The 72,089-nt window shown below is 44.0% G+C and overlaps 1 pseudogene; it reads left to right on the top strand.

Annotated features, from left to right (window-relative positions):
* The first annotated feature begins 22,285 nt into the window (after positions 1-22,285).
* LOC146829116 (zygote arrest protein 1-like) lies at positions 22,286-62,364 on the top strand (annotated as a pseudogene).
* Positions 62,365-72,089: the final 9,725 nt, after the last annotated feature.

Here is a 72,089-nt window from a genome sequence, read left to right as displayed (position 1 = left end):
AGACCCAGCTACACACGGAGATTGAGAACCTCCCCATGCCACGCCATGGGAATAGCTGTGTCCCAGTGCAAGTGAACAGCCAGACGCAAGACAGGAGTGACATACACCCACACATCAGCAGAAGTAGGATGCCGATTGCAGAGACTGGTCGCGGAACACTGGAGCCACAGGTCACATGACATTACACTAGGACAGCCCACACACCTTGCCATGAAGGTGCACATGTCATGACTCACCACACATTCCTTGTGAGGATGCAGACATGGCCTTGTCACGCTACTCCGTGTCCCATGCATACATGTGCACCTCACATCCGATACCACATGTGGCATGGTGTGCGGAACAGTGTGCAATGACAATCTACACACAGACACATGTTGGTTGCTGCTACGGCTGCAGCTTATGAGGGTGCTACAACATCAACCTGATGTAAATCCCCCACACATAAATGACATAGTCACATTGTGCACTGTGGGTAGTGACAAGTCAGGTGTCATAACCCCTGTACCGGGCATCATGGGACACTTCCGTGTGTTGGTGTCTGTGCCATGCCAGTGACGCTTACCCCAAGTGTGCAGTCCGACATGCACACATGTCAAAGGAGTCAAGGGCATGGCTGGCACACATTGCACCGTCACACAGTACACCTATACACATCTCATCATACATCTGGTGCCTTCTCCACTCAGGAGTCATGTTCCACATCACAGCCTGTCACACCTGTGCCCCACACATGTAGTAATGCACAGACGATGCCTTGATGTCCATTCCTGGACAAGTATGTCCATCCATGGACAAGTATGTCCATCCATGGACAAGTATGTCCATCCATGGACAAGTATGTCCGCCCTATTCCTACCTGTGTGTCGCCTATCACCACTGTGATGTGTAAAAACCGCCGTACTGCTGCTAAGAGGGCCTGTGTACGTTCCCAAATCACTGTGGGAGTGCTGCCGTATGTGTACCCATCGTGATGGCGAGCGTACAGGCATTTGTACGGTCCGTACCACTACGAGTACGCATACGCGTGCAGACCCATAGTGATAGTGAGCGTAGATGCGTGTGTACGGCCCTGTCACAATGTGTGTCCTCGCGTATGCGTACTCGTAGTGGTACGGACCGTACACACGCATCTATGCTCACTATCACTATGGGTCTGCACGCGTATGCGTACTCGTAGTGGTACGGCCCGTACAGACGCATCTACGTTCACTATCACTATGGGTCTGCACGCGTATGCGTACTCGTAGTGGTACGGACCGTACACACGCATCTACGCTCACTATCACTATGGGTCTGCACGCGTATGCGTACTCGTAGTGGTACGGACCGTACACACGCATCTACGCTCACTATCACTATGGGTCTGCACGCGTATGCGTACTCGTAGTGATAGTGAGCGGACATGCGTGTGTACGGGCCGTACCACTACGAGTACGCATACGCGTGCAGACCCATAGTGATAGTGAGCGTAGATGCGTGTGTACGGGCCGTACCACTACGAATACGCATACGCGAGGACACCCATACTGATAGTGAACGTAGGCATGCGTGTACGGGCCGTTGCAACGCATTTGGGGTGCCCTAGGGCCCCGAAACGCACCGTACCTGTGTGTGATGCTCCAAATTACATAGGGGACAAGTATTGAGGCCTACATGCATGCTGGTTGTCATGGAGACCAAGTTCAAAATCCAAAATTGTTCTGGTAGGTGCACAGCAGAAGTCAGTTGGAATTCTTCTACATTGTTGTAATGTGTTTGTGGGTCTGACATCATGCAGGAGAATGAAACCGATAGAGAACCCACAGACTTCTAGGTTTGAAGGGATTGGTGGAAACATAGGATGCAAATGTGAGTGACCAATCACTCTGTACTCCTGTGCATGAGACAGGGCAGAAAGGCAGATATAAGGCAGCCAGGTCCCATGAGGGAGTACTTGCCTGCACATCTTTGCATTCGTCGACCCAGCTGCTGCTACTGATTCCCTGGAACCATGTCAAGGGCTGTGGAGAGGACACAGCCATTCACCCTGGAGGAGAACATGGCTCTGCTGGATGTGATCCTCCCACAGTACTCCATGCTGTATGGGCGACCAGGGTATCAGGTGAGTGCATAGGCCACTGGCACAGACTGTCCCTATGTTGTGACTGTGACTTCTGGCATTGTGTCCTGGTGTGACACACATGCCATGTACTGTAGGGGGGGTGCCAGGGGGGGAAGCCTGATGTCTCCCAGCAGTGCCCTGAGACAGGAGGGGTGGGTGTGGAGTCCTCCCAGCAGTGCCCTGAGACAGGAGGGGTGGGTGCCTATCACTCCCAGCAGTGCCCTGAGACAGGAGGGGTGGGTGCCTATCACTCCCAGCAGTGCCCTGAGACAGGAGGGGTGGGTGTGGAGTCCTCCCAGCAGTGCCCTGAGACAGGAGGGGTGGGTGTGGAGTCCTCCCAGCAGTGCCATGAGACAGGAGGGGTGAGTGCCTATCACTCCCAGCAGTGCCCTGAGACAGGAGGGGTGGGTGTGATGCACAGTGTGAGCCTTGATCACTGATTGTGACATTGCCATCATTCCACCTGTGTACCCACTATGGCACGTACAGCTTTTTCCCTCACCAGGGGATGATGTCCCTATGACAAAGGTGCAATGCGTTGGCTGCATGACATGCCTTGTTGTAAACAGCTAATTTGTTCTCATATGTCTCTCTGTGACATGTGGCTGGTGTATTGATGTGGTGTCACTTGTTCTTCCTCACAGGTAGGCGCCACTGCCAAGGAGCAGATCTGGCTGACCGCCGTCAGTGCCGTGAGGGGTGTGGATGGTCGGAGGCGGAGCCTGCCCCAGGTGAGGAAACGCTGGCAGGGTATCCGGTGCTGGACGCGGAGGATTGCACGGCTCCTGCTGGGGGACTCACCTGAGAGCCACAAGAACCGCGGCCGCCGCCGTCTGAGCCACCTCCACAGGCGTGTGCTGCCGGTGGTCTTTCCAGACCTGGAGAGGCGCTTACAGGCGATGCAGCAGCCGGAAGGGGGTAGGTACATGTGCGTTTGTTGTGTGTCACCGGCATTTGTAAGGGCACGGTAGCATTAATTCACTGGCAGGATTTAAAGGTGCTGTGCAGATCCTGTTTGCCCCAGTATAGCGCTGCGCCCCTGCCACCCTTCCCCTCCTTGCAATGTGTTCCCTGGTCTGTGTGTGGTCACTCCTTCACAAGGTAATGTAGGCTGGTGCTTTGTCCACGAGAACAATGCCTGTAGCATCATGTGTGGGGGTGGTGTGTAACAGCTTTTTGGACCTTGGCTGTGCCCTGTCAAGTGCACTGCATGTGGGTTCCATGTCAGTTGGCACTGATGCTGACTCCAGACATGGGAGTTGGTCTCTCATGTGTCATGCCTTACAGCGCGCATGTCCTATGTAGAGGCCTGTGACATGATGTGCATGAGTGTGCGATACGCATAGTGCAGGGATGGTGGCGTGTGTTGCAGTCATTACCATTCAGTAGCATGTGGTTGCGTGGCCACTACTGTCCCCTGGAGCACCTTTTCCTCAGTGGTGTGTGTCATCATAAACGTGGACACTCTCAGTGTCTACAGCGTAGGTTGTGCTCTGTGCCATTGTCCCCTGGCACCATGTATATAGACGTGCTATTTTGTACAGGTGGCCACTGTGCAGCCTGACCTGATTGTCCTTCTTCATACTCACAGTTGGCAGTGCCTGTGTGTCTTGTTATACTCATCTGAGGATGGCCACTGGTACCTCATTATTTGTACAGGTGCACCTTGGCTGTTTGGCGTCCAATCTTGCATTTTGCCTGCCCCTGTGTTTATCACCCAGACTATGAGATGTTGGTGCCACCTGTGTCTCAACAATTTGCCTCGTGTAGGGGTTGGTTGGGGCGGGCAATGCCTATATGTAAAATCCTGATTTCTACTTGCTGGGTCTGGCCAGTGTGTGATGTTTGTCTGGACACACACGCAAGGTGCAGTGACCGAGTCATGTTGGGCATGTTTCCAGCATTACCTATGCAGCATGTGTCTCAAGTTCGTGCATATGGTCCCTGGTCATCGGTATTTTCACCGACGCTGTGTGGTGCAGATGCAGTGCTGGATTGTCCCCAGGGCCTGGGTGCTATGTCAGACTACGTTTCCTGTCTTGAGCTATTGTCTCATGCTCTCCATGGTGTTGCAGTGGCATGGTGGCTCAACCAACTGTGTGTTTCATGCCCTACATCGGTACCTTGTTTAGTAGATGTCAGGGATCTTCCTTTTCAGGCTATGCAATGTTACCTATGTAGATTGGACTCATGTGACTGATGTGTACAGCTGTCTGATTAATTTCTGTCTCTCCACCCTGCCCACAGCATCGTCGGGGGACACAGAGGGAGACATGGACACAGGCAAGGCGGAGGGACCGAGCACCAGTGCCAGCCGTGACATCGGGGCTGGCACATCGAGTGGGACAGAGGTGGAGGATAGTGCGGCCGAGGACCTGTCGACTGGCACGTCAGAATACGAAGCTGACAGGTCCGAGGAGGATGTCTCCGAGTGGGCGGTGGCTGCACCAGCAGCTGACAGCGGAACAACACCTCGCACCGCCCCCTCAGTTCCCATCAGCCGCCTCCCACTTGCTCGTGTCCCTTCCCAGCGTGCCCGGTCACAGCATGTCTCCTTCCTGCCAGGCACCGCACCCCCTGCCCCTGTCTCCACTGCTGCCGCCAATGCAGAGTCTGTGGACATCCAGCGGCAACTGCAGGTTGGTCAGGCTGCGATCCTTAATGTCCTCCATGCCCACGGCAAAACCCTCACCAACATCGAGGCATTCTTGGAGGGCATTCATTCATCGCAGGCTGACCAACGCAACTTGCTGAGGTCCATAGACTCCACACTGACTGCAGCAGTGGGTCTCCTGCAGCGCGACCTCCCCCCACCTACCCCTGCCCCATCCACACTTCCCACTCCCATGCCTGTCCCACGTACACCCAGACGTCGGCATGCACCCACATCAACAGACACGGGCACCACACCAGCAGGGAAGGTCCACCGCACTCCTCCTGACACGCACACACAGGGTGAGGTAGGCACACCCACTGGGTCGGGGGGCAAACGTGTGACACGCAGCCATAGTGGGAGTCCGCATTCCACCCAGTCCACTCCCTCCAAATCCCCTCCCCTCAGCTCTCCTGGCCACATCTCCCCCAAGGACTCCTTCATGGCCGCTCTGTCCCTGAGCCCCACAGTTACACCACCACGCAAGCGGTCAAGGAGGTCCCCGGTCAGGGTGGTTGAGTCTCCCCCCCTGTCTCCACCCTCCCCCGGTGGCGCTGCGACCCATCCCTCTGACCCCCCCCCTCCTTGGGGCCTGAGGTCCCTTCGGGTGCAGGGGACTCCCTGGAGGACCTTGCAAAGGTGTGTAGTGCCATCCTGGCCTCCGCCTTTGGCACTGACCCACCCCCTGTGGTGGAGTCCTCCATCCCTGCACCCACAACGCCGCCCCTTTGCCCTGATGTCCCTGCGGTGCCTGTTGCTTCCCCCCCCCCCTGATGCCCTCACCAGTGTGGAAGACGATGCCATTTGACTGTGCAGGCAAGGTAGGGGACACGCATCCCACTGTGTCCCCCATCCAGCTGAGAATCATTGACTGCCCTATGGGCTTTGTGAATATTGAACTGCCTGCGATCCACGGACATTGTGCTCATGCTGAATAAAGCTTAATTTTGTTTTCATTATCACACTACTGCTATGCTGGTATTGGTGTTGGTGGGGCTGCTACATGGTTTTGGGTGGTGTTTAAGGGTTTGGGTGTGTGGGATATGTAGTAGTGTGCTGCTCATTGGTGGGACCCTGGGATCTGTGTGCCATCACAAGGTGTTGGCTAACTTTCTTTGTTCATGTAAGCAGTTACTGCATGGTGCACTTGTCCCAGGGTGTATTCCTTCCTCTGTGTACCCAGCTTTCTTCCCTGCAGGGTGTTCCCAATGTTTAGCGCAGAGCTGTGTCTACATGAGCTGTGTGTGTGACGGAGCCCTTCTACTTTGGCCATGCATGCAGGGCCATGTCTCCACCTGCAACAATCGTGGCATCCTTGGTGATCACTGTACTTGTGTGTGGAGTCTGTTGACATGAGTTCATGGGGACATGTTCCCTTGTAGGCAGTATGCATGTGGATAATTCTGGCCTCACACACATGTGTTACACCCCTCCTGTCTCAGGGCACTGCTGGGAGTGAAAGTCACCCACCCCTCCTGTCTCAGGGCACTGCTGGGAGTGATAGGCACCCACCCCTCCTGTCTCTGGGCACTGCTGGGAGGACTCTGCACACACCCCTCCTGTCTCAGGGCACTGCTGGGAGTCATAGGCACCCACCCCTCCTGTCTCAGGGCACTGCTGGGAGTGATAGGCACCCACCCCTCCTGTCTCAGGGCACTGCTGTTAGTGATAGGCACCCACCCCTCCTGTCTCAGGGCACTGCTGGGAGGACTCCACACCCACCCCTCCTGGCTCAGGGCACTGCTGGGAGTGATAGGCACCCACCCCTCCTGTCTCTGGGCACTGCTGGGAGGACTCTGCACACACCCCTCCTGGCTCAGGGCACTGCTGGGAGGACTCCACACCCACCCCTCCTGTCTCAGGGCACTGCTGGGAGGACTCCACTCCCACCCCTCCTGGCTCAGGGCACTGCTGGGAGTGATAGGCACCCACCCCTCCTGTCTCAGGGCACTGCTGTTAGTGATAGGCACCCACCCCTCCTGTCTCAGGGCACTGCTGGGAGGACTCCACACCCACCCCTCCTGTCTCAGGGCACTGCTGGGAGTGATAGGCACCCACCCCTCCTGTCTCAGGGCACTGCTGGGAGTGATAGGCATCCACCCCTCCTGTCTCAGGGCACTGCTGTTAGTGATAGGCACCCACCCCTCCTGTCTCAGGGCACTGCTGGGAGGACTCCACACCCACCCCTCCTGGCTCAGGGCACTGCTGGGAGTGATAGGCACCCACCCCTCCTGTCTCAGGGCACTGCTGGGAGTGATAGGCCCCCACCCCTCCTGTCTCTGGGCACTGCTGGGAGGACTTCACACCCACCCCTCCTGTCTCAGGGCACTGCTGGGAGTGATAGGCACCCACCCCTCCTGTCTCAGGGCACTGCTGTTAGTGATAGGCACCCACCCCTCCTGTCTCAGGGCACTGCTGGGAGGACTCCACACCCACCCCTCCTGGCTCAGGGCACTGCTGGGAGTGATAGGCACCCACCCCTCCTGTCTCAGGGCACCGCTGGGTGGACTCTGCACCCACCCCTCCTGTCTCAGGGCACTGCTGGGTGGACTCTGCACCCACCCCTCCTGTCTCAGGGCACTGCTGTTAGTGATAGGCACCCACCCCTCCTGTCTCAGGGCACTGCTGGGAGGACTCCACACCCACCCCTCCTGTCTCAGGACACTGCTGGGAGTGATAGGCACCCACCCCTCCTGTCTCAGGGCACTGCTGTTAGTGATAGGCACCCACCCCTCCTGTCTCAGGGCACTGCTGGGAGGACTCCACACCCACCCCTCCTGGCTCAGGGCACTGCTGGGAGTGATAGGCACCCACCCCTCCTGTCTCAGGGCACTGCTGGGAGTGATAGGCACCCACCCCTCCTGTCTCTGGGCACTGCTGGGAGGACTCCACACCCACCCCTCCTGTCTCATGGCACTGCTGGGAGTGACAGGCACCCACCCCTCCTGTCTCAGGGCACTGCTGTTAGTGATAGGCACCCACCCCTCCTGTCTCAGGGCACTGCTGAGAGGACTCCACACCCACCCCTCCTGGCTCAGGGCACTGCTGGGAGTGATAGGCACCCACCCCTCCTGTCTCAGGGCACCGCTGGGTGGACTCTGCACCCACCCCTCCTGTCTCAGGGCACTGCTGGGTGGACTCTGCACCCACCCCTCCTGTCTCAGGGCACTGCTGTTAGTGATAGGCACCCACCCCTCCTGTCTCAGGGCACTGCTGGGAGGACTCCACACCCACCCCTCCTGTCTCAGTGCACTGCTGGGTGGACTCTGCACACACACCTCCGATTTCAGGATATGTACGCTTGGAACATACACGGTGGGGGTACGCTCAATGCATTCGAGGTGAGGGTACGAGTCTACTTACACTGGTGTGGTGGGGGTACGCTCCATGCATATGCAGGTGAGGGTACGGGTCGTACTTACACTGTTGGGGTGTGGGGTACGCTCCTTGCATACGCGGGTGAGGGTACGGGTCGTACTTACACTGTTGGGGTGGGGGGTACGCTCCTTGCATCCGCGGGTGAGGGTACGGGTCGTACTTACACTGTTGGGGTGGGGGTACGGTCCGTGAGTCCGCGGGTGGGGGTAGGAGTCGTACTTACACTGGTGGGGGTGGGGGTACGGTCCGTACGTCCGCGGGTGAGGGTTCGAGTCGTACTTACACTGTTGGCATGGGGGGTACGCTCCATGCATACGCGGGTGGGGGTACGGGTCGTACTTACACTGTTGGCATGGGGGGTACGCTCCATGCATACGCGGGTGGGGGTACGGGTCGTACTTACACTGTTGGGGTGGGGGGTACGCTCCATGCATACGCGGGTGGGGGTACGGGTCGTACTTACACTGTTGGGGTGGGGGGTACGCTCCTTGCATACGCGGGTGAGGGTACGGGTCGTACTTACACTGTTGGGGTGTGGGGTACGCTCCTTGCATACGCGGGTGAGGGTACGGGTCGTACTTACACTGTTGGGGTGGGGGTACGGTCCGTGAGTCCGCGGGTGGGGGTAGGAGTCGTACTTACACTGGTGGGGGTGGGGGTACGGTCCGTACGTCCGCGGGTGAGGGTTCGAGTCGTACTTACACTGTTGGCATGGGGGGTACGCTCCATGCATACGCGGGTGGGGGTACGGGTCGTACTTACACTGTTGGCATGGGGGGTACGCTCCATGCATACGCGGGTGGGGGTACGGGTCGTACTTACACTGTTGGGGTGGGGGGTACGCTCCATGCATACGCGGGTGGGGGTACGGGTCGTACTTACACTGTTGGGGTGGGGGTACGCTCCATGCATACGCGGGTGGGGGTACGGGTCGTACTTTCACTGTTGGGGTGGGGGGTACGCTCCTTGCATACGGGGTGGGGGTAGGGTCCGTACATATACGTCCCCACGCTATGTGATGCTTGTGCGGCCCGTACCCAGGCCTTTGCCACGTGGGTGCGATCCGTCCCGCCATTGTTGGGGTGACGTGTGTGGGCGTGGTACGACTCGTACCCACGCTCTTCAGGCGTGGGTACGGGACGTACCTGTCTGGTTGTGTTGCCGGTTCGCGTGGTGACGGACTTCCGTTGTGGCGGTCGCTGGCTTATCAGGACACGCCCCCACCCCCTCGTGGTGACCAGGGCATGGGAGTCAGGTATGTCCAGGCCATGTGTGGTGTGTGACTTATGTGGTTGTTTTGTGGCCTGCCCTGGTCCTGCCACCCCCACCCCACCCCACTTTCCCCCCTCCCTTAGTTATTCTGACCTTCTGCGGCGTCTGCGTCGTAACCTGTAGAGGAGGTGGACTGCTATGAGGCCAGGGATGACTCGTAGGTTCGGGTCCATGTCTGTCCGTCGCGTACTGGTACTCCTTGATCGCGTCGTCCTGTCGCGTACGGGTCCTCCTTGATCGCGTCGTCCTGTCGCGTACGGGTCCTCCTTGGTCGCGTCGTCCTGTGTGTCCGTCGCGTACTGGTCCTCCTTGTTCGCGTCGTCCTGTCTGTCCGTCGCGTACTGGTGGTCCTTGTTCGCGTCGTCCTGATTTCCCGGCAGTTTTTGGGTGCCGGAAAATATTCACCGTGCGGGATGACGTCGGTGCGAATCGTAATTCCTGGGTCGTGAATGGCTGGCTGCGAGCGTCCCGACGTCAGGTCGGCGCTTTCCCGGATGGCATTGGTAGGGTTTTTTTGTTCGGTCGGGCTTTTTTACGAATCGTACGGTGATGGTGTACCCGTGCGAATCGTAATTCCTTGTTTGTATGAATTGACGACCGGGTACGCGTCGGACGGAGATTATGCTCCGTCCGACGGTTCGTACCCGGTTTTTACCGGATCGTGATCGGCACCTTAGTGATTGAAGAATTTTTTGAAGTAGTCCTTCCTCTCTTTCATCAAACAGGACATTTACACAGAACAATCTTCTCTTTGTTCATAAAGTATATGAAGATGTTATCTATGGAGAGTCTTCACAAAATATGTTACATCATCAGCACTAGCATGTGCCAAGGCAAACTTTATTTCGGGCTTATTTATTTCTTGAAATAATCCTAACTTGCAATGTTGTTTTAATGTGTCATGTCATTCAACTGGGATGTGATTTCTATGCATGCAATGTCTAGGCCTAAGCTGTCTTTACACAATTTCACCTTTCACAACACTTCTAGGATGTTTCTTGATAAAATGTTGAGCTTCCCCCCTAGAGAAACTTTATTATTGGGTCTACTTGAAGAAGCAAATAAATACAGTAAAGTTGAACCATATCATTGTCAAGGTTGCAAAATATCTGTTTGTAGTTCCTGTCATTTACATTTAATACTATTATTTGTGTTGTGCTAATGTAAGTCATGGAGCTCTAACTCAAAAATTATTTTGCGATTGCAATCTCTATAATTAACAGAATTATATGGTTTATGTTCTAAGCCCATTGTGCTTGTCAGCAAGCCTTTCTGACTCACAAAATGGTTTTAGCAATCCATTTTAAATCACAGTTAAGAGGTGGTGTGAAAGAATCATCCCCTTCTAATTGTCAGAAGCAGTGGTGTGTATGAATTATATGTAAACAGAATTGTAGTCACATCCCATTGATCGGCACCTTATACCTCCAACTGATTCGCAAGGTGAAAGGGACACCTCCTAATTTGTGAGTCCTGCCAGGTGATAAACATTTTTTTTTCAAACAGTGCGGATTCCTTCAAGAGAATTGGGCTGCTTTAAAAAAAACTCTTTCTCAGGACTACATACGCAGAGATTGTGGTTTGCCAGTCCTTGCAGGCCACAATTCCATTGTTTTAGCCAATGTCAGAGGTTCACTAATACAGGCCTGACTAATTTATACATTAGGCAGGAAGTTCTGTCACCCTTCCTGAAAGTGAAGATTCTGGGTTAAGACTTGTTAGTATACAGGGCTATCCCAAAACTTAGAAACAGATCATAGAAAATCAGTGCACAATCTGTGACAAATTTCTGCAACGTATCTCTCAATATATTGGGGCCCTTGTCTTTTTTCTACCATTTCAAAAAGAAAAACTGTCTTGAACATACAAATCTTTTGTGCAGGAAGTCTTATACAAATCACATAATTGGAAGATTTGGAAAAACAGTAGAGCTTACTCAAACACTGCTCTATCGCCATGGGCCTGAAATTGAGCTCGGGTACTTGTCTGTCATTAATATCGGCTCTGATCTGCATGTGCATTTTTAGGGTGCATTTGCCTTAGCGCTTTCAAAATTCAAGTCTACAGGTCTCAGCATCAGATTTTAATAATTTGTGTGCCATTTAGCAATGTTCTTAAGTGTAATGTTATTTGGAATTGCTTGAAAAGAACCCGCATTTCCCCGGGGAAATTCCCTGCTTCTTGTGCCATGGCTGTCAGGGATTATGTGGGAATTTACTAAGAACAGGTTTAGTAGGTTGTTAGGTGTACACTTCTTTCAAGTTAATAACTCATTTTATGACAACCATCATCATGAATGGAGAAATACAAATACAAAATAATTTGATTCTAAAAATGCTCAATAAAGTAGAAACCAATCCTCTCTCAATCTGCTATAAGCAATGTAACAGTTTGAACACCAGTGAATTGAAAAAGAGATAGTACAAGTGATTTATTGAAATATCAAAATATTTAGAATATCTATAGTACAATGAGAACACATGATATCACAGTAAATCAAAACTACATTTATGAATGATTTTAAATATGACATTATCTTTTGCAGTCTTTCAAACCTTTTCATGTGGCCAATAATTATCTCGTCCTAACAAAAATTAAGGGGACAAGATCATTGCCTTGCAATGAAGTACAGTTTCATTTACAGGGGTCTACCAATGCTGCCAAGTAATAAGTATTGAGCAGTCATCTTGAATTTGGTGACTCCATCACAATATGGGCTGTTTGACAAGAGTAATTAAGATTTAACCTATTTAGTAGTACTGTTTGCTAACAGTAAACTATTGTGTCTCAATTTATGAAGAACATTTTAGCAATGAATTATTGTTTTAACATATTACACTTATGTGCCAAAAATTTCGCCATTATGCCAGAACATGACTCCTTTGCATGTATACACAGAACACCAGCATTGCATTTGGGGTGCCGCCACTTCAAAAAGTTGATCCATCACTAATTAGCATTTTCATTGACTGGATCATTTCAGACATACCCAAAGATACAGAAAATGTAAATCACCTTGATTTTCAACCTAACAAATATTGTAGGGCAAATTTCAACATAATATGAAATTGTGCTGTTAACAATATTTGTAAAGAAATATGTCATTATGAATGACAGACAAAATAGCATTATTGGAAACACTTTTCATGCTCCTTCCAACATAATGTCAACTTCCCCAGACAACGACATTATAAACACAGCACTGAGGAATTGCTGGGTAAATTATTGTTGCATCATGTGAACACAACAGCTGCAAAGTTTTGAATTACATTTCAATGTAGTATGTATTGTAAAACTATTTTACAATACAGTTTTTAAACTCACACCTCCTCAAACATTTGCCTCTTAATATAGGTTGCCTGTTAAATTACAAATGTTTATGTAGAGCCCTTCTTTTCTTTCAATTATACAGAGCACTTTTCAGAATCCAAGCACTACATCCAATATACGTTTGGCCTCTTCTCAGTTACAGGGTAGTACATGAGTGGGCTCTTCCAAATCGTGGATGGACATCATTTTCTTCAAAGTAATCTGAATCTTTCTGTCTATGCTTGCTCAGACATTGAGAGAAACATTCACCAAGATAATCCCATATTCATGAAGTCTATGCTGTGTACTTGGTCCCTATTATATATGGCGGCTTCATAATGGGCTTGTTTTTCTTTGTGATTGTGAGAAACAATAGTGTTAGTTTTGCTAGTAGGATCTTTGTAGTGTTACCACATCATTGTAAGATGTGGTTGTTTTTCTATTAACCCAATGTGCATCCCATTTGTAAGTTATATAGGATCTAAGCTGACCAGTACAAGAAGTGCCAGTAAATAATGAGTAATTGCAATTGTGAAAAAATCAATTTAGTATCAGATGGAAAGGGACTGATGTCACTTTGATACATCAAAATGATACATACAAAGTATTAAAGTAAATTTTTTAGTGGAGAGAAATGTGGGAAACTATTTGAATGACTCATGCAATTTCAAAAGAACCTGTATTTGAGTATGGTTTTATATCAACGCTATGAGAAGATGTAATTACAACGGGCGCAATAGTAGATAGGGTACACTTCTTGTAGAAGACTATGCTAACTATAATTCTGAAATAATTATAACTATTGCCTTCTTAAAGTTTCTTTGTAAAGGTCTTGCTGATGCACGGAATATTTGGTAATGGAGCATCATACAGAGTTTCATTACATGATGTAACTTTTTATAAAATTAGACATTTTGGGAGAATGGTTACCACATCTAATGAGAATAATTTCAACTATTTACTCATTGGAATATATGTTTATGAACACCCACTCAAAATTACATGACTGGCAAAGTTACTGGAAAATGACACAATCATTTTCTGGCCACAACATACAGGGGACAATGGAGTATTTCAAATGAGACAGCACTGCACTGTCAAATATGATGCATTTTGATTTGTCCCTAGTTGGTTCTACCCAGGAGAGTTAACTTTAGTACTTGAGACAAGCCTAATTTCAGTTTCAACACACGTATCACTACACCTTCTTCCCATAACAGCTGCCCTTGAACACCACAGGGTTCTAATAAAGTACTAAATTGTTCACCTAGTTCACATAATGTACCTTCAGTGAGAGACAAACGGCTGAAAAAGACCGTTTTAAAATCCATCACTTTCCTGTGCAGAAGGCTGATAATATACATGAAAATGTTTCTTGTCTCTGCTGCCACAGATTTCTTGAATAAACTTGTTCCAGAAAACATTCTTTTCCATGAGCTTGGGTTACATATTTTAATTGTCATGAATGTGTGAAAATCAAGTAGTACATTGTAGTTTTATCCATGTTTTATATTAGCCTCATTTCACTATCTAATTTGCAATGCTGCTAATTTAAACCTATGCTTTAATGAATTAATCTTGAATAGCATTATTTACAAATTATACAGAGCACAATTATAATAGGCAATAATATATACATATTAAAGTGTGGTTTATCATTTCCAATTTTAACTCCAGATATTAAAATGTTTTGAAGCAATTTCTCTTCATGCAAGTAGATGTAAAGTACTGAGAAGAGGAAGTGGGACTAACTAAAAAGAAAACCATATACATTTCCAAATAAAAATTAATTCATGTTCTCTCACTGCCCAATGGAGCACAAACCTATTCCTTTTACATACCGTCCTCCACAACAAAGTCTTATACTTCTGTAACTATTTAAATTGAGGATTAAGAAAGCTTTAGGACAACATATAAAAAGAAGTTATTCAACACAACACAGCAAGCAAGTAAGGTTACTGCACTGTGTTGCATGAACAGGAGAAGCATAACTACATCATATTTACTAAGAAGTGCTGCAGTTCTGCTCTCTCCCTGTGCTGGCACACTTTTGGCAGCCATCCACCATTGCAGGCACCCTTGCACCCTGCTGTGAGTGTGTCTGCTCTGTTGACAGCATAGTTTTTTGTACAGGAAGTGATTTGTTCCTATACAAAACTATAATTTAAGGCATGTTACTCTTTCTATGTGTGCTGTGGAATGCATCACATGAGCAAAGAGGATAAAACAGGAGAAATTAAAACATTTCTTCTTGTTACACCTGCCGGAGTGAGGCACGAGATTTTGGTGCAAGTCCCTCACTTTGATTCTTTATTGATAGGGGCTTGTGGTAAAACCCATGGGTGATTGAAAGGAAATGCCCATGTACCATGCATGCAATGCCCCCTTGAAGCACCTTAAAGCAAGGCTGCCCATTGTGCCGTATTCTATTACTTTGGTTTACAATTCAACAGAAATCATTTGCATAGGATTGTATATCCCACCAGTAAACTTTGCATTGGGTCTGCGTTAAAAAAGTTCCTGGGCACCTACATTCACTTCCATGATAAAACCATGAGAGAAAACTTTTTTCTCTTTTTGCACAGTTTAAAATTGTCAAAACTCTTGAAATGAATATGACACCTTCTACAAATCAATTATATTGTGACTAAAATCTATTTGCTATTTATTACCACAAATACAGGCTTCCCATCAGTCCCTTTCACTCCACCACAGTTAATAATTACCAGAGATTGTCTTCCCCCTTGGATAATATTGCTTAAGTTTGCCATTCTCAAGTAGAATATCGAAGATGCCATGATTGGGATTTTCAGATAAATAATACAGGATTGTCTATAGAACAGAGAATAGACTTTTTAATGTTAAATGCGTACTAATATTATCATAATAATTATTAATATTACTTTTTCATTATTCTACTACTACATTCTTTTAGAAATTGCTAAAAATATTTCGTTAAAAAGGCCCATATGGATAAAAAACAGTCCTCTATGAATCTGATTAGGACGATATCAAAGCACCTGGTTTCTGCCATAAATAGTTGCATCTTGACTCCTCTTGTTTATTAATATTTTTTTCCAATTTGCTCTGTGTATCCCAGATGAGCTAATATGTTTATTGGCATCATCGATCAAAACATACCATGAAACCAAAAGGGAGCATCACCCCAAGTTCATGCCATGCAAGTTTAACATACCATGATGACGAAGTGATTGAAGAATGTTTTGATGGTGACTTAGTGATTAAAGAATGTTTTGAAGTAATTCTTCTCTTTCATCAAACAGGACATTTACACAGAATAATCTTCTCTTTGTTCATAAAGTCTATGTAGCTGTTATCTATGGAGAGACTTCACCAAATAATTTGCATCATCAGCATTAGCATGTGCCAAGGCAAACTTTATTTCAGGATCATTTATTTCTTGAAATAAGCCTAACTAAAAGTGTCATTTTAATGTGTCATGTCATTCGACTGGGATGTGATTTCTATGCATACAATGTCTAGCCCTAAGCTGTCTTTACACAATTTCACCTTTCACAACACTTCTAAGATGTTTCTTGATAAAATGTTGAGCCTCCTCCCTAACGAAACTTTATTAATAGGGTCTACTTGAAAAAGCAATTAAATACATGCAGCTGAACTATATCATGGTCAAGGTGTCGAAATATCTGTTTGTAGTTCCTGTCATTTACATTTAATACTATTATTTGTGCTGTGCTAATGTAAGTCATGGAGTTCTAACTTCAAAATTATTTTGCGATTGCAATCTCTATAATTAACACAATTATAGGGTTTGTGTTCTAAGCCCATTTTGCTTGTCAGAAAAGCCTTTCTGACTCACAAAATGGCTTTATCGATCCATTTCAAATCACAATTAAGAGGTGGTGTGAAAGGTTCATCCCCCTTCTAATTGTAAGTTGCAGTGGTGTGTATGAATTTTATGCAAATGGAATTGTAGTCACACCCCATTGATCGGCACCTGATACCTCCAACTGATTCACAAGGTGGAAGGGACACCGCCTAATTTGTGAGTCCTGCCAGGTGATAAACATTTTTTTCTCCAAACAGTTCGGATTCCGTTAAGGGAAATGGGCTGCTTTAAAAAAAAAAACCTCTTGCTCAGGATTACATACGCAGAGATTGTGGTTTGCCAGTCCTTGCAGGCCAAAATTCCTTTGTTTTAGCCAATCTCAGAGGTTCACTAATAGCAGCCTGCTAATTCATACATTAGGCAAGAGGTTCTGTCACCCTTCCTGAAATTGGACATATCGGTTTAAGACTTGTTAGTATATAGGGCTCTCTCAAAATCAGAAACTGGTCACAAAAAATCAGTGCACAATTTGTGACAAATGTTTGCAACCTATCTCTCAATACATTGGGGCCATTGTCTTTTTAAAACCATTAAAAAAAAACCTGTCTTGAACATACACATCTCTTGTGCAGGAAGTCGTATGCAATTCACAAAACCACTAAAAGACCATTAGCACCAAATAGTGTCTTCATATTTCAGATGACAGATTTGAGTGTTTGGAACTTGATACCACTGGTAATGCAAAATGTACTTGAGCTATTTTCCATTTATTCTGTTGAGTACGTAACCACAGTTGGACAGTGACAGAATAATTGTGATACCTTAATCAGTAGAAGAAACCATAGCCAACAGTGAATGCACCGTTAAAACACCTTTCAAGTTATAAGAATTGAGGTAGAAGAAATAATTAAGCCTATGCGCCATTTGCTTTCTAGAAGTGGCTATTTTTTAAACAAATACTTGTTTTTTTCCCACCAAGAGATTCCAGAAAGTAATTTGAACATCATGCATTTGCCTGATACTCATCAACAGCAACGTACTGTGGATAATCATGTAAATCAATAAATTCAAACATTTAAATGATGCAGTTCGTTAGACCGTCACCTTATGACATACTGTTTCCGATTTTCAACACTCTTGGCCATTTAAACACCTATAACGAACAATTCACTTTTTTATAATGAGATTATGTTCTGACAAAGATTAATTAAAATCTGTGCATTCATATACACAAGGGCATAAGGTTGTAATAGGAAATATAATTCGATTTTATAACTCACTAAACTTAAATTAACTCTTGACTACACCACACTAGTGTAAAAGTAACCAAGTACGTTCTCCTACCACACACAGTCATAGGCCATTGTGACCAACCTGTCTATGAATAAGACAGTTGTATGATATCGTATGATATAAAATTAAATGTTGCATCTTTGTATTGTTTAGTTGATGCGTGTGTAAATAAATGTCCATCGTAATACTTGTCACACTCAAAATATAACAACAGTTCTAGTAATATATCAAAAAATCAAACTCACAGAGAGAGTGAGAGTAGTAGAAGGCAGGCAGTCAGGAGCAGGAAGCTGCAAGATAAACAAAGCTAACGTTTATATGTGATGCTTGAAATTTAAAGTGGCATTTTTAGTCTATTTCAACATTTCAACAGATTTGAGGATATTTCCAACTTTTTTGTTGGAGTCATAACATTTTTTATTAAAAAAAGAAACACATTACAAACAAAAATCAGATCAATAATAAAAGGATACAACAGTTCATGTTACCAGTTCATCATATCATAAATTAATTTGCCCACCATGATTCTCAATCTTACACTGGCAGGTCTACCTTTCCTTATAATAAGAAACAACTTCCTGGGTATCACATATGCTTAGGGAACATAAAGAAATGTAACATAAATTGAAATGATTCTGAGTCTAAGGGTCAAATGATCTGAGTCTCTGCATGCACCTTTAGGAAAAGAAACCAAAACAGTGAGCCATATTAAAATGGAACCTGGCCAAATAAAATCTATGCTGGACAGTGGTTAATCCTGAATATTTCCTATACATTTTAAATATCTTACCCACCCGAACAGCAGGCCATCATCTACATAAAGCGAGATCTTCTCCTCCCATCGTGGTTCTTATCTCCAACCCCAGACCATGTAGCCATTCTGGTCCAAGTGTACTAAGTACAGAATTACAATTCGCCATGACCTCTGCTAGGATCTTCATTTCTGCATTGAGGAGCGACATTGACCTCTAGGATTCCCAGCATTCTCTAGGCTTCCCTACCTTGGGTATGGGTACGATTGTTGCCATTTCCACATCATTTGACAAAGTGCCCTTCTGGAGGTCCTCCGTGAACATGCTAAAAAGTATTACCACAATCTCACTGGCCATTCTCATAGGAAATTCCACAGAGAGTTCATTGGGGCCCAGGTTTTTCCCTGAGCACAATTGTGTGAGGGCAGTTGGATCTCCTCCTGTATTAGATCCCCTTCTCGTCTGTGTGTCCCACAAGTGTCCTGCAAGGGCATTCATGAATGAATTCCCTCATGGCCCTCTTTGTCTAAATGGATTTTGCTGAGTAGAAGTTTGAAAAAAGACTTGCATAGCATCAACTATTGCCTCACTGCCTCGGGTTGGTGTACCATCCGGGGCTATTAGCAATGGGAAGTGGTTCCTTTCTCTGGTGCTAATATTTTGCCTGCTTTGTCCCCTGCCTCATAAATGCATTGTTATTGTGCTATGTAGGAACGTTTGACCATCTCCATGACCAGAATTCTAAATGATACCTATTTCAGTGTGAGGCGTTTCTTCCATGCCACTGAGGGTTGTGAGAGATAATCTTTCTCTAGTTCTAGAAGCTCCTCCTTAATTTTGGTACATTGTGCCATCATTTTCCATATTTACCCTATCTCTGCTGATATTATCACTCCGCATGTTGAGGCTTTAGAGGCCTCCCATAGTGTGACTGCCTTCCTCCCTGTATTTCTGTTGTTTTCAAAGTAATGTTTCATGGCCTCCCACAAATGTTCCACCTGTTTTGGGTTGAGGCGGCATGTGGCCATTCTCTATTCCCCCTTCCCTTTGGGCTTCCGGATGTCTAGATGTATGCTATATGCTGAGGGGGGAGTGGTCCGACATCACTCATGCCATGTATTCCATCTCAGTTAATCTGTATATGGTTGCCTGCAGCGTGAATAAATAGTCAATGCAGGAGAGGTTGTTGTGTGCCTCGAAGTAGTATGAGGACCCCTTCAGCTGTCCATGTAGTATCTTCCAGATATCCTGCATGCACATTGCTTGCACTTGCGTGAACAAGTACAGCTTTCCAGCTATAGGTAGACTTACCCATCTGGCTATGGTGCTGTCAAGTTCAGAATCCAGTGTAAGGTTAAATCCCCTCCTAGGATCGTAGGTGCATGAGGCAATTCCATGATCATGCTGCCCAACTTGGTCAATGTTTTTACTTGCAGGCTGGGGCATAAACCTTTACCAGAACAATCTTTTCCCCTGCCAACTCTCCCAATGTAACTGTGTAGTGGCCCATGTTTTCTACTCTTGTTCTGGTGACATGGAAGGGCACCACTTTCCTTATCAGGATGGCTACCCTCTGGAACCCATAGTGTAGCCAACTTGGCTTACCACAGCATACTACCCCCTGTTCAGTGCTTCTCGCTTGGTGCCCTTCATCCGTGTTTCTAGGGTGAAGAAAATGTCTGTTGCATGTCTATTGAGTGCTCTCATTGCTAGTCCTCTCCTAATTTTTACTTCCCAGGCCAGTAACATTCCATGTTAGTAGCGTATGGGTCGTCATATATTTAGCTTCTATTCCCCTTTCCACCTCTCAGCCCTCCCCCTAAGTCAGGCGTTTCCCATTTGAGTCCTGTGATATGTGTATTGTGTACACAATGGTCCCCCACTCCCATCCCACCGTAGCCTAGCATGTTGTGGTCTTTGAACTGAGCACCTCCCCAATTCACGGTATGTCCCTCAACATATATAATTTCTGCCTCATTGCTGCCTAGTTCATACTCTGTTTCATGTCTCTGAAATGTTAGGGGCCCACAATTGAATGGTACCTAGGTTATCAGGTTTTCCTGCACACAGTTCCACTTTTGAATAGCATCATTTCATGTGATTAAATCTACTCTCATTAGTTTGACCCTAGATGGTGCTTGACCATCTTCCTGGTCTTCCATTTGTGTGTCCTCCTCATCTGTGGTCTCCTGTTATTGGTCAAGGTATTTCCACCAGTTATTATTGTCCAAGGAGTGATCTCTCTGGATCTCCACCACTAAATTCTCTCGCACTGTTTTGGCTTGCTTTTTGGTGGTGCCCCCATGGTATGTTTCCGAGGTCTGTGTTGTCTCTTGCACTCTTCTCATCCCTCCACCAAGCGTGTCTCCCTCTCCTCTGGCAGGGGGTAGGCCTGTCTTTCCAGCCACCCCTATAACATCCAGTGTGGCCTCGAAGAAGTGAGATAAGCCTTTCTCAATTTTTCTGAGCTTTCCTGGAATAGAAGGGCATATGATGTGGAGTTCCGCAGGGGTCATCGTTGAGCTTAATACTATTTAATGTATATGTTTCATCATTGGCTCCGATCATCAGTGCATTTGGCTTTGGTCTCACCTCTTACGCTTCCAGGTCAGGAGAGGGGTCTTGAGAAACGTTTCTAGGAGTGTATGTTATCGGTTGGCAGCTGGATGGCAGATAATTGCCTAAAGCTTAATTCAGGCAAGACGGAGGTGATATTGTTTGGAAATGACGCCAATTTCTGGAACCCAAACTGGTGGCCATCTTCCATGGGCTGTCTTCCTACTCCTTTGACAAGAGTGAGAAACCTGGGAGTAATTGTGGATAATAGATTGACCTTTAGCGATCAAGTCAATGCAGTCTCATCTTCTACATCATATATACTTTAAAACTGTGAAAAAAATACTAGCATTTCTACCATCTGACAGTCGGCAAACAGTGGTTACCGTGCTAGTCTTATCCAGACTGGATTATTGTAACGGTTTATATTTGAACCTTCAGGAACGTCTTATGAATAAGCTCCAAAGGCTGCAAAACGCATCAGCCAGGTTACTTACGGGCATGCCCAAGTTTGATTCAATTTCCAATGGAAGCAAAAAATTGCACTGGCTCCCGGTATGGAATCGGGTCCGTTTTAAATCTTTTTGCACCGTATTTTTGGCACTTCAAGGAATAGAACTCGAGTACCTACGAAAACAATTTAATTGGTATATAACAAAAATAAATCTTTGTTCCCTTGGTGCCAGGTTGGTTACAGTTCCAATTATAAAAAAGTCGACTTGGAGAGGCCGAAGCTTCATCCTCGGGGCAGCCAAAGCCTGGAATGACCTCCCATTTCACCTGAGAAATGCCACTGATCTTCTAGTCTTTAAGAGGGGTCTGGAGACCTGGCTTTTTGATATGTCATCTTACATCTGCGGCTCTGCCAAAAGGATAAGTAACTAGCGCCAGGACACCTCTGGGTAACCGCTGCGCTCAAAAAATTCCATAACCACACATAACATAACTTGTGCAGATGGGCCTTGACTCCGATTAATGTTTCGTGTTGTTTCTGAACCATTGTGGTGTAATCTGGGTAGATGTGTACCTCATTCCCTTCAACTCACAAGGGGCCATAAAACATCACCCTCTATAGTATTGCATCTATATTCATGAAAGTTAAGTAGTTGCATCACCATTGCACCGTGACACTCTATGCACTTGTTCCACCGTAAACCATGGGGATTCTTTCCCTTCTAGTACCACAGACTCGAGCCATTCCTCTGGTAAGATCTCCATGCCGGGGCCTTCTGCCCCTTATGAGAGGCCCATCAGTCGAATACTTTTGCTCCATGAACTTCCTTTTGTGTCATCCATTTACCTTGCAGTGTGTGTATCTCTTTTTCCAGGGCCTGTTTGCAAGTGGCATCATCAAGGAGGTCTGGCTAAGCCCACACCTACATCGACTTTGCTTCAGTCACCATCCCTGCCTACATTTTAAGTCAGCTCACAACACCGCAACCAATTAGACACCCATATAAATTTTGTGTTCCAGGGCTGTTTTTGTATCATGTATGGCCACCCGTAGGATGGCTGTATGAAGCAGAAGGTCCTGCATCTCAGGTGCCACCACCAGTGGGGGTCTATCACCCTGCATGTGTGGTGTCTCCATGCCCTGGAGTAGTTTGGTTATTTTAGGCAGCACCATTGTTGTGGCCCTACAGTTAGGTGTCCAGTAGTATCAGTCCTCTTGGTTGTGTTCCTGGAGTTTACAAGTCTGCGTATGTTTCTGGGGGCCACCTCTAGCAGGTGCCTTGGTTCGAGCCTTGGGTGAGGTATGGCAGTCCCATGTTTGTGTGAATATCCCACACTAAATGGCACACTGGTAGGCCCAGACCCCCTCTCAGGTTGGACTGCCACTGCACCTCAAGCACGAGCAGCCCTCATGTGCCTCCTTCACTCTATTGGCTCATCAACTTCATTTCAGCTCCCCCTCTGTCATTGGGTGTGGCTTTCTTGTCTCCCCATCAGGTTTTCTGCCCAGCATTACAGGAGAGGTTGGGATCCCCCATTCACTCTCCCCCTGAGGTGTTGCTGGGGGTTGGGTGGGGCCCGCTTGGGCCCTCCCTGTATCAGCTGCACTTTGTCATCGGTCTGGTGATCCCCACCTTCTGCTGGCTGGGGTTCAAGGGTCTCAGGTGGGCGGAGTCTAGGCTGCGACCCCCCTAGTCTACTTTTGCCCCTTTCTCCAGACCCCCGGCTGCCCGGCCAATTGCCATCTGGGATGCATGGCACCCACCATCTTGCCTGTTGCCTTTCCAGGTCTATGTCAGCTACACAGCTTTAGGAGAGTGAGGAAGAGGGTGCCACAGCTATTTCACAGCTGCTTTGACTCACTGGGGAGCCCCATCTTGGTCTGCAGTGCAAGGGGGCCTCGAAGTCCACAGGATGCCATCTGTCATGGGCATCAGGTGCTGAAGCTCAGCTCTCATGCTGCCATCTCCATGCACCATTGGCCACGCCCCCTATATTTTAAACTTTTGTTGCATTTTTGTTTCATCTTTGAAATAAGTGAAATGGAAAAGCAGATATGTACACATTTATACCTCATGCTTGTGCAGCTGTCACTTAAATATAACTTACAAGTATGTAGTTAGATCTCACATGATGGTGCGGGGATCTTTGAATCTCAATCTTTGGGCATAATCATTAAATAACCCCGCCACTGGTCATATGTACCGACTGTTCAACAACAAGGAGAATTTAAAATTAGCAATCATGAATATCTAACACCATTAACAGTGAAGTTTGTTTGGAGCTCTTCAATAATCAAATAAGAGAGTTGATGTGAATGCAAGGGTTTTATTAACAATTCTAATGCTATTCAATGTGTTTTATTCAGTAATTATTAGACATTAGTCATCATTATTACAAATTGAAATAATTCATTGATCAGTATTTAAAAAGCAAGGTAAAATACCAAATTAGTGAAGATTACAAATAAAATAGAGATGGTACAGGAAACCTTTTCTATAAATTTATTTCCCTTATCCTAAATAATGATTAGAAAAGCAATTTCATAATCAAGCTAACAAAAAAGGTTGGCAGTTCAGAAACCCAATAAAGAGTTCTGATGAAAGAAGAGTATGCATAAGCATAAAGCCTTTGCACTTATGTAAGAAAGTAGATTTTAAACTGGAAAGTAGTCTAAGCTATAAATTCAAAGGCACCTTATGAAAAGGAAAAGGCTCAAACGGCGATCTATGTTGAAGAGAGGTAACCCTAAGAATCTCTGAACAACAGACCTCGGAAGAGAGAGAGAGAGAGACCTCCTAACTAACTCTAAGAACACATGCTAATATAAATTTACTGAAGCAGAAGTTGAAACAGCTGTCACATTCCCCATTCTCAGCATCGAATAAGATTTTAAAAAACCCTTGGAGCAGGTAAACTCCCTAGTTTCTCACATCATCACAGTAAGCCACAGAAACAAGTCCTTGAAAAGATACTTTTCCACATCTTGCAGTTCAGACAATTCTTCCCGTGAGTCATACTTCCTACCATCTCCTCACTTTCCTGGTGTGAGCCTCATTATCAGTTGCCTAATACATAACAAAACCCTATTCACTAATTAACCAAAGTCTTCTGGAAAGTTACAGCATCTGCAGTAGAAGAGACAAAACACCTTGTGCTAAACAACAGTTCAACATGAAAACATGCCTTTCAATGGTAATATCTAAAACAATGTTATTATGACATTACGTTACTTGATTTGTATGTTTGCAACACCTATGTATGATTACTCACTACACAATTTTCATTGAATATACTTTTGTGATTTTTGCATAGACATTTGCACTTTCCATTATAATTCATTTTCATATAGTAAATGAGGGAATGGCACCACCACACACAATAAGTAGCAAATAGCATATAAACAGCTATGAGCTGAGCAGTATTTTACCATTTGTGGCCAGTATTATATACCAAGGATGTGTGCATGATACTTGCACATTCCAAATAAATGCACTTGTGCACAATGATATCACATATAATTCTACTCAGTACGCTTTGGGAGCAGTGAGGCAGGCACACACTCGTTTTCAGTAATTCTCCTGTGGTTAGACTGAGATTTCTGATTTATAAGTGGTGTGCTCAGATAAAGTTGAGGAAGTGCTCCTCCATAAATGTCACCAATATGACACTGTGTAATACAGTAGGTACCTCAAAGAACGCACATTTTGGAACACACAGTGGTATTTTAGAAAGTATGACAGAGGAAGAAACCTAACATAGACAAGAGCTGGGGACAGTTAAGACCGTAAATGTAAATGTCAAGGTACTTATCGAGCGCACTGTCACCAGACGGCCACCTTGCGGTGTTGCCTTTGCAGTTTCCTGGCGCTGATACTCATACCGCTGTGGAACCCCTCCTGGCTTTCCCTGTGAAGTGTCCACTCCTGGGCACCCCCAGGGTGAAGAGAGGCATCCTTAGCACTGTTGGGGCCAGTGTGGAGGCTAAGCAAGCTATTTCCCAGAGTTGCAGCGTGGGGCCCGTGATTAGAATAGGCACCGAGGCGAGAATAGACAGGTCCGAGGAAATTGAGCCCGAGCCCCGCCGAGGCGGGAATCGAACCCTGGTCCCTGGCCAGAACTCTGCTTCAGGGTCTGCCGCTCTAACCATTGAGCCACACTCCTCCTTAAATGAAGAATGACCACATCAACATCAAAATAATGTGCTGCACCATCTTGAATGTAGCAGGGTCTCCAGAGTATTGTCACGTTTAAAATACCAAACACGTTTTTGCTCCATTCTGTAATTCCAAAGTATAACAGGGAAACATACAACTAGTGACAGTGTTGTTCTGTGCCTCATACACCTTTTTAGAATTTTCTCCTTCAAGTTCTACGTGTTCTATTTGATATTGACACAGAACAAATGATGCACAAACAATTTGATAGATTGGAGTTATATTAGGGGTCCACAGACCTTGAGCGGTGTTACGCTTCAAATAGGTTCTCATCTACCATTCAATTCATACGTGGGGCAGCGAGGCAGGATTGGATTTGACAGATACTCAACTACTGCGATTGGATCTGCTCCAAGGGCAGCCTGAGTGCTGGCTATTATCAATTGAAGGTTTTGTGCTCATTGCAAGTCGAAACCTTAGCTTTGAGCAGCTAACCCATACTACATTGAGGCAAGAGCAGTTGAAGATTACGTATTTGGTGAACAAAAGATGAAAGGCTCAAACATGGCAAAGGCTGACTAGTAGCTGGACCTGATTCATAAAGTAATTTGCACAACTACTTTCACATTAGGTGTGCAAAGAATTCAATTTAAGGGCAAACTCTCAAGTGGGATTTGCAACCAAGGAAATCAAACCCATGTGGTGAAACGTCTTCATAAGAAATGAAATGATGATGGCAAGTGTCGGGGTATTGTTTATGCATCTTATAAAGTAGATACATACTGATAAGTGTGATAAGTGTTTAAGTTTCACCTGCGTGAGAGTAGGAGTAAATCTTCCAGGCGGACTCCTGGAAATAAAAATATGCTCAATTGGATGTATCCTGCAGGCGCATATTTTTGTTTTTGTCTATCGTGTGTATCAATCAGCCAGTGTGCTTTTGAATCATTTAACCTCTTTTTTCGATCAGAAACATTTGGAACAGTTCACAGTCAACTAGAGGATTATAAAGAGAGGACGCGAGAAGGTTATGTATTCCTAGTCTCAGTTATCCCATATCTAAAAGATAATTACAAGTGTGGCACCACTATTCTATTACTCTGTAAGGTCCAGAAGCATAATTTCTAATGAATTGTTTCCTGGTGAGCCATATACTGCAGAAATATCACCCATGCCTTTTTGCTCATTAACCATATTGCAATGTATCATCATTTCCATTCTGCATCCTTCCCCATCGATCTTCAGTACAAAATTCGAATGTATCTAGTAATTTCACTGTAGGTTTTGAAGTATTATCACCACTCTGGGTTGTACTCCATGTGATAAAAATGACATCATATTAGCTACAATTTGCCAAGAGGTTTACCGTATTGTAGAACAGTTAGTTTGACCCTTGTTTAATTGAATTTTCAGCCAACTGGTGCAACATGCAGACTTTATGCCAATTGTAGAATATTGGTAAAACATGTGCCTCTAAGCAAACTGGCATGAGTGGCCTATTAACATAGATAGTTTTTCCTATGGGATTACACAGTCTGCACAGAGAGAGAGAGAAGTTTGAAACAGCTAGTAAACAGTCCATTTACCATCAGCATCTTTCTGAAGGATTAATTTGTTTCCATTACCTACTGTGGACTCAATAACGGTGTGCTAAAACATATTACAACAAAGCACTAGTGACAGAAAATAATAGAGGGATATCCAATGCAGTGAAAGGGACCCATTTCACCACTTAATTTTCACGTAAGTCCTGAATGCCTCTCAAAGTATGAAGATAAAGCATGTTAAAAACAGTCAGGAAGTGATACAAGGGCAAGGGGAGAGAAGCAAAGTCATGAGGGAGAGAATTGGAGGAACAGAAAGGCACAGGGGAGAGATGTAGGTGGCACAGGAGGCACAGACAGCCATGGTGAAGGTGGTCAAAATAAGATATGGATTTCAGGTGAGCCCCCATAAATGACCTCCAAAGCACAGGAGGGATGGTGGAAGATCCCACAATAAACACAAAAAATGAGAAAGTGATGACTACTAAGTGTCAGGTTCGCAGCACCTTAAAGATATATATACATCTATATATCTATATATCTATATGTTACCTACTGGCGGTCACCAGTAGGTAGTTATAGTTAGGACCTTGTTCCATTCAAAAAGTATTTTTTCTTTTGCCAATATCTTTAGCACCTTTTGACGAATCTTTGCTAAATTTTCAAAACTAAAACCAGCTCAGGTCAGCTCCTGTCTTGAAAGTTTGGGGGTGATTCGTCAAGCGGGGGCCGAGAAAGAAAGGGGGGTCCCAAAATGCGTTATCCCTATGTTAACAGTCTACAGCCCGAACTGCTGAACGGAATTACACCAAATCTGGCAAAAAGGTAGCTCTTGGTTCAGAAAGCACTCTTTTTTTTTAAATGGTGTAAATCCGTTCAGTAGTTCCGGGGGCATTCAAAAAATAAAAAGATCGATATCTGAGCACTGAGGAGGATTCGCAACTTCTCCCGAGCATGAGCTCCATTTTCTATAATTCCCGGTGTGGGCCAGGTCCCAGGGGCCATATTCAATTATGTAGCAGAGGCCCGCAGGGACCCCTGCAGCCCTGGGGCAGCCACCTCCCCGGGGCTTCCTTCTTCATTGACCTTGCAGGCTCCCTCAAGCAGGCTCCCCCAAGCACCGTGGACCACCACCTCCGGGGGCTTTCTTCTTTAATAGCCATTTGCTATGGCAGGGCCATGTCAAAGCAAACACTGCTTTGCCTAGTTGAAGCGAGAGCAGGAAACCTGCTCTCGCTTCAACAAAGCAAAGCAGAATTGCTTTTGGACAAGGGGAGCTGCATGTGAGCAGCTCCCCTTTTTCAAAAGCAAAGCTGACTCCCGCAGGAGGCGGGGAGCTAGCAGGGACCGTAGGGGTACTGGGGCTCCCCCCACAGTCCCCAACTTGAGGGCTGGCCCCGAGGGGTGGGGTCCCCGGGGCCAGAAGTTGCCCAGGAGGGGAGCCACTTCTGGCCCCGGGGACCCCATTAATTTATTTTTTATTTAAAAAATAAAAACAGGAGGCCAAACCCGTGGGATGGGGTCCCTGGGGCCATAATTGGCCTTAGGAGGGGGGCCATGTGGCCCCCCTCCACAAAAAATTCCAGGCTGTCCAGTCCCCAGGGGATGGGTTCCCTGGGGCCAGAAGTAGCCCAGGGGAGGGGGGCCACGCGGCCACCCTTCTGGCAAAATAAAAAAAAAACAAGGCCAGGCCCCCAGGGATGGGGTTCCAGGGCCCAGAAGTGGCCCAGGGGAGGGAGGCCACGCTGCCCCCTCCCAGCAAAGATACATTTTAAAAAACAAGGCCAGGCCCCAGGGATGGGGTCCCTGGGGCCAATAGTGGCCCAGGGAAGGGGGACCACGTGGCCCCCTTCCCGCTTTTTTAAAAATAAAAAAATGCTCAGGCCCTGGGAGATGGGGTCCCCAGGGCCCAAAATATGTCAAGAGAAGGGGGGCCACACAGCCCCCCTTCTAACAAAAGAAAAAGGAAACAGAAGCCGACATCTTGCCGGAGGCCCCGCCCCATCCCTGCAGCACTCTGCAAATGCACCTCCTGGCACTTTTTGGGTTGAGGATGAAGTCCCCTAGCATCTTATGGGTCCTAAGGGGCCAACTAGCCCACCAGGTGTCTCCAGTAAGCCCCACACAGTGGGATTGCTGAGAGGTGGTCAGAGGCCACGCCCCTTTTTACACCAATCTGCAAACGCTCCTCTTGGCACAGTACTGGTTGGGTGATGAAATCCACTTTACTCCTGAGGGACTTTGGGGGCCAAGAAGCCATCCTGTAAGTCCTACGCAGCAGAATTCATGAGAGCTTGTTGGAGGCCCAACCCCCTTTCTCCATCACTCTGCAAATGCGACTACCAGTTAAAGAAGCATTTGTCATGTAATAGATCTCGCATTTGCAGAAGTTAGAGCTATGGGGCATTGTAAATCCAAAAGTTTTTACTAATGGTTTTTGGAGTAGACAGGATGTACTCTGTGTAGTAGAATTATGTGGTATGTTGTGCAGTGAAATTATGTGGATAGAAAGTATGTGGTATTTAGTTTATAGGAATTATGTAGAGTGGGATTATGTGTTATGGAGAGTAAGTATGTGGTATAGTAGTCTGTGTTGTGGGGTGCTAACCTCAGGATTAGTCTTCCTCTTTTCCATAAAAGCTAAATTATGAATTATATGAGACAAAAGAAAGAAGGAATCACTGAGGAGCACTTCTTGACCTAGTAAGAGATATGAGCAGGGCCACTGGAATTATGCGACTGTTTGGCTGCACCGACTTTTGCACAATTATGCATTTTCTGCATTAGCCATATAATCCATCATCTGCTGCCTAATCTGAAGATTTCAACAAAAAATGCCTTGTTTCTAGCTCAAACGGCTCAAACGTTACCAAAAATGCAGCGACAAGTGTTGCAACGTGGTGGAAGGCCCTTTGCAAACCTAGAATGATCACCTGTTACTTATTACAAAATCTGGGTTTTAAATTGGTACTAATGGTGTGCAAACCACTCTTGCTTCTTTCTGTGCCCCTCTTGCCACTTTCTGCATTTCTGTAGCTTCTTACTGCAACTTTCTTTTTTTCTGCACTTCTTTTGCCTCTTTCTGCTCATCTCTTCCACTTTCTGCACCTCTCTTGCCTCTTTTTGCCCTCTCTTGCCTCTTTCTGCACCCCTGTTCCCTCTTTCTGCACCTCTCCTGCCTGTTTCTGCACCTCTCTTGCCTCTTTCTACAATTCTCTTGCCTCTTTCTGCACCTCTGTAGTTTCTTTCTGCACTTCTCCTGCCTCTTTCTGTGCCCCTCTTGCCTCTTTGTGCACCTCTGGTGCTTATTTCTGCAGTTCTCTTGCTTATTTCTGCACCTCTGTTGCTTCTTTCTGTACCCCTCTTGCCTCTTTGTGCACCATTCCTAATTCTTTCTGTACCCCTCTTACCTCTTTTTGCATGTCTGTTGGTTCTTTTTGCACCGCTTTTGCTTCAGTCTGTACTTCACTTGACTCTTTATGTACCCCTCTTGCCTATTTCTGCAATTCTGTTGGTTCTTTCTGCACTGCTCTTGCTTCTTTCTGCACCTCTTGCCTTTTTCTGCACCCATCTTTCTTTTTTCTGCAACCCTTTTCCCTCTTTCTGCACCCCTTTTGCCTGTTTCTGTGACTCTCCTGCCTATTTCTGCAGTTCTCTTGCCTCCTTCTGCACCTCACTTGCCTCTTTGTGTACCTCTGTTGGTTCTTTTGCATTACTCCTGCATTACTTCTGCACCTCACTTGCAAATTTCTGTACCCCTCTTGCCTCTTTCTGTATCCCTCTTATCTGTTTCTGCACCTCTCTTGCCTCTCTCCACACCCCTGTTCCCTCTTTCTTGACCTCTTTTGCCTGTTTCTGCAACTCTCTTGCCTCTTTCTGCACCTCTGTTGCTTCTTTCTGCACTTCTCGTCTCTTTCTGCACTCCTGTTGCTTCATTCTGTACTTCCCATGCTTCTTTCTGCACCTGTCTTGCTTTTTCTGCACCCCTGTTTTCTCTTTCTGCACAGGTCTTCCCTCTTTCTGTACCTGTAGTGGGTTCACAGGGGAGGCTTGTGGTCGTCAAATCCCATCCTCGTCGCTAGTGTAAAGAAGTCCAATGGAGCACGTAGAGAATTTGTAGAGTATTTATTTCAGAGTACAAGTAAAGGACCACCAGCCCTAACAGTACTACATCTCCAACTGCCTAGGATGCAGTCTTCAAGAAGCTGGAGCATTCTGTTGCTAAGCTATGACACCATGGAATGCAGGGACGCAGCCCAGCAACATAAGTAAGAAGAAATAGAAGCAGGACACAGAGTAGGAGAAAAAGGTGCAGGAAATATACACATGAAACCACAACACACTCTTGCCTCTTTCTGCATCTCACTTGCCTTTTTTTGCACTTCTCTTGCCTCCTGCACCTCTTGTGCTTCTTTTTTTGCATTTCTCTTCCTCTTTCAGCACCCATCTTGCCTCTTTCTGCACCTCTGTTGCTTCTTTTGCTTTTTTCTGCACTTCTCTTGCTTTTTTCTGCACTTCTCTTGCTTCTTTCTGCACCCTCTTGCCTCTTTCTGTACCCTTCCTCCCTCTTTCTACACCTCTCTTCCCTCTTTATGTACCTCTATTGCCTGTTTCTGCAACTCTCTTGCCTCTTTCTACAGTTCTCTTGTCTCTTTCAGCACCTCTGTTACTTCTTTCTGTACTTCACTTGCCTCTTTCTTCATCCCTCTTGCCTCTTTCTGTACCTCTCTTGGTTGTTTCTGATCTGCTCTTGTTTCTTTCTGCACCTGTCTTGCAAATTTCTGTACCCCTCTTGCCTCTTTCTGCACCCCTCTTCTCTCTTTCTGCACCTCTCTTTCCTCCACACCCCTCTTGCGTCTTTCTCCTCCTCTGTTCCTTCTTCCTGCACTTCTCTTGCTTTTTTCTGCACCCCTCCTGCCTCTTTCTGCACCTCTGTTGCTTCTTTCTGTACCTCTCTTGCAAATTTCTGCACCTCCCTTGCAAATGTCTGCACCCCTCGTGTCTCTGTGTGCACCTCTCCTGCCTCTTTCTGCTCCTCTCTTGCCTCTTTCTGCACCCCTCTTGCTTCTTTCTGCACCTCTTTTGCTTTTTTCTGCACTTCTCTTTCCTCTTATTGCACTCCTCTTCCTCTTTCTGCACCTCTGTTGGTTATTTGTGTACCTGCCTTGCCTCTGTGTGCACCCCTGTTCCCTCTTTGTGGACTTCTTTTGCCTGTTTCTGCAACTCTTTTGCCTCTTTTTGTACATTTCTTGCCTCTTTCTACACCTCTGTTACTTCCTTCTGCACTTCTCTTGCTTCTTACTGCACTTTTCATGCTTCTTTCTACACCTCTCTTGCTTGTTTCTGCACCCCTTGTGCCTCTTTCTGCACACTTCTTACCTTTTCCTGCACGTCTCTTGGTTCTTTCTGCATCTCTGTTTCCTCTTTCTGCACCCCTCTTGCCTATTTATTCACCTCTTTTGCTTCTGTCTGCACTTCTCTTGCCTCTTCCCTTACCCCTATTGCCTATTTCTATACCTCTGTTGCTTCTTTCTGCACTTCTCTTGCTTCTTACTGCACTTTTCATGCTTCTTTCTACACCTCTCTTGCTTGTTTCTGCACCCCTCGTGCCACTTTCTGCACACTTCTTCCCTTTTCCTGCACATCTCTTGGTTCTTTCTGCATCTCTGTTTTCTCTTTCTGCACCCCTCTTGCCTATTTATTCACCTCTTTTGCTTCTTTCTGCACTTCTCCTGCCTCTTTCTGCACCCGCCTGCCTCTTTCTGCACTTCCTTTGCCTCTTTCTGTACCCCTTGTGCCTCCTTCTGCACCTCTGTTGTTTCTTACTGCACTGCTCTTGCTTCTATCTGCACCTCTCTTGCAAATGTTGTGAGAAATTGGCCTGATATATGCTGTCCACAGTTCTAGTGGGCACCTTGTATCAGCCCAAACAACCCCTTATGGTGAATTGGTTAAAGATAACCTTTATTGAAAGCTATCCTAGTGGTAGCTATGGAGAGCAGCCTTCAGGCTAAGTCTTGAAGGAAGGTAAAGTAGCTTGTTTTACCAGTCTATAATCTCTTGAATGATCAAATGAAAGGACAACCACACCAGGTATATATTCAAAATATATGTATTTAGGATAAAAACACCCCTCTAGTCTCTTTATGAGACTGGAGTTCTAAGTACTTAATTTAAAAGTTAGCAATCAACAGTAATAGCACAAATACACGTTTGGGCCGTAGGGGCGTACCAAACCATATACCAATAAAGTGGTATAAGAACCACAACTGAACTAGACACAAGGCCTAGAGCCTGTAGAATCGCTGGGACCCCAAGGAACCACCCACGGTAGTGACACAGGGGACCCACTGGGACTGTGTGCAGTGTGTAAACACAACCGCAGTTTCCCGTTAGCTTCTCTGGGCAATGTCGCGGTTGGAAATTTAAAGATTAGGGACACTTAGAATTGAGTCAGGACCAAACCCTTTTGGACTTAAGAAGTTCTAGGGCTATCACCCACGGGAGCACCGGAGTACTCGAGTTACCTCACCCTGGGAAGCAGGGTGCTTAGGTGTCTTTTGGTGTCGGGTCGTGTCGTTGATTACAATGGAAGCTGGCGAAGAACTGCTTCTGCCATGAAGAGGAGAAGTGTTCGAAGAGATCCACACCTGGATCTAGAATGGAAGGAACCTGAAAGTAGAGGGGACAGAGTCTGGGTCACTAGCTAGTGACCGAGGGCAGGATGGACCAATGCCCACAGATGTCAGGTGCTTCAGGTGAGTTGATGGATGTCTTGACTCTTCAGCCACGAGGTCTAGGAGGCATCGACGAAGTCCATGAGCTGGATTCGAGCTATCCCACAAAGTGTCGAGTGCTGCTGTGTCGGCAACCAGATTGGACCCAACAAGCCTTGGCAACGGCAAGTCAGAGGAATTCAGAGAAAGGACTGCGGTGCAAACCAGCAAGGTCTGAGGGACTCACCCAGCAAGGGTAAGTCAGGGTACATCTGAAGCAACCAGGAAAGCCCAAGCAGAAGAGGAGTTGCCTTTGTGGGGACCTACTAGCCAACAGGCTAGCGATCGCGAATGAGCCTCGAGCGGTCGCTATTGAAACTGACCCACGGGTCACTTGTGGAGAGGAGGCCAGCAATCTTCGATGCAGGAGGTGCTCAAGGCTGGGGCTACTCAAAGCCCAAAGCACAACTTCGAGGAAGTCCCAGAAGATAGTGTTGCTGCAAATGTTCACGGTGTCCAGCGGTCATGGTTCCACATCACCCACGATACTCACGGGCCTCAGCTTTGCTGTGGACTCAGGGTAGCCTCGGGGAAGTCTGGAAATCTACCTCTGGGGATGCAGAAATGTCGGCGTCTGGCGGGAACTTCAGAATTGCTGACCGGTCAGTTGCTTCTTTGGTGCCTGCCAAGCAAGGGAGTCACACCTTGACTCCAAGGGAGATTTCTTCAGTCTTCTAAGCAAAGTAGAACATCAAAGGTCCAGGATATATGTTTCAGAGTTTCATCCAGGGTAATCTAAAGTCTCAAGGACTGGGTTCCCATACTTATACTAAGTTTGGGTAAGTAAGGTTGGACATACTCTAGGGACCCACCTATGGGAGGGTTTGGAAAGATGGGTGGTTACACCCATTTCCTTTGTCCAGTTTCATGCCAGAGCTGGGGCAGGTCACCCCTGCAACCGGTTTGAACTGGACTATGCACAGGGACACCAAATGTGCCCCCAGTGCAGGACTTCAAATCACCAGAGAGTGCTCTCGCCCAGCCCCAATACACATCTGCCTGTCTGGGGAGGTTGTTACACCTGCCTTCGACAGGAAACATATTGTCCAGGCCTCCCCTGCTGGAGTTTCGGTCAGCAGCAGGAGGCCAGACCCGTGTCTGTGGCAGAGGCATCCATTTTGTGATGCCAGGGCTGTAGAAAGTCCTACCGGGTTAGACCAGTGTGAACATGTCTCTCCCTCTAGAAGGGTGGAATGCTACCCCCGCCACCAGAAGTGGCGGGGGTAGTATTCCAAAGCGTTTGATCCCAAACACGACGGGCCCGATTCACAGAACTAGACAAAATCCTAAACTTACTACCATTTTGGTATTTACAGAAGGCACTTACTCATTTCTGTATTCACAGAAGTTAGGAGTCCTAACTTTAGGACTCCTAAATGCCTTCTGTGAATACCGAAAGTCTTAAAATTAGGATTTTTCTCAGTTTAGTAGTAGTACCTCTGTTGGTTCTTTCTGTACCTCTCTTGCCTCTTTGTGCACCTCTTTTGCCTGTTTCTGTAACTCTCTTGCCTCTTTCTGCACTTTTCTTGCATCTTTCTGTACCTCTGTTGCTTCCTTCTGCACTTCTCTTGCCTCTTTCTGCACCCCTCGTGTCCCTTTCTGCACCTCTGTTGCTTCTTTCTGCACTTCTCCTGCTTCTTTCTGCACTTCTCTTGCTTCTTTCTATACCTCTCTTGTTTCTTTCTGCACACCTTGTGCCTCTCTCTGCACACTTCTTCCCTTTTCCTGCATGTCTCTTGGTTCTTTCTGCACATCTCTTGCTTCTTTCTGCATCCCTCCTGCCTCTTTCTGCACCTCTTTTGCTTCTTTCTGCACATCTCGTGCTTCTTTCTGTACCTCTCTTGCCTCTTTCTGCACCTCTGTTGGTTCTTTCTGCACTGCCCTTGCTTCTTTCTGCACCTCTGTTTTCTTTCTGCACATCTCTTACTTCTTTCTACACCTCTGTTGCCTCTTTCTGCACCCTTCTACCCTCTTTGTGCACCTCTCTTCCCTCTTTGTGCACCTCTCTTGCCTCTTTCTGGACCCCTCTAGCCTCTTTTTGCATCTATTTTGCTTGTTTCTGCTCTTCTTTTGCCTCTTTTGGCACCACTCCTCTCCTTTTCTGCATTTCTTCCTTTTTCTGCACCTCTTCTGTCTGTTTCTGCACCTCTGCTACCTCTTTCTGAACTTCTCTTGACTCTTTCTGTACCTATTGTGTTCCTTTCTGCACTTCTCTTGCCTCTTTCTGCACCCCCATGCCTCTTTCTGGACCTCTGTTGGTTCCTTCTGTACTTCTCTTGCTTCTTTCTACACCTCTCTTGCTTCTTTCTGTACCTCACATGCCTCTTTCTGCACCCTTCTTCTCTCTTTCTGCACCTCTCTTGCCTCTTTGTGCACCCCTCTAGCCTCTTTTCACATCTCTTTTGCTTGTGTCTGCTCTTTTGCAACTTTCTGTACCCCTCTTGCCTCCTCCTGCACCTCTGTTATTTCTTACTGCACTGCTCCTGCTTGTTTCTGCACCTCTCTTGCAAATTTCTGCACCCCTTTTGGCACCCCTCTTCTCTCTTTCTGCACCCCTGTTCCCTCTTACTGCACATTTTCTGCCTGTTTCTGCACCTCTGCTGCCTCTTTCTGAACTTCTCTTGCCTCTTTCTGCACCTCTGTTGCTTCTTTCTTCACTTCACTTGCCTCTTTCTGCACCCCTCGTGCCTCTTTCTGCACACTTCTTCCCTTGTCCTGCATGTCTCTTGGTTCTTTCTGCACATCTCTTGCCTCTTTCTGCGCCACTCTTGCCTCTTTCTGCACCTCTGCTGCCTCTTTCTGCACTTCTTTTGCTTCTTTCTGCACTTCTCTTGCGTTTTTCTACACCTTTCTTGTTTCTTTATGCACCCCTTGTGCCTCTTTCTGCACACTTCTTCCCTTTTCCTGCATGTCTCTAGGTTCTTTCTGCATGTCTCTTGACTCTTTCTGCACCTATTTTGCTTCTTTCTGTACTTCTTTTGCCTCTTTCTGCACCTCTCTTGCCTCTTTCTGTAAATATATTGGTTCTTTATGCACTGCTCTTGCTTCTTTCTGCACCTCTGTTTTCTTTCTGCACTTCTCTTGCTTCTTTCTACACCTTTCTTGCTTCTTTCTGCACCCCACTTGCCTCTTTCTGCACCCTTCTTCCCTCTTTGTGCACCTCTCGTCTGTCTTTTTGTGCACCTCTCTTGCCTCTTTCTGGACCCCTCTAGTCTCTTTGGCATCTCTTTTGCTTGTTTCTGCTCTTCATTTGCCGCTTGGCGTGCTTGAGGGCGGTCCTGTTGTCTGTGGTCTGGTCGAGCCGCCAGGCTTTCTCGAGGGTGCGGCAGTTCTTCTTGGATTCCTTGAGTTCGTCGGTGAACCAGGGGGTTTTCTTGCTGCCGGGTCTGCTGGGAGGGTTCTTTAGTGGTGCGAGGTCATTGGCGCAGGCGGTAAGCCACTTGGTGAGGTTGCTGGCTGCTTCGTTGGGGTCCGTTGTGTTGGTGGGAGTGTTCTGGCTGAGGGAGGCGGTGAGCTGCTCGGCGGTGATCTTGCTCCAGCTCCGGCGGGGAACCTGTTGCGGGTGGTGGTGGATTGTAGTTTTTCTGAAGCTGAAGTGGACGCAGCTGTGGTCGGTCCAGTGGAGTCCGGTGGCGTGGCTGAAGGAGATGTGCTTGCTGGATGAGAAGACGGGGTCGAGCGTGTGACCGGCGTAGTGGGTGGGAGTGTTCACCAGTTGCTTGAGTCCGAGGTTGGCGAGGTTGTCCAGCAGGGCGGTGGTGTTTCTGTCGTTGTTGTTCTCCAGGTGGAAGTTGAGGTCCCCTAGGAGGATGTAGTCGGCGGAGGGCAGGGCGTGCGGGCTGATGAAGTCTGCGATGTCTTCGCTGAATTGTGTGCGTGGTCCCGGGGGTCTGTAGATGAGGGTGCCTCGGAGGGTGGTCTTGGGGTCAGTGTGTATCTGGAAGTGCAGGCACGGTAGGGACGGGTTCAGCTAAACCAGACACTTTTCACAGACCAGAAGTGTACATTTGGGCTAAAACAACTTTGGTTATCCACTCTAAGCCCTGTTGTGCGGTTATGCTGAGTCTGGGGGTCTGTCTCTGCAGGTGGGGTTGCAAAATGCCAATTTCATGTCTTAATTGAGCCATTTGCATACTTCACCTGCGGCCCTTATTTAATTAGGCCTCAGGTCCAGACACTATAGCTACGTGATCAGACGCGGCTATGGACAGCCCATGTACTCGGCCTACACGTCGTAAAACTATAGGTATCCGAACTCCAAAAACAAGGAGGGTGGCTGGAGGTAGCAGGGTTATCTTGCCTCCTATGCTGACACCTGAGAGTACTTCAACAACTACCACCATGCACAGCTTAAGGCCATCTTGTCCCAGGTGAACCCCAACCTGACACTGCACCTGCGCAAGGCTAACATCCGGGCTGTAGGGTGCAGGTGAACCCCCGGCAGGACGCCTCAGTGCAGTGCTCACTGGGGCCCCGCATCCTGTCCTGTAGGAGGCAGAGCGTGTGGAGACAGGCTCTGCAAGAGCCCGATGGGACTCCGGTCTCCTTGCCCCCCAAGACCATTCCCTTCCCTCAAACCATCACACTGTACTCGCCCGTCGCTTCCCGCAGATTAACCACCTTCATGGAGGAAGAGGACGCGGAGGCCAAGGGTGTCGGAGAGGGGAAACCTGAGAGCGGGGAGAGTTCTGGGGAACTGCCCGCAGAGGAGAAGGGTAGCACCACGGAGGGAAGACTCGCGGACCGGCCAGAGGAGTCTAGGTTAGAGGAAGAGAAGCAAGACCAGAAAGCTGAAGGGGACGCAGCCGCAGAGCCTGAGCAGCAAGAAACCACCGCCTCCCCCGATAAGGTCAGACTGCGTTTGCAGGTGAGGAGCTCCATAAAATAAATAGTGCTACTTAAGAACACATACCGTGTAACAAGAGAATTAAAGGGGCCAGTAGCCATGGGGGTGACAAATGACGACATACCCGCCTCAAAATGAATCATAAGACAGCATTTACAGAGGACAAAGACACAAGCCAATGGGGGGAGAGTGGGTGGAGTTTCCATGAAGCTTCACTCCGTACTGAATACTGCATGCCACACAAAGCGAGCAGCGCATGCGAGCTGCCGCTATAGGTTCAACCTAAAAATGAGAAAATTGAGATGGATGTTTATTGATTTTATTCTTTGCAGGGTTGATGAAGTTTATAATGAACAAGATACTTCCTGAGTCCTAGATTCTAACTTGTTCAGAAAAATGCTCGTGCATTTCCTCAGATTTTTAAATCCCAAAAATAGACGATTTTATGTAAAGTAGAAGTTTTTGTAGTTTCTGTTGTTGATTTCTACCAGAACTCCTAAGGTATGCAACATGCTCAATTTGCATGAGGTCTTAGTGTTCCAGTTATCGCAGGCCTCAGGAAGAGGGTTCCTCGAGGCAAACCTGTAGATCTGCTGGTAAACAGCAGACCAGATGCCACTGACCCAGGAGTCTATTCAGGAAAATTCCATGCACAGTTTTTCGAGCAAGGTGTCAAAAAATGTATTTAAACTAGAACCTGAGGACAACAACTGTGACATCTTTTGTCCAACTAGCAAATATTGAATTCCATCTCTTCTCTAGAAGAAGGGAATGTTTTTAAAAGGGGGAACCTGGTATTTCATTTGTAGGTACACTTGAACGAACCCTAACTGGCACTGTATTCTCTCCATGCTCAGTTCCCCAACATTATGATATATTTACTGTCCACTCAGGAGGATATTGTGGCAGAAGAATCTTTCCCAGAACTCCTTAGAGGGAAAATACAGCAAACAGCTCTATCACTAGTTTCACCTGTTGGCAGCTAAAGCAGCCCATGACCAAATCAATGGCATTCCAATCAGGGCCGGACTGGCCGTAGCATGCAGCAGGCATTTTCCCAGTGGGCCGGAAGGGTGGAGGCCATTTTTTGACCTGTGGGGGCCGGTTTTGTTACTTGAGGCTGGTTTTGCAGCAGTGCTGCATTATTGCCCCCCTGTAACAAAAGCGGCAGTGGTGCTTGGCTCTAGCGCTCCTCAATAAACGCCCCCTCCCCCCCGGGGTCGGTCGAGCGGAAATGCCAGAGCTGGTTTCTGTCCCCAGTCCGGCTGTGATTCCAACGTTTCAGCAACTTCACAAACAGGGACTCTCACAGGGAGCAATAGCCTCTAGGTATAGTAGAGACTCACAGTGCATGAGATAGAGGCAGTGGAATACTATTTGCATTTACCTTCCTCCCTTCTATCTCATGATTGTTCCTTGAATAATATAAAGGTTGGTCAAGACATGTGACCACAGCATGGGCTGTGGCAAAGGGGCGTAACACAGGCCCCCTCATCCCCGGCATTGCGAGGGGGGCCAAGAGCTGCAGGGGGCCCCCTCAGCACTGTACTCACCCCAGAGAGCTTGTGATTAAATCCGGAGAGGGGGCCCCTCTGTGTACCTTGCAGAGGGGCCCCTTCAACTTTCGTTACGCCACTGCTGTAGCATGAAGCAATTGGACTTCCTTTTCTTCTAGAATTTTTACTAAACTTATTGGTTGACTCAGTATGGATTAATAATCAAATATATCACCTGGCATATGTAAATAATACGCAATATTTACATTTCTTTTTCAGCTTTAACAGTTTCATGTTAAATCGAATGCACGCTAATAATATAAAACTGTTTAGCCTCTCCAAGAATTAATAATATATGGTATATCAACTAGTCCATCCAGCCTATCCATTCCTAGCCATATCCTAGCCAGTCCATCCAGCCTAGTCCCCTCAGCTCATGGCATACCTTGGCTGTGAGGAAAGGTTGTCTACTCAAGAGCCACATAGCCCAGGTACATGCAATGTGTCTGAGATGGCGCATAACCTACATTTAACTTAGAGCATGGTTGTTAATACGATTAAGTATTGATCAGTGGAGGTCTGGTTAAAGGGCACAATTCCAAGTCTTCCCCATTGTAACAGGGAGTTCACCGAGGGGTAAGGGAACATCTAAATTACTGGCCATGTATCTGAATTGCCCATCAATAGTACTAATCTCGATTGTAAAAAGTATAATATTCTCTTATTTAAAAAACAGCAACATGTACTCTATAAAATATTTGTATTTCCGTATAGGCTTTATTTTGGCTGAAACATCTTGCTAGCCCAAGATAAACCGAACGAGGAAATGCGTGAAGTCAACCACACACATTTTAGTCATCCATAAAGTTGTGACTTTGAAGGCCATTCAAACAAAAGCCACAAACAATAGCAGTCTCAAACCATTGATGGGATGTACAGAGATAAAAGGATTCAATTTATTTTCACTGGTGTTATTCAAAGAGCAAGAGTAAAAAAGTAGATTGTTGAAGGGTGCTATTATTTCAGGCTGGTAGGCAATCGGGTTATGTTTTGTCAGATTATTAAGTTTTAAAATGAAGTCTAAATAGGAAAAGTGTTAAAGGAAACAAAGGGAATGAAATACTAAAGAGCATCCTTTGAAATTAATTTGTGAAAAAACAAAGATGTTCTCTCATATGGGCAGGTCAACAATGTGCGATGGTACATGATGCTGTGAACAGAGAGAATTTGGGAAGAATTTTTGACCAGAATTTATCAGTAAAAACGATTTTTGGAGAAATACATTTATGAGAGCAAAGGGTGAAGATTAGAAATCGATCTTCAATAGAAAAAGTTAAATATCTTGTCTGAGGAAACATCACTCAGAATAAATATATTTCTTTCTAAAAACTTATTTGACTAGGTTTGAAAAATACACTGTTGGTTACCCGGTGAAAACCGAATGAACTCTAAAATAGATCTTTCAGAGCAACATTTCGTTTGTCAGCCTAGGTGTCGTTGAAAGAACAGGAAGCAGTAGAGAAAGAACACATGCTTTATCTCCTACGCAGATGGACCAATGTAGCCCAAAGGGAAATTAATAAAGTAAACATTTTTGGTAATAGCGGTGTTACCGCCAAATAGTTAAAGTCACATTTTTGTGAAGAAAGACAACACAAGAGATATGTGATGGCAAGAAGGAGTGAGATGAATGAGCAAGAAAATAATGTATTTTCTAGCAAATATACTATTCAGAATTGAGAAGGCATGTGAGAGAGATTCACTGAAATAATTATGCTTCTTGTAGAACAATGTAAGGTTGTAGAAGAAAAATATATATGCCACTCAATTCTCAATAAAAATAGGGGGCAACCCTGTACCCCTAGGGAACCTGCGTCATATATATAAATTTCATGTTAAATTCGCCATTGTATGACAATGTTGTGCCCTATATATTGTTCCGTATCTGACTGATATATTCAAAAGTTTGTGTCGTACAATTAAAATAGCAATTTTAAATATACAACACTTTTCCTAAATAATTCAAATTCTTTAAGTATATATTCATCCAATAAAATACAATTAAGGCAAAACGAGTTATATATACATAGGTGCAGGTTCAGCACAGTTCTTGGGTGTGTCAAATGTGCATTTGTGTTAACGAAGATTAGAATCAATACAAAAAAGAAAAACAAAGCTGATATCGGTCACTGATTATGCTGAAACCAAGAATTAACCTGAGAACTATGTTGTACGAGTTCTTATTAGAGGTGTAGGACAATGGGATGGAGAAAAAAGATGATGGGGCATATTTCCAAGAACGTGTGATAACTACCGCAAAGGTAGCTTAACGCAACTCTTCACATCACAGTATATCGCTGGAAAATAACACTGTGTTAACGTGGTATTCTCAACACGGCGGCACCATGCAATAGACTTACCACAACGCGTCAAATGAACGCGTTAAAATCAACGTGACGCCGCAAAAATGCAAAACACCAACGCGAAAAAAGCGGCGGTGATGCAGATCGCGAAACAAAAATCAGCGAAAACCAGCCACAAGCATGCAATCCCCACGCGTCATGCTGGAAAAAGCCCCACCCCCATGCATCTCCCACATGCTGGTGACAAAATAAGGTTTCCTCATTCATACACAAACACAAGAGGGCAAGAGTAAAAAAGTAGATTGTTGAAGGGTGCTATTATTTCAGGCTGGTAGGCAATTGGGTTATGTTTTGTCAGATTATTAAGTTTTAAAATGAAGTCTAAATAGGAAAAGTGTTAAAGGAAACAAAGGGAATGAAATACTAAAGAGCATCCTTTGAAATTAATTTGTGAAAAAACAAAGATGTTCTCTCATATGGGCAGGTCAACAATGTGCGATGGTACATGATGCTGTGAACAGAGAGAATTTGGGAAGAGTTTTTGACCAGAATTTATCAGTAAAAACGCTTTTTGGAGAAATACATCTCGGTATAATTGTGAAATTATTTACTCACATGTTCCCCCAGCGAAACGCAAGATTGTATTCTCCGCCCTTCGATGTACTAATGACGGGTTGAACATGTTTAATTTATATGACTCCCAGCACACTGTATATTGTACTCCTTGACCTTCTCATAGGATGGTTTTTAAGTCACAACCCGGGAAATGGGCACTATGAACATGAATTCCTAGCGAACTCCAAGACGGTGAATTGTGCGTTTCATTTTGAATATTATAGAGATGCCCACGTCTTGAATACGACTAATTCATACGATCCCCAGTTACTGCAGATCGTTTCGTAGGCCCCATGCCCTTGGGTGAACTACACACTCACGTTGCCGGTGAGTCTTTCCACTCTGGCAGTTACCGAAGCACCGTCACTACGTGAACGGTTGCCTCTGTGACTCTATATACCTAGAGTTAACGCACTCCCGCCTCTCTCGGTTGAGACGCCACGGGAAGCACGGACCTACATGGACGCAGGTAAACTTGCTGCGAGGACCCCCTCGATGGATTCCTTCATTATGAACCGCTTGGGATCAAGTCCTTATACTCCTTAATCTGTTCCCTTACAGCGCGGCTAATTCGGCAGGAAGCGAGATGAATAAATGAATTCCGGTTGTCTTTTAAAAAAAAAAGGCCCGTGACACTGCAGAACTGACTGATCCCACGACTGCAGGTATCTTTTAATTCGCATAAAGTTACCTTTTGGAGGACGGGTATGCCCCCGACCTTTCCCTTAATTTCTGAATTCTGCTTAATTTCAGCTTGACAGCCTGTGCAATCATACGAGACAGGACTGCCTACATGTTAATTGATTGATTTTTACACGTTACCTATGGGAACTGAATACCTGGATTTATACCAGGTAAGCCAACAATCCCTTCTGCTGGTGGTTAATTGTAGTTACCAGTTACCAATGCAACATCCTTATCACCCTTTCCCCTTATTTTAGATACAAAGTCAAGTCGAGGACCACGTCAGGTTGCCCCAACACCCTCCCCCCTTTGTCCTGAAGAAGACCCGCACGGTCAAGGCCTCAAAATACCTCTGTACCCTTAGACGGGTCGAAACGTCGACACCCCTCTTGTTGTAAAGCCTGGTACACGTAATTCCCTAAAACGTGCCATAACAAGAATTAGATTCTGTGTATGAAATACTTAATTGATTGGTGATATTTTGAAACGTGACCAGGCCATTTCAAACGGTGATTTATAACCGTGTACTCTGTAAAGGATTTTAATGTTTGCTTTACTGTCCTTCAAATTAACTTTTTCTACACACTCACTCCTTAGCACTCTTGTTTTATGCACGTTCCCTCTGGAGCAACCATGTGTTGAACATTATATAATCTATGAGATTTTTGTAAATAAATATATGGTGATTCAAGAATTGGATGTTGCAAACGCTTCATGTTATAATGTTATATTGAATATCATGAGCTATTCTAAATGAGTTTTTGTGTAATTAGCTCTAATCTGGAAAGACATAACTGGATAAGATTATTGCGTTGTGTCAATAATTGAGTTAGGACCATTGTTTTTTGTACTGATTCTATTCCCTGGTCCCTGACTTTTGGGGTAACCCCATTTTTGTAATGGCCACCCCCTTGGTAGCTTGGCACGAGAAGACAGGCTTATCAAAGGCAATGTGTAAAGTATTTGTACCAACACTCACAGTAATACAGTGAAACACCACAAATGGACTCCACACCAGTGTAGATAAAGAAAGTATTTTATATAAACTACACAAGACCAAAATGACAAAAATCCAACATACACAGTTCAAGAATATGGTTTCAAAAGAGTTCTTAGCTTAGCGTCAAAATAATCCACATTAGCCAACAGTACCTGGTGATGCGATAAAAGTTCCTAGCGGCACTCAGATGTCGAAAAACAAGCAACAGCGTCAGTCCTGAGACCCTGGAGAGGCGATGCGGCAACCCCGCTGCATGCAGCAGGCGTGTGCGACGAATCTGGTCTGTATGGGGAGGGAGGCGATACTTGTATGGATTCCAAGGCGTAGCTTCTCCGGTAGAAATGTACTCACAAAGGCACGATGCGATGATCTTCGATGTTTCTGCGACGATGTTCACAGCGATGAAATATGGCCCGCTAACGAGCGGTGCGATGATCTTCGATTGCTCTGCGACGATGTTCGCAGCGACGAAATGCGGCCCGCTAATGAGCGGTGCGACGATCTCACTTAGCGACTGCAGGCTCTGCGACGATACTCGCAGCGACGGGAATCTTCCTGCTCCGGGGGTGATGCGCTCTGAAGATGAACGCGGCGTTGACATTGCAGCGGCGACAGGCACTGGGACGATCTTCGCGGTGACGGAAATTTTCTCGCTAAGCCGGCGGTGCGTGAAAAAAGTTGCAGATCTTTTACTTCTTTTCTCTTTGTCAGCTTCCCAACAGCAGGCACAACTTCCAGAGGCCCCACACTGGGATCAAGCACTCCTGGAAGGGCAGAACTCACACAGCAGAGTTCAGGGGGAGCTGGGGGTGAAGTCCTATTGTTCCTGGGACTTCTTAACAGGAGGCCAGCTCTACTCAGGCCCTTGGAGATTCCTTCAAGCCAGGGGACACAGCACACAGCAAAGTCCTTCCCCTCTCCTTGGCAGCAAAGCAACTGCAGGTCAGCCTTACAGCAGGTCAGTCCATCTTCTTCAGTCTTCCAGTTTTCTCCTTGGCAGAGGTTCCTTGTTGATTCCAGGATAATCTAATTTCTTGGGATCAGGGTCCCAATATTTATACCCCAAAATCCTTTGTCCTCTGAGGGCAAAGGGGCCTTTGCCCAGTCCAAACCAGTTCTGGAGCACTCTGTTTACATGACTCCTTCTTTCCTTTCACAGTGCAGGGCAGAAACATCAGACGCCCCACAGGAGGTGGAGCCAGCATTGTGGAGGGAAAGCACCGCCCTGGAGCACTTTGTTGACATGATTCCTTCTCTCCTTTCACAGTGCAGGGCAGAGACATCAGACGCACCACAGGGGTGGAGCCAGCACTGTGGGGGCAGGCACTGTCCTATTCAGGTCCCAGGTGCAACTCCTCCCTCCCATCTAGATGCAGATCTCTCTATTCAGCCCTGTGCTGACTCACCCTGTCTCGAGGAATTCCCCAGTCCCCTGGAATTCCCCAGCCCTTGTCCCTCAAAACTCCAGACAAGGAATAAACAGCCTAGCAAAGGCAGGTTTGGATGGTTAGACAAGAAAATACCTACTTTCCAAAAGTGGTATTTTCTAACACAGAATGTTAAAACCAACTTCACTAAAAGATGTATTTTGTCATTCTGAGTTCAGGCATACTAAACCCCAATTTCTACCATGTTCCCAGAGTCAGTTTAGGATTATAAGATGTAATAATCAAACTGCCCATTCTGGCCTATGGAGAACTAGTAGCTTTGCAATAGTGAAAAACGAAAATGGCTGTAATTCACTATCAGGACATGCCACACACATCAGGGCTTGTCCTACCTCATACTTACAATGCACCCTGCCCTTGGGTCTACCATAGGGGTGACTAATATGCTGAAAAGGGAAGGTTTAGGGACTGGAAAGTAGGTGTACTTGCCCAGTCAGCATGGCAGTTAGCAACTGCACACAGGCACTGCGGTGGCAGGCCTGAGACACCATTTTAGGGCTACTCATGTGGGAGGCACAATCAATACTGCAGGCCCACTAGTAGCATTTGAATCACCAGCCCTGGCACACTCAGTGCACTTTAATAGGGGCTAACAGGTGAAACTAATATACCAATTATGGATAACCAATCAATATAACAATTTACCTAGGGAGTACTTGCACTTTGACACTGATCAGCAGTGGCAAAGTGGCCAAGGCATCTAAACCAGCAAAAACGAAATCCAGCACAGCGTCAAAAATACAGGTGGTAGAGGCAAAAAGTCAGGGGAAACCACGCCAAAGATGCCAGGTCTAACAGAGGGTCTGTGATTCTGTGGAGAGAAAAGCGTGTGGCTCCTTTAATCGGATGATTAGTGGGGCGTGGGCAAATACTTTAACTCTCTTTCACTGTAATATCTTTATGAAATGAACACCGACTATTTGTAACCAATTAAGATGCACTGGTTGTTGTTACTGTTCAATTTTTGTCATGAGAACTCCTTAACACCAACGCAATAACTTTGTATCTCATTACAATTTTCTCTCTTTTTCTGAATCCAAAAGAGCAATGGGCACTGTAAATTGTTAGACTTTGATAACTGAATCAGAACCTGCATGCCTTGTCAATGATGCGCACACTTTTTCTAGTATGCTTGTTAGCAAAGTGAGTTTGATTTATTGGTACTTGACTGATTTTAGTTTGGATTGAAGCAACAGGAAATCTGAGGAGACGTGTACATCTTCAGATAGATTTGAAGTTTTGCAATCTTCATTTTTATATACATTTCCACTTGCCTATCCTTATTTTGTATAGTATGACATGGTTTAGAATGCTCTAGACTATGAATTCTCTGGCATACTATAGCAAGAAGATTACCCATGAGCTTTCTTTATCATTTATTATATTCCAAGATTAGAAGAATTCTTAATTTTCTTTAGGTATCTTTGTATTGTCATGAACCTTTGAGTGTCAAATGAATGTTGAATACATGCATGAAATACATATTAGTTCTGCATAAGGATCTTCATCAGTAAACATGGCTTACTCACCAATGGAAAGTCTATTCTTAAGTAGCTCAGGTGCAAAAAGGAAAAACAAGGAATTATCCTGCACACTGTGTCAGAAAGCAAGCCATTATTTGGGAAGGGGTTACTCGTATCAACTTAATTAACATATGTTAGTTAGTTTACCCCCCAGTTTTAAGAAAAACCCTGCCCAACACCTGGTGCCTGTGATGAAAGGCAGATACTTTTCTGCATGTCCAGTTCAAATGGTACTAACCCTTGAAAAGTCAAGAAAGCAGAAGAATAAAATACCAAAACATGCTTAGAAAATACAAAACAATTAAATGATCAAAAGACACCAAAATGACCAAGGTAGGATTTTGTAAGACGAAAAGCACCTAGAAAATGCAATGCACAAATAGAACGTTTCTGTTTGCATTGACCAGGCACTACCCATGATTTAAAGCTGACCAGGATGGAGTGGAGATTAGATACACCAAGTGGGTCACAAAAGTCTAAGGGGCATATTATCAAGAACGGTGTTAACATTCTCGGCGCTTTAGCGGCAGGAAACTGCCGCTAAAGCGGCGATAATGGGCTTGGAAATGTGCCTTCGGGAATTCCAACAGAAGCCCATGTTTTGGTGTGAACCTGGGCTTCTATTGGAATTCTCAAGGGCCTATTATCAAGCTCATTATCGCCGCTTTAGAGGCAGTTTCCTGTCGCTAAAGCGGCGATAATTTTAACGCCGTTCTTGAGAATGTGCCCATAAGGGCCTTATAATGAGTATGGTGGTGCCGGAGCAGGATCTCCCCATGTAGAAACTGCCTGCCAGATCAGGAGTTTTCTCCTGGTCTGGCGGGCAGTTCTTTGGCGTTCCCAGGGTGGTGCCTATGAAATAAGCACTGCACTGGGAACATCAAAGGCAGTACTTGTGTGGCATGAACTGCCGCTGTCCATGCCGTGCAGGTACTGGGGTGCATGCACACAGACGGGCACATGTTGTGCCCCGCTGTGTGCATCCACATGGTGTGAGAAATGAGGGGGTCCTGTGGGACCCCCTTTGTTTCCTTACTGTCACACTTTTCATGGCTGTTGCACTGCCATGAAAAGTGTGGTGGTGAGGAAACTTGTAATATGCTTTGCGGGGCTGCAGCCACCCCGCTGAGCTTATTGCAGACTCAAGATCACCACACCACTGCCAAGAATCTCTGATCCCTGGGGGTTGCGGTGGTCACGGGGTGGCCTAACATCCCTGGTCATAATAGGGTGGCAGTGGGCCACCAGACTCGTAATAAGCTCCTAAATTTTCACCTTGGAACTTTTTCTACTTTTGGAAGTCAAAGGTCAGAAGCTGAAGCCAGAAAGTGTCCCTGAAAATCAAATATGTTGTTATCAAGCTACTACTGAAGCTGTTGATTTTGAACCAAAAGCTCCAAGCTGAGTAAAGCAGGATTTTTTAGCTGCTGAAGTCACTTTGCTGCTGGGAAAGGTTTTCCTTCCCACACTGGTAGAAGGTTTTACCTAGAGACTTAGTCAATTTTGTTGTTTTCAAAACCACCAGGAGGGCAAGAATGGAAGCTGTAGATAGGCATGGCACAACAGGGCTGGATGTCTTTACCGAAAGCGTCAGCTGAACACTTTTTCAAAGTAGAACAGGCGCTGAGTGAGACAAACCTGATTTTCCTGCCACCTGAGTGCATGTCCTACCTGGGAAATGCCCAGTACTTTGATATGGTACTCTGTAAGTGGAAACATATTACCCATTTTTTAAAAGTGCTGAAAATGTTCTGCCTGGTCAATCCTGGCACCATTATCTCCTTAGGGCAGGGTCTAGTGCCAAACCTCTTTCAAGCCTTGGTTTCTGTAGGAGGGGGTTAGCTGGGTCATCTTAAATTCAGGACTACTGATTTTGTCTGTCTCTATATCAAGTAACAGAAGTAATTGATTTGACCCTTGCAGGGCAGTTCAAGGCCCAGGGACCTACTGGTATTAAAATCCTTAACAGTTCTTCTTCCAGTAGTCAGGCAGAGTCTTCCTTGAATATCATTTATTTCCAGGTGCCAGAATGCTCTAAGGGGATTTTCTTCCACTCAGTTCTTGCTAGGTTCTCACAGAATCCGTACCTTCTTTTACTAGACTTGATTTCTTACTACACAAATTTCCGGTGCCTCTCAAGCAAGGGTGCCTTAACCTTCTGATAGCTGCTGGCCCTTTGGTTTTCCTCTAGCCCCCTTTCCTTATGGGCATAAGGTTTCCTCTCCTCTGTCATTTCTAGACCTGGTGGTCCTTCTGCCTCTAGCAATCAATAGTTACAGTTCCAGGCACCCCAAATTTGGCATCTCCCCTTCAAATGAAGCACTGTGAAATATTGTTGTACTGCTAACTGATTCTTCCCCCTTCATGATGGATAATTTTTGCTTAGTGTTCTCTGTTCACACTACTCATGCCTTCCTGCTGTCAGAGGTCAAGATATTGTTTTCCATGAGGTGGGTCATTAACGAGTCAGGAAATAATGTGTAATTGGTCTTTAGAGCATGGTTGAGAAGCAAACCTGTTGCAAACTAATTTACTCTAAGTCAGCACAAAGTACATTTTTCTAAATATATTTTGCCTCTAAATGTATAAAAAATGTACTGTAGCAGTGAATAAATGTTTATAATTAAGTGGAAAATAACTTTTAATGAACTTTGTAATTGTTCCCTATGCCTAGATGTGAAAAAGTGATTATATTTATAATTAAACCTCTTCCTACTGATACATCTTTGCCTACACAGTACATGGAACTGTGTTTGCGTGCTCTTCCCAATGGATCCCCATTGTTTTATATTAAACACTGACTATGCTGGGATTATAAGGCACACTTGCGGAATGACTTTGCTAATATTTTTTTTTAAGTTTCTTTTTCTACAGGACAAATGCACTTGAAATAAATGACTACAGTGCCAGACATCCCAATTTCGAATCTCCATTTTAAAGAAAAAAATGTGTAAGCAGGCCTGTCCCTCTCTCAGATGGATAAGTTGAAGCCAATGCCAGTGCTGAAGTCCAGTGACATTTCACTTTTCATGCCATGAATGTAATTGGAAATGAGCATTGTTTGTGTGGTTTTTGCCAGATGTTTACCTTTTTTTGCTGAATCCATTTTTACTGGATATAGGACTCTTCATGCTTTACTACTGTTAACCAGTGGTAAAGTGCTTGTGTCCCCCTTTAAACAAGGTAAAATTGGCTTACACCTAATTGCCATATTCAATTACTTTTAAGGGCCATGTAACATGGCCCTTAAAAGTACCCAGGGTCTGTAAATTAAATGCCACTCGTGAGCAGCAGCATTCATTGTGCCACCCACTAAAGTAGCCCTGTAAAATGTCTTCAGGGTTGTCACTGCAGCTTGGGTGTGCAATTTAAAACTACTATGTCTGCCTGAAAACCATTTGCCAGTCCTTAACATTCCTTTTTAATACTTATACTTATACTTATAAGACACCCATAAGGAAGGCCGTAAACACACATAGGGCAGGGAGCATGATATTTTAAAAGTAAGACATATATATTTAATGTTTTGCATGTCCAAAGAAGTTTTCCACTGTGACACAGCTGACTCTCCCCGAAGTTAGACCTCATTTACACTATTAACTCTAATAAGTGCTAAAATCAATTTGGGAGTAGCTAGAAAAATGGTTCAATAACTCATTTTAATAGAAATTTTAAATCTAACTTATTGATTCAGTCAGTTTTCTGAAAGCTGCCATTAACGTTATTTATTAATTATTATAATTAATTTCCTTCACACCCTTTACCCCTACTAACTCTACAACCCACAAGTAAAATTTCACATAAATAAAAAATGTATTACACAATTAAAATAGTTCATTATCAATTAAATATTTAATGTCAATTTATAATGAATTATTAATTATAATTACATTACTTTCCATCCTGTACCTAGTATAAACCCAACAACCTGCTACGGCAGTAAAAACAACTAAAAATTTGTAAGCTATATTAAAAAAACATTAACATAATTATACTAGCAATTTATAACATATACAATTAAAATAAATACTCATATACACAAAAAATATTTAAAGACGATATTAGTAACAATGATGTTTTTATAAATGATTACTTACTTTAAAATCAATATTCTTGTCCACAATGTTTTTGCACACAATATTTGTGCATCTTGATTTCTCAAACGTGATATTTCTGCTACACAATATTTTTTGCGCGATATTTTGTCGCATACCTCTCTGGTTCTGATGTAACTCGAAATGAAACATGATGCCTCTAACTCTTGGGAACACTGGAATAACAAAAGGTTCTTATTTTGTGGGCAAGATTTCTGCTATTGTAGTCCAACTCATATTTGTTCTGATTGACAATGTCTAAATCATTCTACCTATCTTTTGGAGTGATTGGTTGTGATTGAAATATGAATTGTTTAATTGAAAGCACATTTGCCTGTACTGAAGAATAGAGGCGCTGCAATAAAGATTGCTATTTTTGGTTTAAATTCAGATAACTTACTAAATTTCGGACCAAAAATATTGTGTGGACGGAAAATTGTGACAAAAATATTGATTACCAAAATATCCAGAAGGTAAGTGCAAATAGGTAATTATAGATTTCCTATTGTTAACATAATATATATATATATATATATAGTGTCAAGGCACATATATTTGGAGTTATATATATTGTAAAACTTTGCTTTCCTATGGAAACTTAACTTCACAATATTTCTGTCCTCTATATTCTTGACACAATATTTTGTTCACACAATGACCGAGAAATAATACATCTATACCGTGAGAATTTTCTATTGTTCCATGATGACTGTGAATTTGTTTCAAACACGATATTTGAGTATACCCTAACCTTATTAATGATATTTCATTGCTCATATTCAGGACGATGATGAAAGCGGACTATTATACTAAATCATGTGTCTAGCTCTGCACCAGCTGTCTCATTACCACATGCGTGCAGCTTCCCACGCTGTAGTCTGATGCCCAGTGAGGGACAGGTGAGTAAAATACTTTGTGCATTTTCCAATAACATGTGTATAAAATCCTCGAGTGCTGTTTGCTGGGAAAGGACTTTAAATGTCAAGGGCACATTATGCCAGGTAGGTGAAAGCCCTACAATGATCTCTCCACCGGATCGACCTGGGGTGCACTAATCGCTACTGACCTAAGCAGATGTAAAGGGGATTTTAATGGAGCACATTTCTAACAAACTGGCAGACATTCTAATAGCTCTGAATAAAATGTCAGGTGTTCTCTGTTTGGTCGCATTTTTAATAATTACTTCTGCTATTGCCTTCCAGTTATTATTGCCTCAGATTTACAAGTTACCAATGCATTTGCAATTGTCTTTGACTGTTCAAAGCAATGCGTGGGTATCACATATCTCCATGTATCCTGCTGAGTCCACCGACGGGCAGCGAGGCCTTTGTATGTCCCCCTCCCCTCCTCTCAGGACTCACAGGCTCGGTACACGGCTTCGACCAATAAAGGACGACTAGTTCGGGCGCCTAAAGCTCTTTTGCCTCACTTCATGCAATTGCTTCCAGCATTGCGATTACTGATGCTGAAACCTTTCTCCTGGGCTTGGGCTTTCCAGTGCAATTTGCAATGCATAGTATTAATTTCATGTGACAAACGTGTCCAGTACTAACATAATCCCAGTTTACTCAGCTGCTGTGTGGATCAAAACAGTCCAACTAACCTTTACCCATCAACATAAGTGCACATTCTAAAAGATGCCTTACAGGATGTTGAACCAGGACTGCCTGTAACTACATATTTCTAACTATTCTATGCAAACACACTATGCATTTTTTAAACCTGCTTCCTTTTCCAGAGGGATACTAACAAGCAGAAAAAAAGAGGTACTGTGCTCGAGGGATTTGTTGAAAGAGACAGAGAATGCAGTGCTACAAATTACCTCCAGATCAGCAGTCTGCGGTGGACTCTGCAGAGCTGCTCTCTGGTGTCAAAGGCAAGCATGGGTTTGCTGCGACTAAAGAACTGGGGCCATCTACAGTGGCGCGCGGAGACCCGATTCAAGCTGTGATTGCAGGAATCCACACATTCTGACAAGCCCTAAATGTGAGAGTCCACAAGAAGAAATAATTTCACTGAAACTGAACATAACTAGAATTCAGCTGTACGACTGTAAGGAAAGTTTCAACTCTATAAACGTATTTAGTTAACTTGGAGGGCAGAAACGAGGGGGACGAGCATCAGCGTTCTTGATCTCCTGAGGAAATAATGAGGCTTGCTAATCTGAACAGGTCGTTGAAATCTGGATTCCCAATTAACAGGGAGTTTGAAGTAGGAAGGGTTCATCCACTCCCAGCTCATTAAAAATGTTAAATCGTTTACAACCCTCAAACTTTAAACTTTAGACATTTCAGATACCAGTACTCGGAAGTGCCTCCAAAGGCAGTGGAGTTGCCCGACGGACATGGGACTGTCACAGCATTAAAATGATGCCAGACCACATAAATGAAAATGTAAAAAGAATGACTATTTTGCTTCATTTCAGAAACAAGATGGAGATGGATTAACATCAAATCATTCTTTATGGGCCCCCTTAGGTTCAGGATCCAATGTAAATGAAAACAAATATCATTTGATCCTGCAAACAGAGTGGGAATGGTTTTAAAGGATCAAAACGCAAATAAACACTTGGAAATAGATTTGTCCCAGGTTCACCAGCTAGTGACCATTATATATGTTTCGATTTTTTATATCATCTAAATTCTTACACATTTTTCAATAAATAACTGGTATTATTCTATAAAGGCAACAAGTTCATGAGGTTACAGCTCCAGTTATTTTCAATCAAACATTTTATCCACACCATTGAACTTTTCTATTAGTTAGCTTACAGGAGTGCAGGTATACCATTTATTTTGCAAGCTCTTTCTAAAGTAATTCCGAGCCAGGTTCATTGTTTCCTACACTCTGTGGTTGATATTGTTTGGGCAGCATAGGCTTTTTGATAAGATGTTTGAATTTATTACATAGATTTACATTGATTATGTTCTCTTGAATAGAGGTTAAAGTGTAGGAGCTGTGTAAATAAAAGTGTTGGCATGGCTATCTAGAGACTAGTGGCTGCAGCACCATCTGGACCATTGCACCATGAAATAAAGTCACCCAAGACCACACAGAGACTTCTCTAGTAGGTTGAGCGTTCTATTAGTTAACTTTCTGATTATCTGTCCGGTCAACATGGTGCTGCAAATGTTTACTATGTGAACATGAGTAGCTACTGCTGGATGTGGCCCTTTCTGCATGGTCACGTCAGATGTTCCCCTTCCTTTGATGAACCCGTTTTTGTTGGCTTTTAGAGCTCTGTTCACTTTTTCTGCGTTAACCAGTGTTGAAGTGCTAGTCCACTCGCCTTAAAGCATAGGAAAATTGGACTACACATTGGCACATTTAATTTATTTGTAAGCCACTAGTAAATGATGCTACATGTACCCAGGGCCTGTAAGTTAAATGCTACAACTTAGCTGCTGCACGCATTGCTCCACCCAGTGAAGTAGCCTTTGAAAACATGTCTCAGTTCTGCCAGTACAGTTTTAAAGTTCCATTTCGACCTGCAAAATAAACCTTTTGGAAGGCTTAAACCTTTATTTTTAATACTTATGATAAGGCTTGGGAGGAATTGAAAATAGGAGTTATTGTGGGAATTCCGCATTACTCTTGTAATGCAGAATTACTGAAAAATGTGAATTCCTCCTCTCTGCCGGCGGAATTTCTGTTGAGTATGCAAGGGCATTGAGTAGTATGCAGTGGTTTCTAAACTTTAGCTATGACTACATACCACTTAGCACCTTTACATACTCTGCAATGATTAAAAGACTTAATCACTGCAGAGTATGCCAGGACGTCGAGTGGTATTTGACTGTGCTATTTTCTTAGGCAAACTGCATCCTTACATCCATTTTTGGATGCAAGTGTGAATTTTGCGCTCAGAAAATAACACCAAATCCCCACTCTACCCCATTGCGTAATTCAGTAGAATCTGGTAGAACTTTTATGTAATTTCGCGTGATTCTGCTGAATCAAACTCCACAAATTCTGCCCACCCAATTTATAAGTCACCCTTAAAGAAGGCCCTAAAGGCTCATAAGGCAGGTTGCATGATATTAAATAGGTAGGACACATGTGTTTAAGTTTGACATCTTCTGAAAGTGAGAAACTCCTAAATGAGATGTTCACAGTTGTAAGGCCTATCTCTCCCACAGGTTAATCCTGGGTTACAATATTTCAATGAATAAGTGCAACCTTCAGATTGGGAGTAAATAGAGAAATAATGTTTGCATTCAAATGAATTGTAAGTTAAAATCCTCTTTATTCGTACAGACGGATTTTATATTATATTTTTTAAAATACCACGTTTTGACAGTTAGCCTTTTCCTGTGACTTGCTAGCTGTCTGAGACTGGCACTGGATCCCCTATCAAGAATGTATATTGGGCCCAGACAGTCAACAATAAGACCTGGGGATTGTTGGGAGAGCGTCTTTCTGGCAGGATGGCTGAGGAGGAGCAGGACACTGCCCTGATTACATTTCAAAGAACCTTGCCCACAGCAGGTATAAAGATAGAATATCGACGGGAAAATATCGACTAGCATTAATATCGTGGTAAGAATATCGACTGTGAAAAATATCGTTATAGAAAATATCTTTTCAAAAAATATCGTTTCGTGAGAATGACAAAAATATCGTCATAAAAAAATATCGACGAACAGAATATCGTTGAAGAAAATGTCGTTTCATATTATATCGACAGAAAAATATAAGTTGTTATAAAATTTATAAAAAAATATGTATTATGTTTTTAAAAAACTTACAAAACTCCTACTAGTAATATTATGTGTTAAAAAATATTTTCTACAAAAGAATAGTTAAAATTTTAGTAGCGGGTTATTGGTATTATAGGGGATAAGGGTGGGTAGTAATTTAAAATTTGGTTTTTTAAAAAATTATAAAATATCAACAAATTAGAAAATATTTAAGAAATCCAAATTTTAAATTGAAATTTCGAATTCTTCACGAAATTAAATTTGTAATTAAATTTTATAATTTCAAATAAAAATTTTAGGAGCGGGTTTTTGGTATTATAGGGGATTAGGGTGGGTAGTAATTTAAAAATGTAGTGTTTAAAAATTGTATAAAATATTAATAAATTAGAAATTTATAATGAAATCAAATTTTAACCTCGAAATTTAAAATTTTACACGAAATTTATATTTTAATATTAATAAAAAATATTACATTAATATTGAAGAAGCGTTATTTTGGTATTATAGGGGAATAGGGTCTAAAAAATAATTTAGATAGAAACATTTATATTGTTTACTAACCTGCACATTTCCTGACTTATGTTGGATTGGAGTTAGAATAGTAAATTATTATAAAATATAAACAAATTTGAAAATAATTAAGAAATTAAAAATTTAATTTTAAATTTCTAATTGTTTACGAATTTAAATTTGTAATTAAATTTAAAAATTTCTAATAAAAATTTTAGGAGCGGGTTTTTGGTATTATAGGGGATTAGGGTGGGTAGTAATTTAAAAATGTAGTCTTTAAAAATTGCATAAAATATTAATAAATTAGAAATGTATCATGAAATCAAAATTTAACATCGAAATTAAATTTTTTACACGAAATGTATTTTTTAATATTAATAAAAAATATTAAATTAATATTGAAGAAGCATTATTTTGGTATTATAGGGGAATAGGGTCTAAAAAATAATTTAGATAGAAAAATATTATTTTGTTTACTAACCTGCACATTTCCTGACTTATGTTGGATTGGAGTTAGAATAGTAATTTATTATAGTTTACTATCCAGCACTTTCCCTGAGTTATGTTATGTTTGGAGTTAGAATAGTAATTTATTATGGTTTACTATCCAGCACTTTCCCTGACTTATGTTGGATTGGAGTTAGAATAGTAATTTATTATGGTTTACTATCCAGCATTTTCCCTGACTTATGTTGGATTGGAGTTAGAATAGTAATTTATTATGGTTTACTATCCAGCACTTTCCCTGAGTTCTGTTATGTTTGGAGTTAGAATAGTAATTTATTATGGTTTACTATCCAGCACTTTCCCTGACTTATGTTGGATTGGAGTTAGAATAGTAATTTGTTATGGTTTACTATCCAGCACTTTCCCTGAGTTATGTTATGTTTGGAGTTAGAATAGTAATTTATTATGGTTTACTATCCAGCAGTTTTTATGACTTATGTTGGATTGGAGTTAGAATAGTCATTTATTATGGTTTACTATCCAGCACTCTCCCTGACTTATGTTATGGTTTACTATCCAGCACTTTCCCTGACTTATGTTATGTTTGGAGTTAGAATAGTAATTTATTATGGTTTACTATCCAGCACTTTCCCTGACTTATGTTGGATTGGAGTTAGAATAGTAATTTATTATGGTTTACTATCCAGCACTTTCCCTGACTTATGTTGGATTGGAGTTAGAATAGTAATTTATTATGGTTTACTATCCAGCACTTTCCCTGACTTATGTTATGTTTGGAGTTAGAATAGTAATTTATTATGGTTTACTATCCAGCATTTTCCCTGACTTATGTTGGATTGGAGTTAGAATAGTAATTTATTATGGTTTACTATCCAGCACTTTCCCTGACATATGTTGGATTGGAGTTAGAATAGTAATTTATTATGGTTTACTATCCAGCACTTTCACTGACTTATGTTATGTTTGGAGTTAGAATAGTAATTTATTATGGTTTACTATCCAGCACTTTCCCTGACTTATGTTGGATTGGAGTTAGAATAGTAATTTATTATGGTTTACTATCCAGCACTTTCACTGACTTATGTTATGTTTGGAGTTAGAATAGTAATTTATTATGGTTTACTATCCAGCACTTTCCCTGACTTATGTTGGATTGGAGTTAGAATAGTAATTTATTATGGTTTACTATCCAGCACTTTCCCTGACTTATGTTGGATTGGAGTTAGAATAGTAATTTATTATGGTTTACTATCCAGCACTTTCCCTGAGTTATGTTGGATTGGAGTTAGAATAGTAATTTATTATGGTTTACTATCCAGAACTTTCCCTGAGTTTTCAATTTATTTTTGATCAAAAGGGTATTTAGTCCTCTGGAACGCGTAGACCCTCGGTTTGAGTCGTCACATACTGTAACTACATACTCTGTGGGACAGTTATGTCAATCCTGGCTGCGACATTCCACCTTAGCATCTGTCAAAGTTCATTTATCGAAGTTACATGACAAAATAGATTTGAATTCTTTTGTTAAAGGTCCTGTGGGTGGCAGAACCAAAAGGTGGGCGTATGCTATTTACAACGAAGTGTGGAAATTTTCGCAAATTGAGGCGGCTTCAAGATTGAGAGCTATTGACCAAGCAAACATGGAAAAGGTTTTAGCCGTTATAGATAACAGCATTAGCACTCTCTCTTCCAGAATTTATACATTAGATAATATTGTTTCGTCAGTTGTTGATATTGTGCATGATGATATGTCTGTGTTATATAATGGTCAAAACCAGTTGCGTTCTGTTATGCAGTTTGCATGGACATTGCAGACGTTAAAGGCAGGGAGGGTCCCTTGGGACTATTTGAGCACTACATCGTTATTCATTCCTTTTAACATTACTGATAAGCAGCTATTTATGTCCATGAAAGATGCTAAATATTCATTATTACATATTGAAAAATTAGAACCGTTACCTTTCTCTGTGGCGGAAATCAATTCAGTCACGTGGCTTATATACGGGTTGATAACTCTACCGTTCGCACTTCTTAAGTTTACGTCTTGTATGAAACATTATGCTCTGGGTAGATATGAACAGCTGGGCACCGCTTTCATACATGAGGTTTGGTCCTTCCCCTTTACGTATAGATGTACTAGGGACGGAACTGAGGTTTATCTGAAGGGTGAGGAATGTACCACGACACCAGATCATTCCTTGGTATGTAGGCACATTCAATTACACGGTGCATGCAATGTACAAGCCCCGATTTTGGCCTGCGTCCTACGAGGTGTCTCAGTGCCTGTGATTACGCCTTCTTTGACGCTGCTTGCAAACAGTAGTTATTTAATTTTGAATAATGAAGCTTGCTGTGGGATGTTAGTGGGAATCCCATATATAGTAACTGTATCGGAGAGGGTTGTCTCCTGCAATAATGTTCTCTTTTCACCCCCGCACGGGCGGCTGGATGTTTCCATCTGGCCTTCGATTCCAACCTTGAAAGCAGAGTTCAACAAGTTGAGCAGAATAAGAGCTGTATTGTTCCAAAAAGAGGTGTCATTGACTTCCTCTCGTGAAACATTTGTCCTTCACGTTGCTAATACGCGCACTGAGGTACAGGCGGTTTTGAATACTGACCTCCCCCTACATTTCGGAGCTTTGATCCTAACTATTTTCAATGCCTCGTCCACGACCGGCCTGGCTCATTTTTTTAAACTTGTAGGCTCAGGCCTCGTGACCTCTTTTCAAACTATTTTTGGTGTGATTCCGGCATTTTTTCATTCGATTTTCTCGAGCATCTTTGGAGGTGTTCCGCTGCTTCTGGCGCTGGTGGCAGGTGTGCTGCTTTTACTTTTCATACTACGGAATGGCTGCTGTTTCTGTGCCACACGAGCACCTGTCACGTCTGCATCTTCTTCGTGATAGGATGCTTGACTTTTATGGTACTCTGCCATTGGCGACTTTAAGCCTGGCATATGGATTATCCTTCAGGTATTCCTACTTCACCTGCGTGCAACCTGTATTTCACTGCCTGGATTGTCCCTTTGAATGGCCTCTGGATTTGTGCTTGACCAACACGATGTCTCCGGTGCCGGATTTCGATCGACTGATGAGGCCCTTAGTGTCTCACGAGTTGGCCTGTTCTGGTGTCCGGATTATGGCTTGTGGTGCGGCGCATGGTATCCTGGGTAATTGGGAGATATCAAGGGCTGCCTACGACTTCTTGGCAATGAGCTATTTAGAGGAACATTCCGGTTGCCCTCTGATTGTGCTAGAGGCTCCGATGGTTGAAGAACACGTATGTTCCTTTTCTTTAATTAAATGGATGGCTGAGACTTTTAGTGGCGCTGCAAACGATTTTTTGTTGGAAGCAGTTGCCACGTATGCTGCCTATACATTCATGGATTAACTGAACTATCCTCCTTTGCGCCTGTGCTACTGGACAGCAACCTAGTGCAGCATTCATATTTTTTTTCTAATCATTGTGTTACTTATAGTATTTGGATGATAGTAGTTGTTAATATATGAAGTAAATTGTACATTTACTTAGCAAGTTTAAATAATTTTTGTCAGCTATCTAAGTAGACATGGATAAGGTAGTTAATAAATGTTTTTACATGTAAGTTTCTGGTCGTTGTTGAGAAGTTCAACATGTTCTTTTTTCACTCTAAAGAAGAACACTTTTTAATTTAGGGAGTTTATCTACTTTATGCTAAGTTCGAATGAAAAAAGCAATGGGATTTTACTTACTTCAAGTGTAGTATGACGTTTTGTAGTTGTAGACGTAGGTTTGTATTTTCTTCTCTCAGCAAGGTAACTGTTTTTCTCCAAGTTTGGCCCAAAAATGGTAAATTACGTTAAGTGTATAATTGTTTTTATATTAGTGAGTTAATTAATGGTAGCTTTTGATTGGTTCAATTAGTGAAATTTCAAAATCATTGGTCGAGAACGTTATTTAGAATTAGAAAACCGTTAAATAATTATATGTGTGAATAGTTTTGTAAAGTTAAATAGTTAAAAAAAAGTGTGTAAAATAAAAGAATAGTGCATATCGAGTTGGTAATAAAAAGACGATATTTTTTGTATATTTCTATAAGCAGATAGGTAGTCGATGTTAGTGTAGTCGATATATATGTCTAAGGTCATGTTATTTAAAATAAAGTCGATCATGAAGTAGTCGATATTTATGTTGTCGATATTAGTGTGAACGATATTAGGGTTGTCGATAAAAAAAAATCGATATTTGTGTGAATCCTTGTTTAAGTATAGGATGACGATATTAATGTAAGCGATATTTTAGTGACGATATTTATTTCTGACGATATTTATGTTAACGATATTCCATCATGGAACCCCCACAGCACACACAAAGGCACCTGACATCAGACCTGCCTTGACTTTTTTCACCCTTGACAGTTTGGAGCTAAACCCATTGGCTGGGAGGAGGATGCTGTCTGCACGAACAGCTGGTCTCACTGGAGCTTCATGTTAGCAGTCATCATGGGCAGCAGAGTCCCTGCACGAACCAGCTTATTCATGGCTGTGAAGAGCCCAAAACTTCAGGATTTTACCTTTTAGTGGGAGGAATGCACTCTGATGGCTGCCAAGCATACAAGACCTGGGGAAGCACCTCTTGGGGATCAGGGACTAACTCTAGCAGAAGCCAAGTGGGCTCAGACAGGTCCAGGCAGATCGTGTTGCATTTCAGAAGCTGCTGGGAGGTCTTTGGAGCTTGTTGTATCCCTGTATCTCAGAGCAGGAGGTCAGCCTACTGACACTTGGAGGCACTCAGGTAGCCTGGGATGAAGGCAGTAGACCCAGTCTTCCTTCTCAGATATCAGGACAGGCCTCAAGCAGCAGTACAGTTATCTGAGGAACCAGGAAGGCTATAAGCATCAGGGCAGTCCTCTGCAGAACAAGGCAGCCCTTTCTCTTTTAATGTCCACAGGTTCAGAAGCGTACTGAAGAGGTGGGTTAGGATGTCCAATATTTACACCTGATGCCAGCCTTTAAAATGAGGGTGATATCCGGGCTAACCGCACATCTGGTTCTGGAATGGTCATCCCTTCTCCTGCCAAGGCTCCACGCTGTCTGATATCAAGTCCATTTCAGTGTGTGCTGGATGCAGCCCTTAAAAATGTAAATTAGGCAGGGAACAACTCCACTCCCCACCATCATGGCAGGATGGTCCATTCTGCCAACACCTGGTACTCCTTTGTCTCACTTTCTGGAAGAAATAGACAAAGATTAACTTCCAGCTACACTTGTTCACATGGCCAGGATACTGACTGCAGACATCAAATGGTTGGGTTAAGAAAATGTCACTTTCTAATCGTGCCATTTTCATAATTGTGGCTGAACATCCAACATTAAATGAGGATTTTAAATTACAATTCATTTAAGTCCAAACTTTGCTTCCTATCTGTTCCCTAACAAATGTTAGCACTTAATAAACATAATAAGGTAACCAAATGTAACCCAATGGGAGAGATAGGCCTTGCAGTAGTGAAAAACGAATTTAGCAGGTTTTCACTACCAGGACATGTAAAACTTAAAAACACAAAAACACATGTCCTACCTTTTATATATGATGAACCTTGCTCAGTGGGCTGTTTAGGGCCTATCTTGGGGAAGACTTATAGGTTTTAAAAAGGAAGGTTCAAATTGACAGTTTGAAACTGCACTACAGGCAGCAATGACAGGTCAGATACATGTTTTAAAAGGGCCACCAAGGATGACAGGTCTCACAGTTATTTTCAATTTTTTAGCTATCATGCATATAAATTATTAAAGACATGTATGAATACAAATTACAAGTCATTGGCAAGAGTGCCTCTCTCAAACTCAAAGGCGAGCAGTTATGCATGGGCTGGCAAGTGTACTGCATGAGATGATAACGTGTGCTGCAGATAAACGATTTCCTGTGGGTGGCTTCCTGATGCAAGTAGATAGAAAACAGTTCCTCAGTTAGGGGTGTGACTTCAGCAACTGGCAAGTATATAATTGCTGATTTTAATTTGTTTGAGATCAGAAACCCATGATAGCAATATATTGCAAGAGAGCAAGATGGATATCATATTGTGACTACAGGCAGACACGCTTTCATCTGTTTTGGCTGGGCAAGACAAATCCTTCTTTATCCAAGCAAGAGGTCAATATCAACAGGATATTGGAGATGCATTCACCTTGGTGATTGTGGTCAGGAAGAGACTGTTGCTGGGTAATATTCATTTCTAGGTGACGTGTGCCAGTTGTATACATATGCTGTTTTATTGAGCTGCAGCACTGTGTAAGTAGTTTTCCCACAGCATGTTTTGTCTACCATTCCTGATTCTCAGGGAGGTCATTGGCTGGGGAGTGTGTACATTTTATTGTATTACCAGTCATTGAAATTGGCTGTGTGCTTTGCGCTATGAGGATAGTATGACGTACCTATTTTCTTGGTATATACTAATGACTATTTATAAATTTCTTTTTTTTTACATTTTTGAATATATTTAGCACAATATAAGTGGTTTGGTCTATCATAAGTATTGCTAACTTAAAGATGTTCCCTGATTTATAGTCTTCCCTTCCAATTTCATAACCCCTCCCAGGAGGGGCAAGCCCCTTGAGCTTCCTGACCCTGCATGCAACCCATGCACCGCACCTGCCCTTATATCCACAAATAATGCATTTCGGTGATGGTGCAAAAGTCCACAGCTTTTATTTACATACTGTCATACACAAACATGTTGTTTAATTTCAATCAATCATGTCATTCCTGCCTCCTCGCTTAACCTTAAAAAGCCCAACCATTTTTGACAGCGCCCTAAGTGAATGCCACTTATCAGCAGGTCTAGCCCTTTTTTGTGGCCTCTAAGCTACACCTTGATGCCAAGTGTTGTGGGTGGCCCTCATACCTGGCCTGGGCAGCAAGTTCCGTATCCGCCCTCTGGGACCCATGCTGACGTGTCGCCTGCTCCCTGTGCCCCTGCCATAAGGCATCCCAAGGACACAGATTTAGGCAGCTCCTGTTTGGCTTTTGAGCTCTGACTGCTGTCCCTCTGTACTGTCTCCGCCTAGCCTGAGCCCTACCTCTGCATGTGGCTGTGATGCCCGCATTTCAGGTGTGGGTGGGTGGGTCAAAGGCGAAGGCACAAGTTGTGGGTGGGGCCCCCCATGCCCTTAAGTCCTGGTATGCCACCAGGGGGGCTCCTATCTATTGGGCTGTTCAAACCACGCGACCCAAGCCGTGCCCAGTGATTTCCCGGGCTTGCCAGGTGCTCTCTCATTGATCTGTCCCCTGGTAGGGGTTTGTCGCGGGCCCCTCAGTGGTCCGACTTTGCCGGCCCACGTGCTTTCTTAGTTGCACATACCGCACAAAGCTTATATGTAAAGAAAACCTGTATTTCTTTGTTTTCGCCCAGTCTCTTCTATTTACAAGATGATATTCTCTTCTGTGTACGTTGGATTTATGTTGAACACAGACGAGGCAAGTCTAAGTGCCAGAGTAAAAGGATTAGTCTTTAACTCAATTGCGAGTAACCCTTAAAATGGGGAATCTCAATACAAGCAATTAAAGGAGTTACAGGTGGATCCCGACAGATACAAGAAGAACAGTCACCCAGGCCCTCGTCAGCAGCAGACTCGACTACGGAAATGCCCTCTATGCGGGAGCCCCGACCAAGCTCATCAAACGACTGCAACGCATCCAAAACGCCTCGGCACGACTGATCCTCGACATACCACGCCATGGCCACATCACCCCCCCACCTGAGAAACCTGTACTGGCTGCCCGTCAACAAGAGGATATCCTTCAAGCTCCTCATCCACTCACACATGGCACTCCACAAGACCGGCCCAGCCTACCTCAACAGACGACTTTCCTTCTACATTCCCAACCGCCAGCTCCACTCCGCCGTCCTCGCACTCACCAACATCCCATGCATCCGAAGAACAACCACCGGCTGGAGATCCTTCTCCCACCTCGCCGCCAAGACCTGGAACACCCTCCAACTGAGCCTACGACAGACCCAAGACCTGCTGATCTTCAGGAGGCTGCTCAAGACCTGGCTGTTCGATGAGTAGCACCCCCTCTCCCAGCGCCTTGAGACCCTCACGGGTATGTAGTGCGCTCTACAAATGTATGATTGATTGATTGATTAGATGATTGAACTATAGTTCTGACTTAGACGCTCGGTGATGTGCATTCTCCATAAAACGTGTACGCTAAAAAGTGTGTGCGTTACCTCTCTGAAAACGTGCACTTTATTATGAGCCTTCAACGTGAAAACAGAAACACATGCGTGATTTTATATTATTGGACATAATTCTAAACAGAGAAATATGCAAAATGTATTACAAGGGAGGGAGCTTTTTAAAGTTCCTAGCGACGAACGGCAGAGCCAGCCTCACATTCTGGTGAAAGTGCCTTGAGGAGCACTCAAACCCTGGCACCACAAGCAGCATGAATTGGAGAGCTGCTGCAATTAAGAACAAAAACACAATATCAGCAGCCAGTGCGAAGGAATTTTACTCAGAGACTGGCATGCAACATTTGGGTGGAAGAGGGAGAGAATAGGGAGGATCAGCTAACTGGCCCCGGCCCACAGTACACAAGGCCACTCTTTGAAGACACTGCTTGAGGGAAGGGGTATGACAGTAACTCTCAACTGTGCCTCTAAAGAGAGCTGTGGTGAGGGCAGTGCTTAATTTGAGCTGGTGGTTGCCAGTGGGGGGCACCAGCAATTATTTTTGGGGGCCGGCACTTATTTTTCTGCTTCAGAAATTTTATGTGAGCAAAAGACACATATGGGAAAGACAGAGGAAGAGAAAGACGAAAAGTATCACAAAGGGAGAAAGCTGCAAGAGTGAGCTGAAGGGGAATGGAGTGGCAGTAAATGGATTAAAGAGGCCTGAGCTGGCTTTAGGATTACATCCCCTCAGTAATCTGTGCTTGCACATCTAATTGCAGCAGCTGTGTGTTTGAGAGGAGGGTTTTGGGCACCGCCACAATTTTATTTACTAATTAATCACTGGGTAAGAGCATGGCCTGATGCAGTGGCAGGCACTGCCTGATAGAGGGTGGTTGGTTGACAGACTGAGAGCGTAGCAGTGAATACTCCCAGAGTATCAGCTTTAAGACAAAGGCGTGCCAGGGGACAATGCTATTGCTCTGGTGGTGCTGGTTTCACTTCCCTTAAAGGAGTCCCTTTCCCTCACATGATGATTGACTGCTCCCCATCATTGATACAGATTCGGCAAAGAGACACTCATGTGGTGCATAACCTCCTCCCCACAGTCTGAGGACACCAGCTAGCCTCAACACACAGGTGGTATTGCAAAATCATCAGAAACTCCCAGCTGTTCAGGAGGCAATTTACTTCTTTTGATGAAGTGACAGGAAAGAACACAGAGAAAGATGGACATGGTACTAAAGGTCACAGAGTTCAGAAAAAGCTGATTAGTTGAGGGTCTTTTCGGAAAAATGCAGGTTCTCTGAAGTTGAATTGAAAGAGTTCCACATAGATTAGAAATGTATGGGGCCCATCCAACAAGGCCAGGTTGGGTGAAAACAAGAGTAGTCAGATAGCTCAAGTAAGAGGCTGGGTAAATTGACCTTTCGGCAGGGGGCGCCGTCATGTATAATGAAAAATTCAACACATGAAAGCTCCAAAATGGGGGAGAACATGTACAAGGCAAATCCATCCCTGAAGGAAGTGCCAAGTACAGTGAAAGATTCTAGATTCATCTCACAGCAAATGATTCTAGATTAATGTTAGTACACAACATTGGTGATACATGTTAACCTCATATGAACAGAACATCTCAGAGTGTAGATCATAGAGCAGGCAGTCACAATCCATCCACAAGATATTAGGTCTCTTGGATGATTTTACAATGGTACATTAGTACTGGTTTCACAAATGGAAGTGCAAAAGACAACTCAATGTGATACAATAGTTACATTGTGGAAGTCCCAACATTGACAGAGGAGCAGAGGGTTGACCTTTTTATAGAATCTCTCATCCTGGATAAATTGCAACCTAAGTGACACTCAAAGCTTTTAGGTGAGAGGGCCCATATCCCACGGGTCCTCAGGCCAAAGCCAGCTGGTCTACTGAGAGCAGTTAGGACATATATGCTTAACATCATGTAAAGAGATGCCCTTTTGCAAGCAGCTAGAAGGAGACATATCCAGCGACTTGAAGACAAAACTGTAATTGAGTTTCTGGATTTCAAACAAATGCAACAATGGCTATGCTGATCCTGATATGGGGTTTAAAAAATAAGACATTAAATATATCATGCAAGTCTGAGAGAGATAACAGAGAGAAAAATCCTGCTACTTCACCTCCCCAGGCAAAGAATGGGGGGAAGATAGAGGAAAGACTCACTGCTGTAGGACCAAGGTGAGCAGCCAGAGATGAACAGAGAAGGGTTAGCAGCTTGACCAATGCATGACAAAGTGTACAAAGAAAGAAGAACTAAGTTAAGTCAAACAAATTGGAGACATGGGTAGAGGAGGGTTTGACCAGGAGCCCCACATGAGAAAAACATATGTTGCTTGGGAGTTCTTGAAATTAGGACAGTGCATTGAATGGCTAAAGTTAGCCTCTCACATCTTTTTCATGAAGTGCATGATGTGGGCCCACCCACGCTTCGAAAAAGGGTGGTCATTGACATCCCTATAGGTTATTCAGGGCAGTTGGGATACTACTTTAAATTTGTGCTTTGATGTCAGGGGGGCAACCATCCCATGCATTGGGGTGGTTGGCAGTTTTAAATCTGCCCATTGAAATTGTGGGTTGGGAATAGTTGGATAGACTCATGTGGTTTCACTACAAGCTATCGTTCATAGTGGTACCAAATTTAGGTTCTGGACAGAGGTTTTTATGTCCCAGTCATAAGATGTATTCAGAAAAAATTCACAATGAATTTAAGTGAAATAATGATCTTGATAAGAACACCTCTCCCATATATGTATGCCAAGACATGAGCTGATCCAATAAAATGCTGTTATTCTATCTGTGGAGTGGGAAATGGGGAACAGGAGGGTATGTCATTGGTGTACTACTACCCACAATTGCAAATGGTCATGCTGGATAAACTTGGACCATCCCGTCTCTAGATGCTTGTAGCCAAAGACGTTTTGGGTGGGGACTTTAATCGCATAATATGCGTTGACACACATAGATCAGGAACTAAAATTGGATAGGAAACACCACTGAGTAGGAGAGCACATGGGCTAGCGGTTTTCAATACAAAACCTATAGCCCCGTGTCTTGTAGAAAAACTGTTAATGAGAGGGTTATAATTATTATAAAATCTGGATTTCTAGATGGTAATCTAATTGTACAGCCTTGATGCTACAAGATAATATGTCTGGTGCAAGGTTCGGAATGACAACCTCAACTCCATGTCATCCGATACCTTTAAAAATTGTTTTTCTTGGGGTGAAATCAAAATCCTCTGCTGTTATTTTCCCTTTGCCTCAGCCCCTTCAGATTTTGATAAATCATCTTTGAGAAGACCATTCTCACAATATCCTTTTACAACTGCTGTTATAAACTCATTCATTTTTGCCTTGGAATTGTTTGTTAATTGACACTGAGGAATTTTGATGAGGCTGAATGTGTTTAGATTAGAAGTTTGAATGCTATGATACCTTTAGAATAGCTGAATGCATCTGATATTGAAATGAACCTCAAAATCAAGGTGTAAAGATTCTTGTATCTGTATGTTAGGAACCCCTACTGTCATGTGGATGACTGACTCCCCTCTGCGGGTTGAATTTTATTTAGTGGGGTAAATATATTTACACATAGAAAACCCCTTACCTAACTCCCTCATCATTATGAGGGTGTTTCCTTTCATTATCCACCCAGGAAATTGATTCCTTACTGTCCAGGTAATAATTACATCTCTGAACGTGTCCAGAACGCAATGGGAAGAGAAAATATTTGTGAATATCCACAAACACATAGGTTTGTAGATGTGGAGAAACTTATACACCCAGTACAAATCCTTCCTAGACATATCTCAACAGCATCTGGCGAAATCCATGTATCTAATGCTTCGTTATACACTCTGAAAATAGGGTCATTTAGGTTGGTGTGGATCACCGGTAGGAATCCTGACCCTAGTGACACGTTTCCAATGTGCAGCCAGCCATATAAAGAAAATATAAGCCATGTTTTCTTCTTTTGTCCTGCCTACACTCAGTCTAGAAGCAAATGGATTCGCCCACTGTGCAACCATTTAGACATTAGACGTCATAATGAAGTCTTAAAGGTGTTGAAGGGAGACACATTGACTTACTGTGGCTACCCCAGGCACATACTTATTCGCAGTAGTGATGTTGAGGAAAGAAAAACACCAGAAATGGTAAGTCACTATGACCTGTTTGGCTGGTTATAAGGTCAGTTTACATTAGGTTTAGCAACTTCCTCTCTCTCCACCGGCCCAGGGAAAAGAACTGCATCCTCTGCATAATGTAGTTGACAACACTGGGCATGCACCTTCTTATCTTTAACTCTTTTAATTGATTTTGAGAACCTTGATTAACTGCACACTACTTATGAACCTCATCATCTGCACTAGCACCTTCAGTACACCACAGATGAGCCAGAGGTCACCACAGTTCATGTTTGAATTATTTTTTCTTGCCTTTAAATCAGCACACTGATAATGTAGCTTGACATAGATGAGACATCAGACTAGTCATTTACTCCAGCTGCTGAAGTGTTACACTCACTTTACTTTGGCCAGCTCTTCAACACAATAGCCCAAACTTGCACAATCTACTAGCTAACACCCGTCGTGTAATATTTTATTCCCTCCATTTGACTCTCTAGGAAGCCTGAACATTCTGTCAGCATACAGGAAATACAGCAATTGCACTAGCGCCCTACATGACATATCACTTCTTGAACGGTTGATACAATTTGCTCATGATAGTTTATTTCTTGCTATTTCACTTAATATATGATTGTATAAGTTGCTGTCACATTTTAATTAATATATGCTTGATCACTGATTTTTAACAGAAATGCTTAATTAATTATTCAATGTTTTATGGAATGAATATTCCGAAATAAACATTTATGAGTGAGTTATACAGGCATACGTGCCCTGCAACACCCACTTTTCGCCTGTGGTAGGGATTTTACTCTTAGGAAGTATAACACTGCAGATCTTGATATTAGTTGTGAGTAAACTGACTGTTTGAGTAAAAATTGAGAACCTGCACTCATAAACCAATCATTATATCCCTTCAACTTTTAGAATCGGCTTAAGGGCATCTCGACGTGCATGGGGTAGATTGAATGAATTTTGGATTTTGCTGAGGCTACTTTTTTGGCACCGCCTCTGTAGTCTGAGTGACAATGGTAACCCCATGTTATCTTTATGATTTGTTTAGATAGAAATAACTTTTCTAAAGGTATGTTTTCTTACTTAGAGGTATGTAACTAGACCCCTCCTGTAGATCATTAACTTATCATCTAATTTGTAAGAACTGCATATTTATTGTTGCAAAATCATTTTATGTCTTATTGGCTAATCTTTTCAATGCCCATAAGTGACCAGTAGTTTTTTGAACAATTTAATATTGTTTTCAGAGATATTTGCTTGGGTTAGCATCCTTTAGCTTTTAAATAGTGTTGTCTTTGCTTCAGTGTACAAGAAAAGTGTCCATTTATAGAGGGATGTTGTCCTTTTAATGTTTCGTGATTTCTATGACTGAAATAAGAATGAAAATGTCAATTAGTAGACTTGTATTCATGGCATAATGAGTAGAAGGCCAGTTCAGTGTTTTTGGTTCTAATATTGATGATAATGTCTTATGAAAAGCTGCATGTGTTGTCTTATTTTGTACTATGAAATGCTTACCACTAATGTTCATTATCCAGTCCATCGTTATCCATGCCATTGTCTCTACATGATAATCTGGATGATTGTCTTGCTTACTTTGTCAGAAGAAAGACTACAGTGTAAGGTCATAATGTCCTACTTTGTTAGAAGAAAGACTACAGTGTAAGGTCATAATGTCCAACTTGCAATCCGTGAAAAATAAAAAATATTGCCCTCTTTTCCTTTTCTGATGGTATGCCATAGTCCGCTAATTGCAATTCAGTTGTGTAAATATCCCTGGTTGTCAAGAATATCTCGATATTCTAAGGAAGACATCTTCATTACAACCGTGGTTCCTGTACTCTATGAGAAGAGACACCTGTCAGACACATCTCCTTGCGTTGATGCACTACAGAAAGTAGGGGTGGAAGAGGCAAATCAAATATTGTTCATATGGAGTTTAATAT

The sequence above is a fragment of the Triturus cristatus genome, chromosome 5_2 (assembly GCF_964204655.1).
Source record: "Triturus cristatus chromosome 5_2, aTriCri1.1, whole genome shotgun sequence".
Taxonomy (NCBI): Eukaryota; Metazoa; Chordata; class Amphibia; order Caudata; family Salamandridae; genus Triturus; species Triturus cristatus.
The sequence above is the reverse complement of the archived record's forward strand: the minus strand, read 5'-3'. Positions and strand labels throughout refer to the sequence as shown.